The following is a 60,948-nucleotide window of genomic DNA, read 5'->3' as shown; positions in this document are numbered from 1 at the left end:
GTCTTTTCCAACCTAGTGATTCTATAATATATTTAGTCCCTTCAGATTCTTTGCTCAAAATACTTAAATACTAAATAATCTATAGAGTAGACATAGGCAAGTAGTAGTCAGTACCCTTGTCTACAAAAGCTCCATTGCTTTACATAGTCACTTGGCATGAAAGACCTTGGACTTCCTTTTTACTATAGAGCATTGCTGCAGGAAGTTTCCCCTCCTCTCATTGAAAAGGGAATGTCTTCAGCCTTTTATTATTTTGTATTTTTTCCACAACTAAGATAAAAGTATATACATGGTGGAGCAGGAATGAGAACTTCCATTAAATGCCAAAGTACACAAAATATTAGAAGTGTTACAGAACCAGAGACCAACATATTTTTAACCAGCTCAGAACTAAAGACTTTCATAGACATGCAGTACTGTACGTTGGCAAAAAGAGTGAGAAGGGTTCAAGCAGCCTCACCCATGTGAGCCTTATGGACACTGCAAAGTTAAAAAAGCCTCACATGTATCATATGAACCTGATAAGTATTCAGAAAAGAAGCTCCTATTTCTTGAAAGGGATGAGAGTTTTTGACAACAAAATTTGAAAAATAACATACTCCACGAAATAGAACAAGTCTGTACAGAGTTCTACCATGCTTCTAAGAGCATCAAGTGTTCTTTTTTATAACTAAAAAAAAAAAAAAATCTTATGGAAGAGTGGTCATGTAAAGGAAACAGTGCTTTAATGCTTAAAATACCAAAAGGTTGGTTGGGAAGATTAATGCTAGAGAGATACCTGCATGCATAAATCCACTGTCAAAGGAGCTTGGAGCTCTGGTCCTTAGAGTTTTTTAAAAAGTCATCTATTTTTAAAAAGATTAAGACAACTTTCATTCCTTTGCAATTTGTAGGAAACAGATGTTTCCTATAAACATATAATATAAACAATATTTCCTGTGCACAATGCACATTTAACAGCAAGGATTCTCAGGGAGGTAGTATCTGCTGCTAAGAGAATTATTAATTACCTAGTTCCTCTGGGAAAATAAAATTAAAAATGCTTTTTATGTCATGTTTCTATACTTGAAGTAAGAATCTATCCTTCAGAGAAACAGATTTGAGACATTTTATTGAGTATAAAAACACATCAAATGTAAAGCATATTAAGTAAAGTGTACAAAAGACACACAACAATAACTGAGGAACTGTATGCATACAGAGCCTAAAGATTTACAGACAACTTGTACTACTGAAACGGGAAGATGCCAGTGGTATATTGTGATTAAGACTTTACATTCTGGTAAAAAAAAAATTAAAAAGAACCAAACTCAAAGCAATATCAGTAGTTATGTTCTAGTGTCTATTGTGTAAATTTAAAAGCCATATTTGATAATACAAATAAAAAATGACTCACACAGGAGCCGTGTTCAAGAAGCACTGAAAAATTCCCTCTTTTTTAAAATGTGAGGATATATTACCTAGTAAACATTGGCTGATATTAATCTATGTTATATTACGACATACTGTTTTACAGCATCTATGTCAAAGCCTATGCCGGACCGATAGTTCAGCCCAATAACAAAAACACATTACTAATATTACAAATGTGGACTTTCTATTACTTGGTCTGCTTTAATTTCAGAATATTACATTGGCCAGCACATGAAGGAAGGTCATTGTGACACTGATTGTTGAACACATTACCATTGTGTTAGAATTAGTCCTTGGAAATTACATTTATTTTGCTTTTGTTTACTCAGTCATCCGACTACTCCACATGGCAAAGACCTGCAGATACTAGCAAGCACAAGAACAATCAGTTATAGAAGCAGAGACAAACAGGTATCAGGCAGCCAAGAGAAAGCACAGCCTCTAAATAAGCACATATTTTAAAGGAACATGATTATTCTGTGTTTCACAGTTTTGTTTAATAAGAAAAGTATTACTTTATACAACAAAAAATATTAGGAAGATCACCAAAAAAAAGCTTCTAAAGAGAAGAAACTGAGATTTGGTAGGAATTAGGCTATTACAGAAGAGAAGTAAAAGTTTGTAAAGATAAAATGAAGAAAGCAGAAATGCTACCCACCTTGTCAGAAAATGTTTATAGCTGTTATATTAAACTTCCAAAGTACCACAAAAGAACAGAAAGTTAGAAGCTTAAATAATGCCATTGCTATCATATCTGAAATAAAATATCTGAGCCATAAGACTCACTCACTATGTTAAGGAGAACTGAGTTTTATATATGCACTACAAAAATAGCCTATAATTAAAGACAATTCTGTTTTTATTTGCTGTTGGTGTTCAGATGGTCAAACTTAAATTTTGTTGCACATCCTAGAGATCTGTTTCATTCAAATATTTTGTCTTATTATAGCATTAAGGAGTGACTTCACTTAGCTATCAGCTGCTAAGAACTTTTGGACAGACTGCAAATTTGGTTTTATCACTGTAGATTTGAATCAGTGATATTTATCACTGAACTCTTAAAACACTCCAATACTTCAATACTTTTATTAGGAAATACCATCATAAACTAAACAAGACATAAATGCTGATTTTTTTTTTTCTAAACCACAAAAGTTATGTACAGAGTAGGTGGGAAGACACAGCTTCCACATAGCCCTGAATAAAGAAGTAAACACTCAAGAGGTGGGATTACATTTTCTTCAATGTATTTGGACTGAAGCTCTCCATACACCAATTTTACTGCTAGTTTCCTGAGGAAGGAAAAAAAAAATCAAATAGAGTCTGTCCTACTGGTCTAACAAGACTGTAGACTAATTTTAGACCATTTTGATGTATCCAACATTAGCCAAATCTACAACTAATTAGCTATATTGACAGAATTCATGTTGTCCTATTTAGAGCTATCTCTCGTACATATGTTCAAGAAGTACAGTGAGGTTTCATCATGTGGGACTATGAGCAGTTAAAGACAAAACTTTGTTTTCAAACTGACTATGTTTCTCTAGACTATTTACAAGACTACTGTATAATTACTACTGATATTTTCAAAGAGATTTTTGTTAAAAAAAAAATAAGCTTACTCATGGAAGTGGGCGGTGAAGTGGGAAGTCCCTGGGTGGTTTCCATAGATAACTGAACAAACAGGAGACCAAAATACATTTACATTTGGTTTTGCTACTAAGAGAAAGGTTTGGGGAAGGATGTGCACTGTCAGGCATCTGCACTAAATACATACCTATATTATGAAATGCACAAACTATACTCCAGAAAGGAAAGTGTAACACTTTTCTCAGCAGTCTTGCAAGTTCACAAACCAAACTAGTTATTTTAACATAGCAGTATTTCAGGTTGTTAATACTCTCTGCATTTGTGCTGTCACTTGCAGATCCACCTTTAAGTCCACTCTGGCTTGTTATTCTAACAGGGTAACTGTACACTTGTCTTACTAACGTTCCTAGAAGAGCACAAATGATTTGCTGACAAAGAAAAGTAGTAAATTAAGTTGTTCAACATTTTTCTTGTCACAGATGTTTGGAATCATGAATTGTAAATTATGTATATTATAAAGAGGAAGTGTAAAAGCAAAGTCTTTTTAAAAAAAATGCAAATATATCGTTTAATTCTTTAATGTGCCAATAAAACAAAGCAATTTCACAAGCATTTCCTTAAACTTAAAACCAGTTTCACTGCTAGACACAGGAAGCACCCATCCTATTAGAGGGCATCATACCAGAGCTTCAGAAATGCAGAATTTTCATCTTCACCGCTTTGATAATTACAGATTTTCAGCCTTCTTTTTATAACTGTCTAGAATTCCAGACAAGGTTGATAACAGGTCTTCAGACATGAATTCTTCATAGTGTCTGTCAATTTTCATATTGTGTTCATCAAGATATTTCTAGAAAAGGGTTACAGAAAGTTTATTAGAACTATTGCAGTTGGTACTGTACTAGATCTGCTAAAGCATTTTTAACATTCATTACACAGCTTAAGTGATTTCAGTTGAACAATTCTCTGACAGATGTCTACCAGAAGCAGATTAAACATGACAGCATGTCACTGCTTAAATTTAATGATCAATTCTGACTATTTACACCAAAGGTTTTGTCAGCTAATTTAACTAGAATCCACAGACTCAATGCAGCAGCCCTAATTAACTGATACTTTATTGGATAGAGTAAGTTCTGATCTGCATGTGTTTAACTGCAGTTGCAAATGTCTCTAGAATAATTTAATTCTGAATACCAAATTTTAGCTCACCTCTATAGATACTACATGAGTAGCAATAACTTCTAAAAGACGATTCAAATTATCACCAGCTCTCCTGCTCTCTTCTGTTGTTGCTTGCATAACAACTTGATATCTAAAGAAGTAAAAGACAATCAGAAAGTCATGTCCCCAATTATAAAATTCCTTCCTTCACCATGTCTAATATACTCATGTTTAGCCATATTTTTTTTTCTATTAGTATTGACTCCAACCAAGGTAGATTTTTATATTAATACTCAACTAAGAAGAAAAAGGACTGTATTGTGCTAACTGTTAAGAAACAAAAGTACCTTAGAGTCAAAAAAGAGGCAGAATAGTCTTTCTAGACTTTGTGCTGTAAAATGTAGTTGTCACATAGATTTGGAAACAAACAAATTTCCATTTCTACAACCATATATATGAAAAAATCACATGCAAAATGGGAGTTTTAATACAGAAGACAAATATTCTAGCAAAAATATTAAGTGTTGAGGAGAAATATCTTTCAACTGTGAATTTGTGAAATTAATATACTGAGATGGATACTTTCTCACCAAAAAATTTTAAGTTAGGATTAAAAAAATTGTCTTTATCCTTAAAATGCATAAAACCAAAATAATCTACACAAACAACTTGAAGTTATGGGCCTTACTGTCGTTGAAGATCATGCAATTCATTTGTGGCTTCACTGAGACCTTCATTGACACCACCCTCAAGTAATTGCTTATGCTTCTCTAACAAATCCAGTTCACTTGCACATTTTTCCTCTTCCTCTTCTGCCGCCTGTAAACATAAGGAAAGAGGAAAAAAGGAAATAAAAATAAATTGCATAACTTGGGAATAACTAGGTTTTTTTTTTTCCTTCCTTTATATTGCTTGATACTTGAATTCAGAACTCACACAAGACTACAAACTTAGAACTAGAAAACCTAAGGACATTGCCCCAAATCTTAAGTTTTGTTTTCTTTTCTGGACCATCATCCACCCAAAACCAACCTTAGTTTCCCTTTATTTCTCTAACCGTATTTCAAGGAATGTGTTGCAGCTCTTTTCCCTTCAAAGTTCATCTAAAAAGTTTTATTTACGTACTTCAAGTAGCTTAGAAATGGAACATCATGAACAACTTTTCCTAGGTTTAAAAAATAAAATCACTTTTGAGTAAAAAAATTGCTTTTGCTTTTTGTGTTCTGAACATGAGTATAAAATGTAAGTAATCATCTCTCTAAGGAGAATGACACTGTTGACACTATACTAAACACTATTAAATGCACAGAACCAAACTAAATTCCACCATCAACTAAACAGGCAATTCTGGTAAATTAATGAAACTTCATCCTTCAGAAATAATTTTAATATTGAAATCTTATGGATAGCATTTTAAAAACTACACAAGGAATTACAAGACTGTCTTACTATAACCATACAGTTGCAACTGAGTATTTTATGAGCTAACCTTAAGAGAAAAGCCTATGCAACAGCATAGATCAAAAACTAAATTTCAGGTGTTTCTGAAAGCAAGAAACTCAATCAATTGCCTTTAGCCACCTAAGCAGGTATTAGCAATGAAACAGGCCTTTTTCATGGTTATATCACAGAAGTTTGGATTTGAAATAGCAGCTATGTTAAACACTAGCTTAGCTCAAAAAGTGTTTTTCTCCTGGGTGCCACAGACGCACCAAGACCATGCTGCTAGAGCAGCTGGATTTGAAGTAGCAGCTATGTTAAACAGTAGCTTAGTTCAAAAAGTGTTTTTCTCCTGGATGTCACAGACCCATTAAGCTGCTAGAGCAGCTGGGAGGTACTGAAGCAGCCACTTCATTGTTGATTGAGAGGGCTATGTTTTGTTGCTAAACAAGAGGTGAGGATAAGGATAGGTTCGGCTCCCTCACTGGGGAAGAAAACGAAAGCAACAGTTTTATATCTTGAAAGTATTTAAGGTGCTTTTAGTCCAATAACGTTTTCCTTAGTTTTTAATGTGATTAGACATGTTTACTAAAAAATGTAAATGTATTTATTATATAAAAACTGAACAGACAAGGCAGATATTGTTAACTCCTTCAAGCACATGCTTTGAGACATTCTGAGGTCAGGAGATGATTGCTGCTGCTTTTATTACTGTTTGTAGTAGCTTATGATTTACAGGATCTGCTAAAGTGATAGCAGATTATCTCACAAGAAAGTGAAAACTGACTCACTTAAGATAGCATTCAAATATATCTGAAAAAGGATGATAGAATCCTGCAAGAGGAATGGAAGGAAGCAAGGGCAGAGGTCCCAACAAACAAAAACGCAACCCAAGAATTTATGTATAAATACAAGGATTAAGGATAAGGAAATCATAAAGGAGAACCAGTCATCAACCTCTACCTTAAGCTTTTGATGGTAAAGATCATCAAGCTTTTCAGCTTCTTCTTTCAGCATTTTCACACTGCTTTTCTTGTCCACTACCATTACGTTTACCTAGAATGAAAAAATGATCAAGAAAGTATAATTCAAGAAAAATTACAACATATAGATTCATACCACCAGAAACAATCCACAGTAGCCTAGAAATATTTAAAGAGGGCCAGACTAGGACAGAATTAACTTTTTTCATAGTAGCCTGTATGGTGCATTTTGGTCAAATGAGACCAGCAGGTAACATGACGATATCTTAGTCCTAATCTTCATTAACCAACACACCTGTTCCAAAGTTTCTTCCAAAGTCATTTTCCGTTGAGTAGCATTTCTAATTTCTTCCTCAGTCTGGTTTATGATCTCCATAAGGGGAGCCTGTAATATACATACAAGAAGATCTGGCTGATGCAATTTGTTAGTTTGAGCTAGGATGTACCCCAGCACATCTTTCCCATTTTCATTTAGGTAGCTGTACCCTCCCACTACCAAATTTCCTTCTTATACTATACTGTAGTTATGGCAATGCATCATACAAGCTTTTCAATGAAGTTTCATGGAGAAGTTAAGAGACCTTCCCAACATTTCCAATGAAACACTTTTTTTGGTGAGTGTCTACAGAAACATTCGGTGTTGACTCTACTTACCTTGATTTGAGTTCTGTATTTGACTAGACAATTTGGTCCTGCCTCAGGACTAAACTGAATCTCGAAGTCATGGCCTTTGGAATTCTCAGCACTTACTGGAATTAATTTCAGCTTTCGAGCCAGTTTATGATATTCTGCCAGTTGCATTTCAATCTGTTCAGAGGTGGAAAGGTTAAAATTGAAGAAGAAATACAAGTGAAAAGTTTTGCAAAAAGTATTCATATAGTACTTTAAACAGTTTTCTGAGTTGCTCCATACAAACATGATTCCAAGTCATGCCACAGCATGCAAGATCTATATGCACTGACAGTCCAGCAGTTTGCATCGTTTGGATTAAATATTTGTTTATGATTCTTACAGAGTTTGCTCTGCAAGATTTCTCAGTGTGTATGGGTGAGACCAAACGGTATCACCTGTGGTTCTCCCTACTCATATGACTTTTTTACCTACCTTAAATTTTTGAGGGTTAGTTGATAGGGAAGGAAAAATATGCTTGGACATACAAATGACTAAAACAATAATCATTCATTGTGTTGATATGCCTTCTCTCATTGCTTTTGACAAAAAATGCCACATAGCCACATTTCTTAATAACAAACTAAGCAGAGTGTATCTCTAGACAAAACTTATCGAATGCTCTGTTTTCTTATTGAGTGCCACTTGGAAGTGAATAAAAAACACTGTATTTTTTTACAGTTTTATGTGCTTCATACTTGCACAGTATGAGAAATTTAAGCTAACACCAAATGCTCGGTAGAGTGTAACCCTGCCAAATGCAAAATGTATATGAAACTTTTTTTTTGCAGTTCTCTATCCAGCAAAGCAGAAGCTTCTAAATCCCAGCGCTTACAAGACCACGTTTTCATTCTGTTTGACAGAATTGAATTTGGTCCTTAAACTATATTAGAGCCTCCACACAGAGGACTGGTCTGGCCCTAATTGCATGCAGATATTGATTCAAAGCATTAGTTCTGCATTACTTCCTTTCTATGAAATCTTAGCATTAGTCTGAAATTGCTTGAGTTATCAAAGCAAATTCAAGCTAATGCTATTGAAGCTCTAGATGCTATGTAACAGTGAGAGCTGGCAGTGGTGCACAGTCTAGCTATGCCCCTTATCATGCAGAAAGAATGAAAAGAACACATTTTCATTACGATCAAAAGAGAAAAAGGGAAAAAAACCCAAACGTTTCAGAGAGATTGTAAACAGAAAACATTCTTGTCACTGTAGCCTGTTAAGACATATCTATGCAATTGTTAGATGATTTAGGAAAGAAGTTAGAAATAGTCCAAATCCTAAGTTTAAGCTTTCACAATGAAAACTGATAGTGAACTCTCAGTGTTGTTAGTGTTTTCACATACCGCCTCTTTATTCCTAGCATATTTTAGCTCTTCATTCCACAGCTGATGTTCTTCTGCTTCCACTTCTTTAGTCAGCTTGTTAATGGTTTGCTGCAACTCATTTCTCTCATGATTTATTCTCTCAATGTCCGCAACTGAGTACTTCTGGTTATCAAAGATGTGCTGGAGCCGGGCATTCTCCTGCTTCATTGCTTCCACTTCCATTTCTAAACTCCCAAAACATTTGTTACATGTAAAATATCAGCCTATATAGTTAACCTGAGCTCTCTGTATTTTTAAGAATAACGAAATGCAGATATTATTTACTCAAGTGTATAAACAGCTAGTAGACAAAAAAATTCTCTTTATTAGTAATCCATTCCGGAAATGTTATTTGTAGCAACATCACACACTAAGTATCTCACTCTGTATCGAAGCTGAAAATTACAATTATTTTAAACCTATTTCTCATTCCACTATCCCATTTGTGAACAAGGCCTTCTTACCTGCTGTCTGAACTTCCTCAATTACACCTTCCATTTTTTGATCAAGTATGGTTATATGAGATTCCAGATTAGTCAAATAAGCTTGGTATTTCTGGACATCTGCTTGAAGAGATGATTTCAGGTTCCGTAGTGTTACTCTACGATCCTAGAAAATGGATGGAAAGAACAAGACTACTATATTAATGTAAAATAATGATCTTGCTTTCCAGACAAGACAATAATTAGTCAACTTCAGTTGTATAAATATAAAATTAAAGAACTTTGATAAATGTTTTATCCCTGTGAGAGCTGAATCACTTTAAGCATCTTTAAAATAATAACCAAAAAAGGCTGAAAAGATGGTTTGGACCGTAATTCTTGCATTTCAGCATGTAGTAGTTGATTCCCATTAGGCATTGCATTAAGAAAGTTCTTACTTTACGGCCTGAAGTTGTGCCAGGGGAAGTTCAGACTGAACATTAGAAAAAATTTCTTCACTGAAAGGGTTATTCAAGTACTGGCACAGGCTGCCCGGGGAGGTGGTTGAGTCACCATCCCTGGAGGTCTTAAAAAGACAGGTAGATGAAGAGCTCAAGGATATGATCTAGTAGTGGGGACAGGTACAGTTCGGCTTGATGATCTCAAAGGTCTTTTCCAACCTAGTGATTCTATGATACTACAGGTAATTCAGAACTTAAAACGGTTTGGGTTGGAAGGGACCTTAAAGATCACCCAGTTGCAACCCCACTGTCGTGGATAGGGACACCTCCCATCAGACCAGGCTGCTCAAGGCCCCATCCAGCCTGGTCTCGAACACTTCCAGGAAGGAGGCATCCACAACTTCTCTGCACAAAACCTGTTGCAGTCCCTCACCACTCTCACAATAAAAAACTTTATATATAGAATTTAAATCTACCAGTTTAGAGTCATTACCCCTTGTCCTGTAACTGTATGCCCTTGTAAAAAGCCCCTCTCCAAGCTTTCTTGGAAGCCTGCTTTAGGTACTGGAAGGCTGCTGTAAGGTCACTGGAGCCTTCTGTTCTCCAGGCTAAACGACCCCAACTCTCTCAGCCTGTCTTCATAGGAGAGGTGTTCCAGCCCCTTGATCACCTTCAGAGCCCTCTCCTGGACTTGTTCCAACAGCTCCATGTCCTTCTTATGCTGGAGGTCCCAGAGCTAGACACAGTACTCTAGGTGGGATCTCACCAGAGTGGAATAGAGGGGGAGAATCATTTTCCTCAACTTGCTGTTTATGCGTCTTTTGATGCTGCCCAGGATATGGTTAGGATCACAAAGGGCAGATAAAATTAAGGACAAGGAAAGCTGGGAATGCAAGCAGCACATTTTGCACAGTAGACAGGACTCTCAGTTTGACAGCTGCACCGCGGCTAAACCATTTTTAAACTCATGAGGTATTAAAAGCAGAATCCATCTTTTCAAACAAAATATTTTGTCCTAAAATATATTACCACTGAATCCTATGCTGTCATGCCCCAAGTAGTTCTCGTAACAATAGTTCTGGAAAAAGTAATGTTCAGGTTCAAAAATAAGTACTTCAGATATTTTATTGGATTTCAGCCATTCAAAGATCTCATCACCTGAAAATATCTGGATAATATCAGTGACTGAAGACTCCACAGTTAATCTACTATAAAGGTATAGAGTCTGTAATAACCTGGCGTAAATAAAAATCTCACAGAACTCTGAAAATAATTTTCCATTTATTGCAATGTATCATTAGTCTCTTTGTTTAATAATGACAAAAATGGTCAATAATAGAAAATTCAACTCCACCGTATAGACCAGCATAGACAATTTACTAACCGGCTCATTTTCCTTTTCTTTTTCTAGTCTTGCAATCTCTTCATGAAGTCTTTTGTTGTCAGCTACTAAACCTTCTATCTGGAATTCATCTATATTAAATAAATCCTCTGAGGGGAAAAAAAAGAGAGGATGGGTGTGGTTACAGATTAACCTCGCTGAATATCATCACCTAATCACCTATTATCTGGGAAAAAACCCAAAGAACCAACAAACCCACCAAAAAACCCCTTTCATTGAAAGGCAATTAGACAAAAAAAGCCAAAAGAAACAAGAAAAGAAATGAGATTTTTCAGTCATCATTTCATAAAGGAGCTCAAAATCACTTCTGTGATGTCACTTTCCAAACTCTCATGTAGCCCACACTACAGGAGAGTGGTTGTTAGATAAGTTTCATCTGATCAAGTTTCCCAAGGTAGTCTGATCTGTATAGTCTTTCCTCATCCACCAATTTCCTTGCCTCTTCAGCCATCTTTTCCTTTACTTCCCTCAGTTTTTGCCAAACAACGGCATGATTACTTTTTCCTACCAATATCTAGCAGCTTTCTAGTGGCTCATGTTTCTTCACTAGCTGATAGCTCTAGCTTGCAATGGATGCACACCAAATCATATATGGGAACCTTCACAATAGACTTTGAAACTTGCAGACCATTATCAGAGTTTTTAGAAGCTAGACTTACTTTCTTATCAGATGTGCATCCTCTGGTAATATGTTTCTTTGTTTAATTGTTAGCTTTGTCAGGCAGAAACAGGAGTTATTTGCATAGATGGATTTTGTGTCTGAAGAACTGTACACAGCTTTTCAGCCACAAAGCCATTGAAAACAATACAGTTAAACAGGGACCGCTGACAGCAGAGCACAGGACCCATCTGTCTGTACTAGTAACAAAAAGAGAATTAAGTAAAAGTAACTGAGAGGTATTTGGTGATTTCATATTCCCTCACCTCAGATCCCTTTCACTTGTAAACTGAACAATACTGATGCTAGGAGAAAAGAAACCAGTAACACGACTCAACATTTCATTAAAACATGAAAACTTACTTAATTTTGACTGTACTTCTGCATCCAATTCTTCAAAAGTATCTCTCCCTTTCATGAAGTGATCATAGCACTTCACAGCGTAGTCTGTGAAAAGCTGAAAACAATTTAAAAAGCTTGCATTTCACTGTTTCAAAGGGCTGTGAAATATCAAGATCATCTAAATCTACTCAACTAAGGGAATTAAGCAAACATCAAAAATATCTTTCACTGGTTTGACTGCACTGCTGTAAAAATCAACTTTTTTCCATGCTTTAAATGTAGAATATTAACAGATTATATCCAGGTGGAAGAAGGTATTTAGAATTCACACTAAGAAAGTTCTGGAAATACTTTATACATTTTTCTGGAATACCTAACAAGGATAGTAGATACAATATTTAAGAACTTATTATCTTAAAGCATATGATCCTCTCAGGCTAGTTTATGGAAACTGTAGGTCTAACAGACCTCTTCACTAAATATGACCACTATACTTCAGAAGGGCAGATGTCAGAGAACAGATCTAGAATTAAAAAAAGGTTACCACAAAAGAATTTACTGGAGACTTTAAATTACAGATTTTTCAGAAGCAATTATACCAGTATTGTAAATTTTGTTTCAACATATATATCTGTGTATAAGTACACATTTAGTTTAAAAGCATGTTTACTTGTCAGCTGCCAGGTTTGTAACCTTAGTCCAAAATACTAATTGAATTTCTTTTTTGCAATTTTTTCATTAAATGTTCCAGCACATCATACAACCTGTTCCAAACATCTGCTGTGACTTAACACTGAGTTATATCTGAATAACACTAATAAACTATGATAAATCAGAAAGCTAGCAAGCTGCTGGGATTTTAACTGCCTGAATTACATTGCCACCCTATTTTGTGGCTAGGAAATTAAACATTATAACCAATTTTTAAATGGTAATCCGAGTAGATACCAGCAGGAGCCATCACATTTATAATTAAGTCACTGTCTTTATCCTTTACTGCTGTTAACCTTAGAAGACTCAAGTGTGAAAGACAAATATATTTGAGATCCTACTAAAAGAATAAGCAAAGAGTTTAATGACTCCCTTTCTCCACAAAAGAGAATAGAAACAGTAGCAACTTAGAGAACAAGACATTTTAACTCAATATCCAGTCTCCTCCAACAGACTGGCTGTGATGCCTGCTGAGGAAACTGGTTGATGGGGCTTTTTATATGTTACCATACTTTATCTAGAGAACTCTGAATAAAAAACTGAACAGAATATACAAACACAGTTATAATTTTTGTATCATATATTTAAATTGTGGTGTTAGAGCATATGGCAAAACTCAGTTAAACAATTTTGATAATTTATTTTTTATGGTACCTTATTATGTACGATTCCATCATCTGTCTCTCCTCCCCAGTTCTGTCCATCATCAAATGATGGTGCATTTTCCCTCGTGGCAGCATATAACTGAAAGGCACACAGGTACATAGAAAGACCAAGCGTGAAGATGCCCATTAGTTTTAATATTTGTTTCAACGTTCGTTATAAGAAGCAGAGTAACATTGGATTAGGATTTCAGCAAGCAGGGTGCAATGGTTCTCTTTCCGAATGTTACTATTCACAGCAGGGTAAAGGAGCCTGTATTTGACTAAAAGCACAAATGAAGAGACATTAACTGGACATTCAACACTGCTAAATTGCCTTGGTAAGCCAAATGTGTCTTTTCAACATAAGGGATGGGATTTTCACGTGTGCTCAGTTCTGCAGTGGGGAACTTCTGTCAGATTCCAAACTTTGCTCAGACCTGAGCTGGCAGCAGCAGAATTACCACTATTAAACAAACAAACAAAAATTCCCACTCAAACACACCCTTCCCATCAATAATTGTTATTGAAAATTCCATCCTTAGACTTCAAATTTAGGTGATGGCAGACATAACAAGATCTGCACTGAAGATACATTAACTTTCACATTTGTATATATATATAAATAATATTTTTTCCTGTTTTCTTACACAACTTTATACAGTTCACACAGTTAAATTAAATATAATCATAATATAACATTAAAAACTCAGATTAAAGGTTACCAAGAGTAAGCCTAAGGGCTAGCTCAGATGGTAGGTAAGAATACCTAGCTTTTTCTTTACATAAATTTCAAACAGAGATTTTTAGAAAGCATTTAAGAGATCTGTATTGAAACTAATATTCCAGCCTGAAAAGTGGAAATATTTGACTTAAACATGAATGTACCTTGACACAATCAATCAACCAAACCAAAGCTGTCACAATCTGAGGCCACGTATGTGGTGCTCCCACTGTGTACATGGAGCTTTTCGACAAAGGAAAGGGGTACCTACAAGGCAAAAGAAAATAAATTTTTAATAGCTGTGACAAACAGTGATGAAAACAAAATGAGCAACAAATTTTACATGGAGATCAAACCAAAGAAGAAAGAACAAACTCTATTGTACTTCATACTGTACATCAAGGGAGATAAATTAAGTTCTTAGAGCCCTGTTTTATTCAATTATTGCTTCTTGGGTCAAATGTACTTCAAAAATAGAAAAGCAGCTAACAGTCAGCTTAATGTCATGCTGAATTTCTAAACAGCTGCATATCAAAGTACTAATACTACTTATAGATATGGAAAACAAAAGGCTATACTGCTAATTACAGCATCCTCTCAAAGGCTTCCACAAACCAAGGAACACAGAAGTGCACATTTTATTTCACCTTTAGACTGATAGCTGCCTAAAGTTATTTTAAGAAGGTACGTCAAGAAGCTACTGATAAACCGACAGTTCTAAATAAGCACTCATGAGCCATTCAGCCTGAGAAATTCTTAAAAAGTATTTAGGTCCATTTTCCAATTCTTAAAAGACAATTTGAAGTGAATTCTTGAGTTCTCAAAATAAGTCATTTTATCTGGGATTACACCCTTGGTACAGCTGAGTAAAGCCTCTTGAGTGTAACTCCTTTTCAACATTTCAGCTAGGTCAGCAGATTCAAGCGTTAAAACAAAAAATAAAACAAAATTTTATTAAAATATTGAATAGTAAATGGAACAGACTTATGCCTACATTTAATGAGCCACGGTGCTTTGACAGCAACATGGGCTCAAACCTAAAAAGGAAAAACAGACTTCACTTTTTGTTAATGAGCCAGTTACTTTGTGTGTTTTTTTCACCTCAGTGGTCATTTTTGATATTTCTGCCCTGCTTTAAGAGCAGAATGACAGAAATTACAGGAAAACTAGTTTTTGACTTAATGAACTGGACCAAACATTCCGAAATAGTTTTTTAGTTCTTGGATTTTAACAGAATGAACCAGAAGATTCTCTGAATCCAATAACTGTAACATTGTAGTTTCACAGTGTCACCTGAATAAATAAGCGGATCTGTTCTCCCTAGCTATATCTAGTAGAATTCTTAGCTTTAAAATTTCTAGCTGTATCACATCTAGCTGTATCACATCTAGCTGTATCACATATCTAGTCTGTTGTAGCACAACAGACTAACGATAACGGTCTTACCCAAGCTCTTTAAAAACTCTGGGAATTTCCTCTTCAAATTTTGAGTCGGGCAATTCATAAGAAGGGCAGAGAAATCCATAGATAAAAGTGAAGATTTTTAAAAAGTCTTTAACCGATGGAGACTGCAGTGATTTCACAGAAACATTATGGGCGTAACCATTCTCAACAAGAAACTGAGAAAAAGAAACGTCTTATTAGTCACTGAATAAAATCTAAAATTGAAACCACGAAAAAGAAATATTTTGATTAGTATCTTTTTCGTCTAGCAATGAACTTTTAGGGTAAGTTAATAAATTACCTCACAAAGCTGCTTGATACATTGTTGGATGAATGCCTTGTCATGAAGTGGCCTGGGATCCTTGATCTTTTCTGTACCAAACACACCATACTGACTGTTGCGTGAACTTCCAGCCCCACTAGTTCTAAGAGCAAAAAATAAATGCAGTTCTCGTGACAATACATATAAAGAACTCCTTCAATGTCTAAGCCAAATTATGTGGGACTGTTATTGTTTAAATTTACAGTACAGAGGTCTAAAGCAATCAATACCTCTTCCCAAAAAAGCTGACTTTTCTTTCCGAAGTTCCAGATGTAGGTTTGCTCATACTCAACTTCCCAAATGTACCTCTGTCCTTCCTGAGGGATAGGGATAAAGATTCACTTCATCTTTTGCTCATTTAAGAAAACTATAAACACATTTATATAAGCCTAAGCATCTTCATTACAGCAGCATCTTAGAAAAGTCAAATGATTTTAATGCATTTTCTGTCCATTATCAAAACCACTTCTGCGAGAAACTTTACAGGTATACATTTTATACACACATGCACCCAGCCAGGCCCTAGGAAATACATCCGAGAAAGTGTTACAACTTCAAATGTGTGACAGGTATACAAACAGATTAAAGAAAGTTTTTAGCACAACGGGAGCACTTGTGCAAATATTCTTGGCTCCAGGAAGTTTTCTTCTCGCTGGTCCCATTTTTTCTATTTCAGTTGCTACTCACACACTCAAACACACTATAGTAAATCTCTTCTGTTAGTTTTATATACCTATTTTTAGCAAGATGATTAGCAACACTTACATTTGAGGTGTTTGAAGACCCATCTTGTTGTTGTCCTGTACCCTCAGTGCCATCAAAGATTGCCGACCACTGCTCCCGGGAATAATTGAGCTTCGCCTCATTGTGACTAAACTCTAAATCACAGTCTGTCAGTATTGGAAAATCCAGGATCTAGAAGTATTACCTTTTTAAACACCACGGTGACTTCCTAAAGGGTCAGAATAAGCAAGTCAGCTGACCTTTGTACAGAAAGATAGTGATACTTTGTGAGAGATATTTGCCAGAATAATTGGGTTCTTTTTAAAAAAAAAATAAATTGCTTGTCAGACTCCAAAACTACACAGTAGCAGCCACAGCATTACAGATTAGCTATTTTATTGATGAACAGTGCCAGTGCTTGTTCCAAATCTACCATTTTGCCTTTATTTATATGTGATCATTTCCAGCCTACAGGATACAAAAAGGAAACATCTAACTAAATTTTCATTCCAGTCAGCTGGGATGAGGACCACAGCACCATGACTAGTTTCTAGCACTTTAACCATGCATCTATTCTTATCCACCAATTCTGAGACTGCTTATTGATTTTGCAAATGATTGCACAATATCATAGCACAATAACTGGAAAGCTTATTCTGACATAACATCATGGCATAATATTCTGACATAATATCTGACATAATATCTTCAGACTACACACAGAAAATATAAATCAAACTGGAAGTATTGAACCGTCCCCCACAGTGGCATTGAGTGGGATTTTTTAGGTAAATAGAATCAACTCTACAAAAAAAGCCAACTTTTGCCCTCTACAGCAGGCCTATTTTATTTGTGGGGTGGGCTCAAGTGACCGAATCAATACTAATTGAAAAAATCTCATTACAAACATTACCAAAACACATTATCAATAAAAGTTATATTTCATGATCACTCTTCTAGCAAGTCATGACAGAAGCTTAGCTTAGCTCTATGTCACAGGACATTTTATACATGACCTCATTTTCTCTGAGGAAGAGGCTGCATTCTTCCATTATTTTACCGGAAATCCACTGCACACAGAGTAAACTGTTTCCATAAATGTACAGATGACAAGTTTAAGAGTGGGGCTTGCTGGAGTCAAAACAGCAGCAGAAAAAGGGCTTTCCCCTGGTGGGAAACTAAGGGCTCCCCAGGGCTAGTGAGGCAGGATGGTGCCGACACGTGCACCCCACCACACAGGGTACCCACCTCTCTTGGTACAAGAAGTAGTTACTGTTACAAAAAGCAGAGTATTTTGATTTAAGATAGAGTTAAGTGTGGGTTTTTTTCAAAGCTAGACAGAACGTCCCTCGTGATAACACAATTTCTTTTATACAGCTTTTTCCAGACACAATTTATTCTTTGAAGATGATAACGTCTTGTATAAAGTATGTGTGCTGAACAGATGTGTCTTCCTCTGTAATCACCTCTGTTCGGAGTTTTCTCCCTAACTCAAATGCAAGGTCAGGCAGAGAGCTGGAGCCAGGTACAAACTAGAAGAGTTTTGACTGCTGTGAAGTTCCATAAAAACATTAAAATTAGTTCTTGAAAAGTAACAGAATATGCATAAGATTTCTGGGAAAATTTATACGTGTGCATGTAAATGGGAAATACATTCTGTACCCAGCTCTTGTCTTGCTGCACATAATTGATAGAAAGCACTCTCTCTGTTGCCCAGGCCCGATTAAAGGGTGCTTGCTTTCTAAAACTCCAAAATGAGTCCTAGAGAGTGTATTTGCTGGCATTTTTGGTATCACCCCCCCCCCCACACACACACACTGGCAGTGACACTCCAACACACCCACCGCCACCCACACAGAGGCGAGTACACACAGAGGCGAGTACACAAGGCTGTGGATGTAGTCTTCTAAGGCTGTGGATGTAGTCTTCTTGGACTTCAGTAAAGCCTTTGACACAGTTTCTCACAGCATTCTGCTTCAGAAACTGTCAGCCTCTGGCCTGGACAGGCGCACACTCTCCTGGGTTGAAAACTGGTTGGATGGCCGGGCCCAGAGAGTGGTGGTCAATGGAGTTAACTCCAGCTGGAGGCCAGTCACAAGTGGAGTTCCTCAGGGCTCAGTACTGGGTCCAGCTCTGTTCAATGTCTTTATCAATGACCTGGATGAAGGCATTGAGTGCACCGTCAGCAAGTTTGCAGATGACACTAAGCTGGGAGGAAGTGTCGACCTGCTGGAGGGTAGGGAGGCTCTGCAAAGGGATCTGAACAGGCTGGACCGCTGGGCCGAGACCAATGGGATGAGGTTTAACAAGACCAAATGCCGGGTCCTGCACTTGGGGCACAACAACCCTATGCAGCGCTACAGACTGGGGGAAGAATGGCTGGAGAGCTGCACAGAAGAGAAGGACCTGGGGGTGCTGGTTGACAGCCGACTGAACATGAGCCAGCAGTGTGCCCAGGTGGCCAAGAAGGCCAACGGCATCTTGGCTTGTATCAGAAATGGGGTCACCAGCAGGTCCAGGGAGGTTATTCTCCCTCTGTACTCGGCACTGGTGAGACCGCACCTCGAATACTGTGTTCAGTTCTGGGCCCCTCACCACAAGAAGGATGTTGAGGCTCTGGAGCGTGTCCAGAGAAGAGCAACAAAGCTGGTGAGGGGGCTGGAGAACAAGTCTTATGAGGAGCGGCTGAGAGAGCTGGGGTTGTTTAGCCTTGAGAAGAGGAGGCTGAGGGGAGACCTTATTACTCTCTACAACTACCTGAAAGGAGGTTGTGGAGAGGAGGGAGCTGGCCTCTTCTCCCAAGTGACAGGGGACAGGACTAGAGGGAATGGCCTGAAGCTCCGTCAGGGGAGGTTCAGGTTGGATATCAGAAAAAAATTCTTCACAGTAAGAGTCATTGGGTACTGGAACAGGCTGCCCAGGGAGGTGGTCGAGTCGCCTTCCCTGGAGGTGTTTAAGGAACGGGTGGATGAAGTACTTAGGGACATGGTTTAGGGAGTGTTAGGAACGGTTGGACTCGATGATCCAATGGGTCCTTTCCAACCTTGTGATTCTGTGATTCTGTGAGTACCACCACCGCCAACCAGCACCACCGCCAACCAGCACCACCGCCAACCAGCACCACCGCCAACCAGCACCACCGCCAACCAGCACCACCGCCAACCAGCACCACCGCCAACCAGCACCACCGCCAACCAGCACCACCGCCAACCAGCACCACCGCCAACCAGCACCACCCCCCGTACAGGCCCAGGCCCACCCCAGCCCCACCGCTACCGTTAACGGCGCCGCCGCCTTCCTCTGGATTTCAAATCCGCGCGCCGCTCACGTGACGCGGCGCATACGTCACAGCGTAAGCGGCGCAGGCCGGGAAGGGAAGGGCCGCGCGGAGAGTGTCATCACTTCCGGTCGCCCGGCCGCTCTCTCACTAAGTGCCTGATCCGCCCGGAAGTTCTGGGAGAGGGAGGGAGGGTTGTGTCGTACAACAAGATGTCGGCGCTCACGGCTAGGCAAACCGGCGGCTGTGAGTGTCCGAGGCGCTGGTCGCTTATCCACAAACCGCCTGATGCACCCGGAAGTGCTCCTGAGGACGGGGGTGGGGGCGGTGACAATTGTGCCGTACAACAAGATGGCGGCACTCCTGGGGCAGGGTTTATGAGTGTGCGAGGCGCTGTGGCGAGCGTCAGGGACAGCCGTGGAGGGCAACTATCTCCCTGCCCACCCCCGTGAGGGCTTGGAACCGCCGTGTCGCTCCTCTCCAGCCCCGCGGAGCCGGGGCGCAGAGCAGGGGAGACCCGCGCTTCTCCGCGTGCGTGACCGCGCCTGGGCAACCTTGGGTTTGTATCGTAGAATCATGGAATGCTTTGGGTCGGAAAGGACCTTTACAGGCCGTCCAGTTCAAGTTCCCTGCAGGAGCAGGGACGTCTTTAACTATATCTGGTTTCTCAGAGCCCTATCCAACCTGGCCTTGAATGTTTCCAGGGATGGGACCTTCACTGTCTCCTTGGGTAACCTGTGCCATTGTTTCACTGCCCTCGTTGTAAAAAAAAGTGTTCCTTTACAACCAGCCTTGATCCATCCTCCCTTAGTTTACAGCTGTCACCACTCATCCTGTCGCTGCACTCACTGATACAAGAGCTCTTCCCCAGCTTTCTTGTAGCCCCTTTTATGTAGTGGAAGGCTGCTAGAAGGTCTCCGTGTAGCCTTTTCTCCTCCAGGCTGAACAACCCCAGCTCTCTCAGCCTGACCCCATGGGAGAGGTGCTCCAGCCCTCTCATCATATTTATGGCCCTCCTCTGGACCTGCACCAGCATCTCCATATTCTTGTGCTGATTGCTGTGGTGTTTTCACCTTTGAATTTAAAAGAGTTGGTTTGTGATTCAGGTGTGTTTGATTAGGTTTTTTTTTTTTCTTTTCATTGCAGAGTAATGTGGATTTTTTGCTCCCATTTGCTCCTTCTGCAGAAACGTAAAAAGAAACGCGTAGTGGACCAAGGTGAGCTGGATGCTTTAGAATACTATTCAAAGGTAAGTCTGAACAAAAACGTGTTTTACAAGTGCACGGTACCTGACTTTGGGCATGTATGGAATGCAAAACATGGTTGCAAACAATTTCTGCTCTTGTAGCTTGTTCCACTAAAGGGAAGTTCACTTATTTTCTAACTTGCTAACAGAGTCATCTTAGATTAAATCTTTACTGTATAAAGATATAGAAACTTATTTAAGATTTGCTTACTGTAAAAAAGTGAAATAGGGGTGAAATAGAACCTATAATGGGGTAACCGGCACAAGTCAGGAGTTTCTACAGTGTGTACTGTGTGTGCATGGAAATGTCTGTCAGAAGATAGCTCACAGTGATCATTAGGAAAAGTGAACTCTTAAAATATTTTCCCCAGGAGGACTTTGCTTCAGGAAGTACATACGATTGCCGTCTACAGTTTCAGGAAGTTGTTTTTTCTTCTGGAAAAGCAGAGCTATGATGTCTGTGGTACATCATCTGACATCGGGCTGGCTTGTGGATCATCTCTCATTCATCAACCACTGTGGTTATGAAATCTGTGACTCCTTTGCATACCCTGGTGGTGTCACTCCCAATGCTTCTGTCATATCTACTGGAGATTGTCATGCTTCTTCTAACTTTCCTTCTACCTCTTCATCAAGAGATGATCTCATTCCTGATCCTGGAGATGAAATTGAAACAGAAGGTAAAAAAGCAAAAATGAGATATGTCTTTCGGGAGGAGTTCTTTGACATTTATAAGCCCCATGTAGCTGCAGCTCCTGAGGAGCAGCTGTGGCAGGGATGCCCTGAAGTGAGTCTCACGGAAATAAAGGCCGACAGCAAGAGAGAGGAACACCAAGAAGGAAGCAAGAGTGGCGTCAGAGATTCTGTGGCCACTGGCAAGAAGGTATGTTCTCTGTAATATTGTAAACGACAGTAATCCCCTGGCAAATACTATACCACCTAACATTGCCTTGCACATTTCAGTTTCCTGAGGTTATGCCGGAAAGCAGAAATTTATCACAATAGATTTCAAGTTGCATGTAAATGTAAGCATTCATGAGGGTATTTGTGTGTCCTTTATATCAGTGACTTGCATCCTGTGACTCAAAAGCAATGGATTACTCATCTTCTGGTGGGTGTTGGTTGTGGTCAGGCACTGGAGCTGAAGCTGCGGTAGCTGTCAAGGTTGTGTAGATTAACAAGGAAAGAAGGACAGTTAGAATTTGTTTTCAATATGTAGATTGTTCAGTACTGTTCCTTATGGACCAGAAAAACAAGAGTTGCGAGTCTAAACCAACAAATGTAATCATGGAGACTTAGTTAATTTTCTCCTGTATTTGGTAAACTGCACTTGGCAGCTGAAAAAGTACCTTCCAGTACAGGCCCAAAGGAGGCAAGAACATGAACTGTGGCATGCGCTAGGTACCTTCAGGTCCCAGCTTTAAGTCTGTGTACCTTGAGTATGCCTACAACAGCCTAGGTATTTTGAGATCACCTTTTTGCTAATTGAGCAAGTGTGATAGAGAAAGAAACAGTTGGAAAGTTTCTTCTGCTTTTAAAAGAGTTAATTTGTAATTGTTATGTTTGATTATTTATTTTTCTGTTTCATCATGGAGTATTGTGGATTTTTTTTTTCCCGTTTGCTCATTCTGCAGAAACGTAAAAGGAAATGTGTATTGAACCAAGGTGAGCTGGATGCTTTAGAGTACCATTCAAAGGTAAGTGTGGACAAAAGTTTACTGTGCAAGTGCACGGTACCTGACTTTGGGCATGTATGGAATGCAAGACGTGGTTGCAAACAAATTCTGTTCTTGTCACTCGTTCCATTAACGGAAAGGCCACCTCTCCAGTCCTTAAATACATAAGTGCATACAGAGAATACTTATGTGAAACAAACTAGACGTGAAACTGCAGCTAAAGCATTTCAAAGACCTGAAAGCTGTATTCACAAAATCTCTTTTACTGTAACGGATAACTGAGCATGTGATGAGTTGAATATTAGTTGAACAGGAGGGACTGATTTGAAATAAACAGCTTAAACTATTGTGAAGATCAACTCGTATATAGTATGTCAGGACGCTGCTGAAGTTATTCAAAGCATCTCTCACCAATTGTGCCCTAAGATGTCTTGCTTCTGCTAATAAGAAAGAATTATTCCCTCTAATATTTTACATTGCCATACCGAAACATTATGAATGAATTAGAATTCAAGTATCTATTTAGGCTTGTGTCAGTTGCGTATTGGTGAAGTTATAACTGAATGGTACTGAAGGGTGTTGGTAAATCCTAGAAATGTAATCTGTGGATGATGCATGAGATCTGACACAAAACACCGAAGGAAGCTATTTTGAAGGTGATTGTGGTTGATCTTAATTTGTTAAATAAAAAGAGTTACAGGCACAGTCTTGGTTTTTTTTTATTGTGTTGGACCTCGTATCCTTACTGCTTTCCTAAACCGTGATGTGAACCAGAATTAGGACCTACACTTTCAGCCCCTAACCTAGTGTTGGGTTAACAGGATATATAGTATGTGGTCTTGTTGGACTTGAAGTACTAGTTGTAGTCTGTTAATAGTTTGTGGATGTAAGCTTGCGCTTAAGGGGGGGGGGCAAGTTACTTATTTTAGCATTAATTCTTCTATGGGTATAGGTTAGCCTGCTAGTGATGAGGGAGTCATGGTGTTTTGTAATCTTTGAGTGAAGAGCTTTGATGCACTCTTTATTGATGACTGCTTTAAGGCCCACAGTGTGTGTGTGTTTTGGTTTTATCTGCTAGAGAAGGTTGTGTCCTTTTTTAAAGGGGCTGATTTCTTTCCTCTGACGAAGGTGTTGGTTATGTTGGGCTTTTTGCTTAATTCTTTTCCTTTTGGACTATATTTAAATGACTACATTTTTCTTTTACATGGCAACGATCTTGTAGTAAATATGCACAGTTTGCTGTGATACAGTGTAGAGGTCCTGTAATTATTATTGTGAATAAGCTATGCACATGCAGAATTGCCTTAAAGAAGAGAACTTGGAAGTTCAACATCAAATAGAGGTTTCTCAGTATGAAAACTGTTCAGCTAAAATAAAGTCATTCAACAATAGGAATATGGGAAGAAATGAAGAGAAAAAGTTTGTCTCGGAGGCCTGTGTAGCATCAAGTGATTTTTTTGTGAATATACAAAACAGACAGTTTTGAAAAATCTGTGATCCTTGTTAGCCTTTCTATGAAACCATTCATAGATTAGAATGTACTGTTTTTTGCTGTATTTGTAGGTTTAAAGGTCGTAGTTTGGCAAGTCAATTCAGATTATTTGTCACTTATTCATATTTATAGAATTGCTTTTCAATAAAAGACTACAGATTTGTCTGCCAGTGAAAGTAAGCTTTGAATCTGTTTATAAATTTCAGTCAGAGTCAACATAGGGAACAGTTCAAAATATGCTAAATTCCATCAACAGTCATTCATTAAAACTACTGTTTAAACTGTTTGCTAGTCAAGAGGCTTTGTCCACCTGGAAATTAACACATGAATGTAAGAAGAAAAAACATCTGCGATAATTGAACTGTACAACTTGTTGCATTTCTTAAAGTGCTTTTCTTAATTCTGTTAAAGCAGCATTGACTTTTACTATCGCAAACCTAGGTACTAAAAAGTTTTGACTGTACTCTCAGATATCTGGATAGTGGCGCTATTAAAGAAATTAATAATAAAGAAAATTCTTTCTCCCCCAATCAATTTAGAAATTGTAATAAAGATTATTCTGTAAAAACATCTTGTAAAGTTGAAGATTCCATAATTGGGAGCTTTAGAAGCCATAAGTATTTTTAACCTTTGATGAAGCCACTAGAACTGACAATATTTCTACTCTAAATGAACAAAAATGCCTCATTGGTAATTAAAACTCACAAAGGGTCAATGATTTGGGAATAGAGTAGGTCTTCTTGGTTTGTAAAGGGAGGGTGCTGCAGTGAATAAGAGGGTATATAGATCCGAGAATCTTGTCTTCATGGACTCGCTGGAGATTATTTGAGAGGTGTGTTACTTAGAAAAGATGCAAATCCAAATTTTAGTAATTTGATGTACTTACTGTACTTCTGTTTTACTTTTAAAATGCATAAACTATTGTTTTTCAAAGTGAATGAAAATGGGAAAAATACTGATTTTCAGATCACAGTATACATTTCAATTAAAATATGCTTATTTGCACGGTAACTTGAAATTAATTGATTAGAATTTTAGCTTATACTTCAAATTATTGCTTTGAAATTTGTTTGTTTGGAACAACATTATTCCACCTCTGTTATCTAAGAAATTCAGTAGTCTTTCACTCCTCCTTTCTCTAGTCTCTTAATTAAATTGTCACTTTACAAGAAACCAACAGCAGAAGTTGGCATGGCCTCATTATTATGCCCTTGTAGCTTTTGAGACAATGATTTCATTTGGCAAGGATCCTTTTCCCACTCTACAGATTGAGAATGTCTGTCGCATTCCCATGTCAAGTAGATACTTAAAATAATTTCTTTTTCCCTTGTTTCATTATGACAGATCAGGAAGCTTATTTGGGAAGGCACTTCGCATTTAGTCCAAGAAGGTCTCAAAAGTGGTTTTCTTCACCCCACTGCTGCAGAACTCAGTTGCAGGAAGAACGGTGTTCCTGGACACATTGGCTGTGGGTTGGCTGAGTTATGTGAAATGGCAAAGCAGTTTCCAGCTGTGAATGAAAGCAACCATGAAGCTGTACATGTGCTAGATGATGAAACCTCCATTCCAGAGCAGGACCTGCTTTCATGTGTTACAGAAAACAGCTCAAACTTTGCAAAGATAATTGTGTTAATGGGGCAGAAGTACTTGGTGCCACCAAAAAGCAGTTTCCTTTTATCTGATATTTCGTGTTTACAGCCCCTGCTGAACTGTAAGTATCTTTTAAGCATTAGAATTTACTGCTTCTCTCCTGCTTGAGAAGGGAGTTTAATGTTATTGACTAAGGACTTGGTGAACAGATTTAAACACGCAGCATTATGCTGATAGGAAATGCTGCTGCAAGCTTTCAAAGTGGCATTTCTAACTTTGTGCAAATAGTTGAGGGTTTTCAAAGGGATTTTGAGCACTTAGGAGCTCATGTTATGGGGAAGTTACCAGTCTCCAGGAGGCTTCTCTGCCACAGCATTTTACATGAAGCCCAAAATATGACAGTTGCTACGTGTGTTCTGAGCCTCTATTAGTATAGAAGTCATGTAAAAACATTGCACTTGGGGTAGCTGTGCTGCTGGGCTCCTGTACCACAGGATGAGGCTTTAACATAAGTAAGTCTGTGATGCTGCTGGGGTGATGCTCCTGCTGTCTTGTTTTTCAGCTAGATTAGGTCGTGGGAGAGGCATGAAATTATGCACCTTAAAGCAAGGATTCCCTTACAGATTCATCCAGTTCAGCAGCAGGGTCTATTGGCTTAAAATGATTGCGAAACCAACCCAAATGTCCCCCAGAGAAGATAAATTTAAGAGTCTGCTGCACCCAAGCAGGAGGTGAACACCACTTTAATAAGACCATGATCAGCAAATGTGAGTTGACTTCTCAGCTGCTACATTTCACAGCTGAGAGTATTGGCTTAAGCCAAAATCAGAGGTAGGGAAGTGGTAGGGTTTTAAAATTAACTGCTCTAAAAGTAAATCGAAAGCTATCCAAGCCATTATCCCCAGCCTTAATAGGCAATGCGGAAAGTTCTAAGCTGACAAAATGCGACAGGTTTCACTGTACTTCATCTTTCCAGTAGCTTTCTGTTTGACCTTCATCATCATCATTATTTACAGAATCACAGAATTGTTCAGGTTGGGAAAGACCATGAAGTCCAACTGTAAACTTGCTGTTTGTATTATTAGCAGCAGCTAAGCTTTGTTGGACAGTCTTGTAAGACAGATGTTGCCTGTGAGCAGGAGCTGGGGATTGCTACTCTGCCCTCTAATCAGTAATTTCAGATCTGTTAGTTACCTGTATTTTCTCCCTTCTAATAAGAAACTTGGATGTTCACTGATTTTTTTTTTTTATTTTGTTTTTTTTTTAGTTAAGAAGACTTGCAGGAGGTAGAATCTTGTTACCCAAATACTGATTTTTATATCCAAAGTCTGGATTTTAGCCAGTTACTTTTTTCAACTTTACAAAAGATGAAAGGTCACTGTTTTCTGAATCACAGCTGCGTGTGTAGCAAGTTTGGATTCTCCCAGAGTGTTAGAGAGCAATCCAAGAAATTTGTGAAAATTCATTTTAAGTAACTGACAGTGAGTATTAATATAATGTCTGGACTACAGATATTTTTTTTTAGGAAGTCTACTGTTCATTTTAATTAGTATTTTATTTCTTCCCTTTCACCTGCCAAAAGAGAAGCATTTCTTGCTGGTAGCAAGAAATGGCTTTTAGTGTAGCATCTCCAATGTTAATAAAGGAATAAAGTGTAGAAAGCACATTTAATGGATGCTAAATATTAGGCTATTGTTCTTATTAGCTGTTTAAATAATTAGCATCAGATTCAGTGAAGGAACAAATATGTTCTGTTAAAAGGATAAAATTGCAGAGTTTTGTTTGTGTGCTTGTGTCCTATGTCTTATGTCCTCCAATAACAGTAAACAGTGAACTCAGCTTCTCCCATGAAAACTCAGTTCTCTTCCTCTTGTCTGTTAATTTCCATTTCACACATTGGGCCTAGCTATCTGTCTCTCCTCACCTCCAGTACTGCAGTTTTTCAGGGCTAGTTTGGAGCTCTGCATGTCCCAGTTGTCCTGCTGAAAGGTAAACAGGACAGGAATCTTGTGTTGGCTGTAGCATTTCACTCAGCTGGGTGCCTTATTACATAGCTGCTGCTAGGAAACTTGGAGATTTTTTCATCTTTGAGACTTGTGCTCTGCTATAACTTCTTTTTCTCTGAAAGTCTACAAGATGTTCAAAACTTCTTGGAGTGATCTGGCATAGATCACATAAACATCCTCCTCTTAGGTGATAAGCCTAAAAGTCCTAGAATTATGTGATTATCTGAATTACAACAAGCATGCTAGAAGCCTTTTAACTTCTTATTTGGAAAGAACAGAAGACAGTTGTGGTTTTGCTGCGTAACTGGCTCTTTAAATGTTGTCTGGATGTGAGTAGTGAAGCCTTTATCAGTTTTAACTAGTAGATTTATTTTAAAACCTATTTACTGGTGTCTTTTTTTTTTTTTAACTTACCAGACAAGAAAAAATATGATGTAATTGTGATTGATCCACCATGGGAGAATAAGTCTGTTAAAAGGAGTAACAGGTAAATTTTATAGTAAAATCAAACAAACTTCATCTTAGCTTACAGAGGTTAACGAACATTTTAATATACAGATGCAATCCAAGACCAATAGACTATAACTTAAGCTAGCAAATATTTCTGCACATGCCTACCTTCAAGTCTATGAAATGTCTCAGGGATTTCACTGAAAAGGCTGGATACTGTGCATACAAAATATTTGAAAGAGTAGTTCCTAAATTACCTAGCTGGTGAGAGAATGTTAGTCCTTGAGACTTATCAGGAAAGCCTGGAGTCAGCTGTTTTGTAAGGCCAAGATCGCCTAGATTTTAGTTTGGAATTAATAGGGTTGCTTTAGCAGGCATAAATCTAGATAGATGAAGTATTTCCAGATCTGAGGGTCAATTTAGAAGTTTTAGGTTTTTAATACTTTTTTTTTTTTTATTTGAGCTGTAGTTTCAGCTTCAATCTGATTGGTAGAAGAGAGAATGTGATAAAGCAGCAGTACATTCTCAATAGCAATAGGAACTTTGAGTACTGTAGTTTATGAAGTCATTAACTTAAAATTTTATGGGCTTCTCCACCGAGTAACATCAGACTTATGTCAGTGGAGCTCTCTTGATTACCATAGAATTGTATCTGTGTGAAAGAAGGGCAGACAGGAAATATAGCCCTGTAACTTTCTGGAATAATGTCTACTGTAGCTTCTGTAGCTTGTTATGTAGACATAAGTTGAAGATGCAGAGACCAATTAGTAGATTTTACTTTGGAAGCACTCTAGAAACCCAGAGTTAAACTCATTTAGGTGTATTTCTTAACTATGTAAGTTACTCAAAGGAAAACTGTAGTTATTCACAAGGATGAATTAGCCAGCAAGACCCTCTCTCCTTTAGCTCTTCCATTTTTTTGCCTTTATTTTCTATCTCTGCTGTTACCTTGTTGATGACTAATCTTCATTAAGCATTACACATCTGGGTTGTGAATCTTGTTTCCTCTAGGCAGGCTAGCCCAGGCTGTTTTGGATTTTAGCCTTGTTACCCGTTTCTCACTGTTGTATTAAATAACTGAGAGAACTGTGTTTGTTAAGCCTTGAAAGCAGAAGGCATAGAAGAGACTTTTTTTCCATGTACTGGTACATAAAGGGTCTCTATCAAGAGGATGGAGACTCCCTTTTTACAGGGAGTCACATGGAAAAGGCACTGGAACAGGTTGCTCAGGGAAGTTGTGGATGCCCCATCCCTGGAGGTGTTCAAGGCCAGGTTAGATGGAGCCTTGGGCGGCCTGATCTAGTGGGATGTCCCTGCCCATGGTAAGGAGGTTGGAACTAGATGATCTTTGAGGTCCCATCCAACCCAAACCATTCAGTGATTCTATAATAATGGATGTAAATTGCTTCTGGGGAGATTCTGATTGGATTCCAAAAGACAATTTTTTACCGTAAAACAGTTAAACATTGGAATAATCTTCCCCAGGGAAGTGGTAGATTCCCCTATGCTTAAGGCTCAGCTTAACAGGATGCTGGGCTATCTAATTTAAACTGTATATCGCCTAAAAAGGTTGGACCAGATGATCCTGGAGGTCCCTTCCAACCTGGCATTCTGTGACACTATGAGTTAGGGATCACAGATACCCAGATGCTGGCTGTCAGTTCCAGTAGGCAGTGTGCCAGTGTTTCTAATACTGCAATGTGTAGGTTCCACAAATTGCAACTCACTAAAAGTGTGCAATAGCATCATGAGATGCTAGATGGTAGAACAGGACAGAATCTGGAAAGCATACTGTATTCACTGATGTGTCACACAGTTAGTTCAAAAATATGCAGAACTGTCCTGAATAACCTAAAGAACTTTTACCGTGTATGATAATATGAAAATAATGAATACCTTCTGCAAATAATTGGAGAAGTGATTACTCTTTTATGACCTTTAACTTGCCAGTCAAATTAGTATTGCCCTTGCACTTGTAAATGACTCACTTGTCATTTTCATTTGAAAGAGAGATTGCTTATTATGAAAACTGAATAATGTTACATTGATGGAAGAGCTGCTTTTCACTAAATAGCTTTGTTCTGGCATGAAGATGAGAGTATTGAATTACATATGACAGTTCTTAAATTAAACGTGGGCTTTTAGACTTCTTCAGAATCACAACTTGTAATACTTTATTTGAGGGAATAATAGAAATAGGTAGTTATAGGTTCTGCTCAGCAAAACTTAAGTACGTACACTAATGATTTTATATCAAAATCTGTCATATTTTACCACCGGGTGTCAGTCTTGATCCATTTTTAAGGTCTGTATTGTCAGGCAATAGTTCTTGAAATGTCTTGGCTGTGTAACTTATTTACTTTGCAATTTTTTGTATTTGGTGCATGCTAACTTGCTTTCTCACTTTACTGGCATATAGGTACAGCTACTTGGATTCATGGCAAATCAAGCAGATTCCTGTACCAGCACTAGCTGCTCCAAATTGTCTTGTAGTCATGTGGGTGACTAATAGACAGAAGCACTTACGTTTTGTTAAGGATGAACTTTATCCTCATTGGTCTGTGAAAACACTTGCTGAGTGGCATTGGGTAAAAGTAAGTTCTCGGTTTGTTTTGTTGCTTTCTTGAAGTCTGAGAGGGCTTTTCATATTCTTATCATTTGTCTATTTATTACTATGTACTTGTGTATTTGCAAGGTATGATATTGTCAGTATCTTCCCTTTTATCAAAGAAAATGTCTTTGATAACATACACAGTGGAAGATTTTTATATCCAGTTTTTAACTCCTTTTTGTCAGATTACTAGAGCTGGAGAATTTGTATTGCCTTTGGATTCTTTACACAAAAAGCCCTATGAAGTTCTTGTATTGGGGAGAGTTCGAGGAGGTGAAGAGGAAGCCTTAAGGTATGCCAGACTATTTGTGGTGAACGTCTTTTTTTGAGGCTGCTAGGATTCTCTTTGTATGTATGTCGCTTGTTCTTTATACAATATATGTCCCAGTATCTTCTCTTGCTGTCATCTTTTGGCTGATTTTGGACCTAAAAATAGCCTTATTAGCTTTGGGATAAGGGAGTGCTTTAGTAAGATTAAAGGACAGAAAACTTTGTTATATCCACCTGTGTTGGGAAAAGCATTAGATAAAACCCTCGTCGACAGGCCTTACTGTGACAAGTTGCCTTGGACCATGAGTCCTTGCACAAGCTGATGCCATTTTGGGAATACTGGTGTTTTTCTACACAGGACAACGTGTAGGACTACCTTGTTTGTTCTCAGTTGCTATGTGTGGCCATTGTTACCCACATTTTGTCTAAAGCCTCAGCAATTTCATGAACTGTCCTTTTATGTATTATGACTAAGCAACATTTAACTTCCCTTAGACTTATGTGTGGTTTGGCTCTGAATGGATGTTGTGTGTTACCTCCCATCTAAGTAGCTCTGTAAGACCTTTAGTGTCACCTTTGGTGGTATTTACACTTCTTTTCTTCTTCTGATTTATATGACAGGAAATCTGAAGATGTGCTTCCAATTCCAGAACATAAGTTAATTGTCAGCATACCCTGCAGTCTGCATTCACATAAACCCCCTCTTACTGGTACGTTTTTGTTGATATGTAATGTTTCTGTAAGGCACTGGACTTGGACATTTGAAATGATGTGCCTAGAATGGGATATCCTTATGTATGAAATGCCTTAATTCCCCATATGCCAAGCGGTTTTGCTCAACAGGACTTGTGCTTCCTCAGTGTTTCTAAAAATGTTGCATTTTTTCAATGTTTTTGAAAGGGTGCAGAAAGATTTTAAAGATAGTGTTTGTATGAAGTAATGCCAAGTGACCTAAAGTGTCTTGGGGGGCAAACACCACTTTGTGAATTTATATATAAGTTATGATATCTTCTTCTTGGTTGATAAAAGCAGAAATCTCTTTATTACATCATCCTGAAAGAAAATGTTTTTATTTCTGCATAGGTTGCATATATACCTGCATTACAGTTGTGCCTTTAAATCAAAAAAAACTTAATTATTTTAAAACTATTAACAATAGACAACAAATAAGGCATACATACTTATTTCTGAAGAGCTGTATTTAGTTTACTGAAATTAATTCAGTAACTTCAGCCAGTCAGTTAGCGTGGGTGTGAACTCAACTTCGCAGAGTTTAGTCTAAAGGATTTGTAGGGTTCTTTGTGATATCTTACCTTTTACACATTGTTTTGGAGCACTGTGACTAACTTCATGAATAGAAAGTTGTACTTACTTCCATTATTATAGGACCTGAGTGCTTTACAGTGCTATGGTAAGAAACGGTTAATCCCTCTCACAAAAGTGGTTTCGTCTTCGCCCAAGGGGAAAACTCACCACGAATATGCGGATATTGAGGGTTCATGTGGGTGCTATATAATTGCATCAGAAAAGGCAAGTAGAAGAAATGCATAATACTGTTGGAGAGGAGAGGCATCGTAGTTTGCTTCATTCATGTGCTTTCCTTTTTCTGTTCCCAAGGACCAGAACAGCTTTAATTAGAAAGCTGTTGTTATATGTTCAGGTAGGCTCTTGAATTTGCATTTTGAGCTTGTATTTTTTAAAATAGCGCGTGTATATATATATATATATATACACACACACCTGTTAAAAAACTAATGGAAGGCACATACTTTGGTTAGCTAAAAATAAAAAAATCTCATTCTAGAAAGATCTTTTTTTGAAGTTCTGAAGCCACATCTTTAAGAATTAGGGCTACAGCAGGAGGTATGTGTGTTGATTTAAACTAATGAATGGTAGAGTAGAGATTTGGGAGGCAGCCACCTATGGCCTTTTTTTAGAAAACCAATACTTAGCAGCACACTCAAACACAAACAGGAAACTTGTGAGGTATCCAAGGGTGCAGAACAGCAGTTTGTATGTATTATAAAGGTCTAATGCCAGAATGGTCTTCAAAACGATTCCTTTGTTAGGGCAGAATCTAGAAAACATTGGCAAATCTGTTGTAAATTAAGATGCTGAATGGATTTTGAAAGAAATTATCCATGCTAATCTATGTATTTCATGAATCTTTACTTGAATGCTGGGGTTTAAGACCATAGTGCAGCATTTGTTTGTGTTTGAAAAATTAGTTTGCTGTTGAGCAGTATTAGTGATTTACAAGGTTTTTATAAAAACCTCAAAGTATTGGCAGCTCCATTCTAGAACTTGGTTATGGAATAAAAAGGTAGACCATAAGACTAATTGCTGATGCTTCGACTTCAGTGCTGTGAAAGGGTTATCTCTTTCTCAATCAGAGAGTATTCTCAAGTGGCCAGTAGAGAGCAGCTGAGCTACATCTTAGAGTGATTCAAAAGAAATTTGAACAAAAGCAGAGTTTTGGTGTTGGGGGAGAAGGACACTTGATGAGTCACATGCATTCTTTATGCTTTGTTTAAGTAGTAACAAAGCCAAAAATACTAGTATTTATTGATGCTGTCTGGCACTTTATTTCTTGTTACTACTATAAAGCTGTATGTTGGTACATATGTAGCCACTTAATGACTGATTATAACAGTTTATGTCTCTGGGGGGAGACAAAGATGTAAATTAAAGTAAGCCATCAAAAAGAGATGTTTGGGTTCCTACAGTGCATTTAACCATGAAATTGTGACTGCAGGGCTTTTTGGTGATGCATATGCTGTGTTCAATGCTTAGAGCTTTAATATGTCATTGTAAATGTACTTAAGCTTCTTTATGCAAATGTGTTAAAATGAAATTTTATTACTCCTGGTTTTGATTCAAATAACAGCAGGTTTTCTTCCTAATTCAATTCCATGTTGCTCTTAGAAATGACATAGAAGATATTGTTACACAGATCATGTGAAACAGTGCATAAGTTCAAATACCTTTTTTCCTTTTCCTGTTTTATAGATTATTCTTATTATAGCTGTTTCTTCTACAGTTTTTTTTAGTATGTATGTTTATTACTATTATTTTCTGGTCCTGCTCTGTTCAGGGTTTAGACAAACTGGGCAATAAAGACCTCTACACTGTGAACTCTTTTGAAGAGTTGCTATGAAATGAGTTCAGTTGTATGCTTTGTGCTTTGCATGGCTCACAAATCAGACAGTAAAAAGCCAGCAAAATAATTTTCAGTTTTTGTCTGATTTGCCATGCAGAATTTGCTGTCTGGATAATGGAAGTTCAAAAGATAAGGGGAAGCTGTTTCTTCCCAGTCTTTGAGATTGGTTGAATGTCCTAAGCATGCTTTTAAAATTTGTTCTCTTAGGAATAGAAGTTTTTGGTGATTACTAAAACTGCTTTTGGTTACTGGATTTACTGCTGTGATGATATTTTTAATCTATGCATTTTAAGAACTAATGTCATCATTACTAATGTACTATTAATGAAATTTTGTCACCTAAATAATTGCTTTCTCTACTGAAAAGCCTATCTAAAGCATAACACGGTTCTATTTTGTTTTTATATGGAGACGGGAAAAAAACCTCCGATAAAGCCTGGACTCTGCATTAAGCTATGCACGATCTTATGCCTGTTAGGGTCAAAAAGATGTCATACAGGTGTCAGGATCTGCTCCCAGAGAGCTTCTTGTAAGCTTTGGAGCTTTGCTTTCTACAGTCTCTCCTTTCTCTTCTACAGAAAAACTGCAGCTTCTTGCAACATGGGCTCTCTTAGTTGATCAAGAGAATAGATTTTTGGAAGACCATTGTTAAAATGCTGGCAGCAAATTGTGCACAGAAGTCCTTAGCTAAATAAAGCATGGAAAAATAACAAATTTTACCACATTTCTTTTAGTGTGGTGGGTTTGCAAAATAGTATAAAAGCAGCTACTCATAAGTGGTATCTAATTAGTTGAACTCCCATGACACCAAACAGCAGTGCTCAGTGCATCAAGTTTTCTGTCAGTATGTACATTTTCCTCTAAACTTCCCAGACTCATCTCTGCAAATCTTAGATTTGTTCAAACATTTTGCCTCTAAAAAAAGCAGGCTTTTAGAATAAGATCCCTGCTGGTAGCAATATTTTTTAGATTAAAAACTGCCTTGATGATAACCCATCTGAGACTTTCTTTTGACATTTGTTAAAGATTAAGGGGAGGAGAATAGATTTATAAGCCATGCCAAAATACAAGAAACCCTGGAAGCGGCCATTACAAAATATTCAAGCAAAAGTATTGAATTGATTTGAAGCTTTGGAAGGGGTGAGGTAGGAAATGCATCTGGGATTGGTAGAAACTCGGTCGAGAAGTGGATGCTCATCTGTCTGCAACAGGAGCAATCTGTAACAAGATCAGCTGGGGTCTGACAGGAGGAGTCTGTGACTGCCAATCTAGATGCAGAAAGTCAGGACTTGGATTACACCAAAAAGAAAAGCATTTGCTGTCATACTTTGATGTATGCTGATTGGATGTATCTTTGCTTTCTGAAATGATCATATCTGAAGATATTGAGTCAAGCAACATAATGTTGGATTTAGGAACTGTATTTTTAAGCTATAGAAATTTAGAAATCACTGGGAGATCTGAACAAAAGTGACCAAAATACCCTTTGGAAAAGAAAATGTGTTCTTAGTTGTTCTTCTTTTCATCCCGAGTTACAATAAAAACTTAATATGTCATTTTTAATACAGATATTTTTCAGTCTTTCTGCCTCCTTTATGTTGGGTGCTCCTTAGCTTTTCTCATGCATATTTTTGTACATAATATCTTAGTAGCTATTTTCTGAGACCTAGTGATGAATTTGTTTGACTCAGCCACAAACTAAATGGCTCTGTATAACAAGTAACATGTTTAACAATAAACTGCTCACAATAATACTTTTCAGGCAAAATGCAAGATCTTTTTCTGTCACTCCAAGAATACCAGTCATAATTGTTGCCACAATTGATATTAATATTAGACATATTTTTATTTTGAATGAAGCGGTAAAAATGCCCAACTGTGAAAGAAATTTGAGTTTTATGTTACTGAATGAACGAACACAGTTACGTAAATGTTTCTTCAGTTGCCAGGTTTGGTATGGAGGAAAAAGAAGTCCTTGCATTTTATAGCCCCTGTTTAAGATATGGAGGAAAAAGTGTGATCTTAATTAAGGAAGAGATTAATTTCTTAATTAATGTATAGAAATGTTGCCCCTGTTATGTGAGTCTTTAGGAGGTCTTAGATGTCTTAGGAGGTAGATATTTGTGGAAAATTCAGAACTCCTCTATGTAGAAACCTCATTCCCTTTCTCTAAATGGAAACCATTACATCAGGGCTGTTGAAGGCCTTGGCAGTATTGTTCAGAATCTCAAGGGCACTTATTTAAAATGACTTTCTCTCTATAAATATTCCAGGTGTTTCAAATCCTTGAAATTAATTTTCTGCCTCTTTCATTTTAATGAACCATTCTGTGTTTTATCCACTGACAGCACAGGGGAGGTTTTATTTATTTACTGTTGTTATTTGTACCTTTGTCACTGTTATGTGTTTTTTTTTTTTTTTTCCTCTTGCACAGCGGTTCTGGCAGAGTTTATCAAGCCAGATGTGGAATGCTTGGAGTTGTTTGCTCGCAACCTACAGCCTGGCTGGACTAGCTGGGGAAATGAGGTTTTGAAGTTTCAGCACATTGATTATTTCACTCTTCTGCAGAATGAAAACTGAGTTGGATTTTGTAGCTTAATTCTGAAATTCGGTGCTTTCCCAGCAGGCCCTTGAACTTTCCTTTATTGCTGATGGTGCACTCAGATGGTAACAAATAAACCAAATTGCTCTTCAGTCATAATTCTTGAAGTGACAGGATATCTATTTAATAGTATCTCCATTTATACAAGCTAGTCCTTTATTTTGATTATCTTGAGATCTTTAAATACTGATGTTAGACTGTAAGCCCATCCCTGTTTTTTTCAGACCTCAAGAAAATTAATATATTTTACAGTATCCTCTGTACAGCTGTCAAATCTGAGCATCGTAAGTGCTACAGTGTTACACTTGGAAAGCATTGTTTTTGGAGAATGATAATGTGTTATTTTTGAAGAGTGGCTATGGAAATGAAAAGTTCTGGATTACATACATTTATTTAAAGACTAATGAGTTTTACAGAACAGTGGGTTTTTAACTAAAATAATTATGAAAGGCGTGTATCTTCCTACATGTTTATATCTATCTGTCTACCTCCAAGGAAATAAAAGGAGCAGGGCTTGTGTTAATTGGCGAATGAATTATTGACCGACCACATTCTATGCAAAATTACACTTTTGAAACAGTCAGCAATTCCATCTCTCTGTATGTGATGTTCATTTTTGAATACCTTGTAAATGACCAGGGTCCACATCTAACAAATTTTGCATTTGAAACTGTTACATTTAACTGAAATTTTAACAGAAAGTAAATATTTTTAAAAACTATCTTTCCTTATGTTCTTGGAAGAAAAAAAGCCATGCCAGTGAGCTTTATTTTTCACCTAGTATAAATTTTTTTTTTTTTTAAGAAGGGTGCACTTTGTATGTCCTTTGCTGTCCTTAGATTTGCTTTGAAAAATGAAAAAAAAAAAAATTAATGAACCCTGTGCCACTCAGTCATTTGAAGCAGTACAGACAGAGCTGCTGGACAGGCTGATTTTGCTGATGGCAAGCTCCTGAGTTCTGACTGTTTATGATGGGGAACAAAATGCATCAGATACATTTTTTACATTCATTTCCATTTTAGTAGACTGATGAGCTGTGAATGTTTTTAATGTATACTTTAAATGTTAACAGATTATTCCGTAATGATTTTGTAATAAAAATGAAAATAAAAACCTGTCTGTCTGATTTGCAGACACAGTTTCTGTATTACCGTTCATTTTCATTTTTTACCATGGAAATTGCTTTTCCCTTCTTCCCTTTTTCTTGTCCCCTCTTCCCTTTTTCTTTTACCCCCCTTTTCCCTTTTTTTTACCCCCCCCCCCCCTTCTTTCCTTCGCTTTCCATTTTACGAAACATCCCCTGCCTGGAGCTTCTCAGTTCCTGGGCAGAATTCCCCTCCGCTCCCAAGATGATCTCGTCCAGTACTAAATGACTGTATGAGACTAAAGTATGGAATCAATCGTAAGTGCTGTACGTATTGTTTTTCCTTTGTTCTCTGTAAAATGGCACAAGAAATGATGATATTGTCTGCTCCACACCCACTGCTGTGAATGGCTCTAGATTGTCTTTTAATTGCAAATAAAGGAAAGAGATGAACAGTGTAAGAGATCAGGAAACTACCTTTCTCCTCCCATGAGCTAAGAAGCAGAATCGTTCTAAAGGAATGACCTTCTTCAAGCTGTTTAAGAATTGATGACCTATTTAGTCTTATCTTTTCTGTGGATCCCTTTGCAAGTTATGGCCTTCTAGCCCTTCCTCCGTCTTGTAAGCTGCTGTGTTCAGAAGCTGAGCAGCTAATTCTGGCAGCTGGGCATCCGGTCTCCTGAGTTTGTACGTTGAGTGCGTATGCAGGCAGGCTGTAAGCTTCTGAGACTGGAAATCAAAAGTTGAAGATTGGAGTCTAAATAAATACCTAATCCTGTCATAAATAGTTATGAAATTGTGCCCTGGAGAGCTGTTTGCTGCTTTTCCAGCGCTCAGGCTATGAGGAGAACCTTGTGAATATGACAGAAGTGGTGTTCTGCAGCTGCAGCCAACCAGAAACTATTTGGTTTCCTCAGAAGGATGTTCAGTATATCTCAGTTTGTTGCTAACTCAGAAATCTCATGATGGTATTAGTAGCTGGTAGTTTCAGGGTCATCTTTTAAACATAATTATTGGCCTCTTGTGCTTAATTCATAATTTAAATAGCCTTTTACACTTCTCTAGCAGTCCAAAATCCCAGCTGTCCCCAACCAGCCATCAAATCTTTCACTGTCAGTCAAATGATTCCTCTGAGGCAGGTTCTGAAGCGTACTGAAAAATCAGTGACAAGTGAAGCCAGATAATATAAAAGGACAATTTAAGATCCAGTTTCCTTTTACAAAAGAATAATATTGCCTATATCAATTGCTCTGTATTACTTTTGTGGTGGAAATATGCCCTCTGTTGTGTCAAGCCTTGTATAGAAAGGCAAACCTGCTCTGAAGAGTTTACAAACTTTGCAAGAAATGAAAGAACAAGGGAAAGATAATGCTGTAGGAATACAGGATAGTAATGAGATGTTGAGGTGAATACGGTAAGTAGCAGCCTAGATACAATATATATCTTTAGTGTTCCTGAGAAATTATTCCCCTCCCCATTTTTAAAGAGATTTTCTGCTTTTCTTTTGATGTGTTGAAATTCACATGTTCCAAGTTCAAACAGGTGAAGTGTCTGTTTTAGTAACAACATTGGCAAAAGGGAAGAAGGGAAGGTTTTTTTTATTTCTAAATTATTGAGGTAGTTAAGTGAGAACTGTGATTGCTCAAGAATTTTTGGAAAGTACTTTATTTGGTACATCTGCTGTTATTTGAGCAGGACAAGGATAAAATTCTTTGACTAGGTGTTCTCCCCTACTTAAGGCCTTTTAAAATTATGTTTTACTGAAGAAAGATTTCAGTTTATAAAGCAATAAGAAGTAATTTTAAGCTGCTCCTATACATAGAGTACATCAAGTGTCATAATCAAACATACTTTCATGAAGCCTCAGGTTTGAGTATGATTTTGAAATGTCAAATTAGCATATGACCTTTACTTGTATTTTTAAACTTCTATAGAGTAACAAGAATTATACCGGTAAGATGTGTTTTTGAAATGATGATTGCTAGGTGAGGACTCCTGTGGAAACAGGGAAGTTTCTTTTGCAGGATCAAACATTATTAATAAAGTGAAGTAAGTGAGCAGCTCTTGCCTCTTTATAGGGTTCAGCACAGGTAGGTGTGAGCAGCAGTAAAGAGCTGACTTTGAAAATTGATTTCCAAACTATCTAAACAACTGTAAAATTACAGGAAGAAAATGCTACTATGCCTTTAGAATTGTGTTCGTTAGCCACAACATACCATCTAAAACTTATCTATTGTTCGTTTTGGGTTTAATATAACAGTAAGGGAATGGGAAATCGCTAGAGAATAGCCAAGGGATGAGGTCTGTACAAGTTGCTGAAAGAAGTTTTGTAGTGTCCCAGCTGACAGGTATATTCAGAGAATCATAGAATAGTTTGGGTTGGAGGGGACCTGTAAGAGTAATCCAGACTTCCCTACAATGAACAGGGACATCTCAGGGAATTGGCAGATGTGGTTGCCAAGCCACTCTCCATGATACTTGAAAAGTCATGGCAGTCAGGAGAAGTCCCTGGTGACTGGAAGAAGGATGACGTTGTGCCCATTTTTAAAAAGGGTAGAAAAGGTGACCCTGAGAACTACCGACCTGTCAGCCTCACCTCTGTGCCTGGGGAGATCATGGAATACATCCTCCTAGAAGCTATGCTAAAGCACATGGAGGACAGGGAGGTGATTAATGGCAGCCAGCATGGCTTCACCAGGGGCAAGTCCTGTCTGACCAACTTGGTGGCTTTCTATGATGGGGTAACCGCAGCAGTGGACACGGGTAAACTGATTAATGTGATCTATCTATACTTCAGTAAAGCCTTTGACAGACTCCTACACAACATTCTTCTCTCTAAATTGGAGAGATACGGATTTGATGGGTGGACATTACGGTGGATAAGAAACTGGTTGGATGGTCATATTCAGAGAGTAGTGGTCAGTGGCTCAAAGTCCAGATGGAGATCCATGACAAGTGGTGTCCCTCAGGGGTCTGCACTGGGACCGGTGTTGTTTAATATCTTTCTCAATGATATTGACAGCGAGATTGAGTGCACCCTCAGCAAGTTTGCAGATGACGCCAAGCTGAGTGGTGTAGTTGCCACACCAGAAGGATGGGATGTCATCCAGAGGGACCTGGACAGACTGCAGAAGTGGGCCTCTGAGAACCTCATGAGGTTCAACAAGGCCATGTGTAAGGTCCTGCACCTGGATCGGGGCAATCCCCGTTTTCAGTTCATGGTGGGGGATGATGTGCTTGAGAGCAGCCCTGCAGGGAAGGACTTAGGGGTGCTGGTTGATGAGAAGCTCGATATGAGCCGGCAATGTGCGCTCGCAGCTCAGGCAGCCAACCGTATCCTGGGCTGCATCCAAAGAAGTGTGGCCAGCAGGGAGAGGGAGGTGATTCTGCCCCTCTATTCTTCTCTTGTGAGACCTCATCTGGAATACTGTGTCCAGTTCTGGAATCCTCAACATAAGAAGGGTATGGAGCTGTTGGAACGGGTCCAGAGGAGGGCTACAAAGATGATCAGAGGGCTGGAGGACCTTCCCTACAAGGACAGGCTGAAAGAGTTGGGCTTGTTCAGCCTGGAGAAGAGAAGGCTCAGAGGAGATCTTATAGTGATCTTCCAGTACCTGAAGGGGGCCTACAGGAAAGCTGGAAAGGGGTTATTCATAAAGGCTTGTGGGTATAGGACCAGGGTTAATGGATATAAACTGGAGAGGGGCAGATTTAGACTAGACATTAGGAAGAATTTCTTCACCATGAGAATGGTGAGACACTGGCACAGGCTGCCCAGGGAAGCTGTGGCTGCCCCATCCCTAGAAGTGTTCAAGGCTAGGTTGGATGGGGCCTTGGGCAGGCTGGTTTAGCAGGATGTCCCTGCCCATGGCAGGGGAGCTGGAACTAGATGATCTTCAAGGTCCCTTCCAACCCCAACTATTCTATGATTCTATGATCTTCAACTACATTAGGTTACTCAGAGCCCCATCCAACGTCATCTTGAATATCTTCAGGGATGGGTCTTCTACCACCTCTTTGGGCAACCTTTTCCGGTATTTCACCACCCTGACTGTCTTTATATCTAGTGTAAATCTACCTTCTTTTAGTTTAAAACCACTAACCCTTGTCCTATTGCTAGAAGCCCTGCTAAAAATTTTGTCCTTATCTTTCTTATAAGCCCCCTTTAAGTACTAAAAGGCCACAGTAAGGTGTCTTCTCTTCTCCAGGCTGAACAACCCCAACTCAGCCTTTCTTTACAGAAGAGGCATGCAGCCTTACACTGCTTTCACATGCTCTTTAGTTCTCACCTCCGTGAAGGTTGTTTTTTGCAGAGAACACAGCCATGGAAAGTAGCTGGTGCTTCACAGAGCCAATGTCTAAGCTCCAACACTCCAAAAATGCTTCCTTGATCTAGCTGTGTTGCCTGGATACACCCTTACTATATAGGAAAGACTCCCAGGATCAGGAGGAGCCCCCCTGCACTTTGATCAGGGCTGGTATCGGTAGGAGAGGTGTGTTCTGTGTCCTAGTATGAATCGAGGGCTCTGCTGTTACAGGAAACATCGTAAAATCCCTTCACTAAAATTACTAGATATTTTCCATTAGAGGTGGTAACTGAATGCTGATATTCTTTTGGTAATAGTGTGAAGTTAGAAAAAACAACCAGAAGGAAAAACTGGTAGGTGTAGATAAGTTGCTACCTATACAACAAAGGCTCGGCCTTTGTCTTGTTAGGGACATGTCTTGCTTGGGGACAAAACCTCTTTTGTTCTATTGACAAACCTCGAGCCTGTGGTTGTTAAACAGTTAAAAATCCCCATGCTAGGAGGTGTGATTGGAGATATTGGTTGTCAGAAGCAACTTGTTTGGACTAGTCTAACTAGATGATCTTAAAAGATCTTTTCCAACCTAAACGATTCTGTGATAGAGACCTTTGGGAGAGGATGCTCCTGCAGTACAGTCTTCCTAAATTGGGTCTTAGAGGTTGTTGCCAAGGAGAGAAGGGAGCTTCATGCAAAACAATATGATGGAAATCTACCCAGAAAGCGGTTTCTATGGCTCACCCATAAGTACTTTTTTCTGTTGGAGAAGATAGTTTGGGTACTCCAAACTAAAAGGTGATCAACTGAGAAAAGAATGAGTGCAACCCTGTTTGTGGCCTGGTGGTCAGATGTGGCAGGGCATGGCAACAGATGCTAAGTCTGCATCCTGGTTTGAGAGAAGAGCATTTGTAAGGCAGCACTGGGAGGGTGACTGCCCTGCCGGTATTTTGTAGAGTGAATTGTGTGTGTGTATTTGTGTGTACATGCAAGGCTGCTCCACTGGAGCAGTGTGAATCGGGGGTATATTGACCTTTGAATAACAACCAGAGTTGTGCATTGCTAGACATTTAATACCTTTGCACTGTTACTGGTCAGTGCCCTAATGTTACTAATTTATGGGGAAAAGTACTTTTTAATTTGTTAGCAATGCCCCAATAATGCACGTGGTTTAAAAGCTTGCCTGGGGATTACATGATTGGTAAAGTTTTGCTTGGGATTTTTCAAAGACACCGAGACTGAGAAGTGCACAGCAGAGCAGCTGCCAAGGTGAGTTCCCATGGCCCTGGCTGCATCTCTTCCAGTGTAGATTCCTGGGCAGATGGATGGTTTCACTGGTCCTGTGGCAGCTTTGATTTGCCTTAGCATCACTAAAATGCCATCAAAGCAGCTCTGACTAGGCTGGTTCACTTTGCTGAGGCTATCTGTGAGGATTTTCATTGCAGGCATAAAGGAGATGAAGCTATCACCTCATCAGGGTTGATCTTTTGGGTGGATTGCGAATTATCTAAATCAAATTAAATAAATTTATTTTCACTTTCAAACATTTTTTATTAAACTTGTTGAACTCTGATAATGTGCTGCAGAGCCTAGACTTTCAGCTTTGGATCTGAGCCTGCCATGTGGGCTGTCTGGGGATTAAAGGGTTATGGGCCTTGCTCTGTGAGGCTGAGGCCCAAAAATGCTTGAGGTTTCCAGGTATCCTAACTTGAAGCACTCTGGCTGCCAAACTGCAGGCAGTCCTCCTCAGTGATCCTCCCTTCTGACATTTTAGCTCCTTATCAGTCCTAAGAGAAGGGCACTATTGACACTGTGATCTTGACACTGGAATCTCAGTGTTGTTTCCTTAAGAAATGTGGTGTTTTCAATCTTTTTCCTGTAATGCAAAAATTTGACATTTCTATTACTTGTTTCAGAACATCTACCTATTTTAATTAGTAGTTTGCTGTTTAGTTAAGAGAACATGTCTGACTTTCCATAAACTCTGTTTATTGCTGTTTGTTCTTTTCTCCATCTTCTGTTTCTCAACTGATTTGCTTCAGTCGAACATCCATTCACAAATTAGTAACTCTATTTTATTACATCAGGATCTCGTTGGTGTTATTGGAATTGCCTTGGATTTCGAGTAACAGTTGAGAAGGCTTGCCCATAAAATGGTGCATTTAGGAAAACCCAATTTGAATTGATTTGGCACCTATTTGCACAAGCATCTGTACATAATGGAGCATAGCATGGGGCTAGAGACAAGTAGCTGGAGGTGAGGGAAGAAAGAGGGGGTGCTTAGTAGGTGCAGGCAACAACATCATTGAATGTGCAACTGTAGCTGTCCTGAGGCATCTGATGTACCACATGCCCAGACTCTGGGAGTTGAGGATTTAAAACTGTGGCACTAGTGAAACTGGCTGTCATCAGGACAGAAAAATATTCAAGCCAGTGAGAGAAAGCTGTGATTTCTCCATTAATTCTTGTGTTACCTAATTTGTAGGAATGAAGATAGAAAAGAACCAGCAGCAAATGAGAAACACGAAACAGGAGTACTGTAGCAGGACTATTTTCCACAACTGGCGTGTTATTTATCAGTTTTCTGGTGCTACATGTTTGATAACAAGAGAATAAAGTGACGCCTCATTTGATGGCCTTAATGGATATGATAACCCTGCTTCTGAATATAGGCGACTTTCAGATCAGCTAGGGAGATAGTATTCACAGTTAGTGTACTCCTAATAAAATGTTATGAAGGCAAATATTTGAGTAATATTTTTTTCCCCTGGCGTTCAATATGCAGTGGTATATTTTCCCCCTCTCAGTTATAAAATGGTTTTAAAGTAAAATAGCAGTATTGCTTGTTGCTAGTTGGACTATTGGGCACCCCTATTCAGTTTTCTTTTCTTTTGTAAATAACGAACATCATCATCTGCTGAGGGAGAGGGAGGTCAGACATTCTCACTTTGTCTGTAACATTGCCCCTCTTTGCCTCAGATTAAACTCTGTTGAGCTGACAGTCCTGTAGGCACTCAGAACTGGTGGTACATTCCTCACCTTGGCCTGAGACCTGCTCTTCTTTCCACTCTCTTTCCCTCGTTAAACATCATTTCTTTAATATCTAAGAAACTGAGGGACTGTAAAGAGGAAATAACAGACAAAGTGGAAATGGAAAGTGTGCTATTCTTTTTCCATTATTCCACTGTATTTGGGTATCATAGTCTAGTCCGCAGCTATAGTGCCACTGCAATGCTCGTGGCTCTCTAAACCACTGTTGTGAACTAGCTTATAAAACTGTATGAGACTTCACAATCTGTAAAGATCCATCTCTTATCCTTTTTTTTGAGATGGTAGCATTTTTCAACATGGAAGAATCAGTGCTGTTCTCCTGGCTGGCATCATTATCACCGTGGACATTACACACTGCTGGTTACAAGTCAGTTGCTGAAAGTACAAATATCTGAATTTGATTTCTGACCTTTTTTCCCTATTATATTTTCATTTTTTAAAAACTATTTTACTTAAAGAAGGATCCAGGTAAACAATTGTATGACTAATGCAAATTGCAAGATGAATTGCAAGAAAGAGAAAAATGTCATAATTTTCCATTCAACTAAAGGACTCAGAAAGTAGTATAAGTGTTGGAAACTGAAAGAACTGCTAATAATGTAATCGGCTAAAAATATCAGCAACACAGGTCATGATTTTATAGGATCATTAACTGAAGTTTGTAGCTAAATTTTACTGTTTTATTTAGCAGTGTTTTCTTGTAACAGTTATATACTATTAATTTAAGAGACAGCTTATTGAAAATATTTTTATGACACTGTTACTGCCTCAAACTGTTCAATGTGTGGTTTTAACTATGTGACCTTTGTATATTACACTATTCTGTGCACTCCAGAAGTTAGGCTGAGTTCAGAAAGAATGTGTCCTTTCCTGAGGTTCATGGTTAATCTGTTGGTTCATGTAACTTCAAAGAGACAATTGTGACATAAAAAAATATGTTTTCCCACATCAAAGTGACCCAGTCAAAACTTCCATCTAAAATTTTATGAGACCTACAGCCTAACTCATTAAAAAAAACCCAAGAGGGTTTAGATTACAAAGAGCTATTTCTGACCAGCTAATGGGCAACCAAAGTTACGAAGATTTCCAAATTTCTAATAAGGTCAAGGAAGTGCAGACCACAAGAGGAATCTAAATATTATTACAATTTCCACTGTGTGATGCAGTTTACACATATATATAACATTTTTTGGTCCTGTGACCTTCAAGGTTAATTGTGATAATCCTCAAAGTGAAAAATGCAACAGGAATCAACAATGTTAATATTCTTCCTAATGTTATAGGAGGAAAATTTCTGTTTATATAATGCTGAAAAGACTCATTTAGAGAGACTGGGAACTGTCTTACACAACAATTTCATTTTGTTGATATAATCGTGGCTTTATATAGCCATCTACATAATGACATTATAGGTCTGTAAGAGAAACAGGATTATATTATTCCATAACAAAGTTATTAAGGTTTTGGTATTTTATAATGCTAATACCAAGACTCTGCTTTTACATATGATTTTCATGAGAACGCTGTTTAAAGTTAATGAATTATCCTTTACCACACTGCTCTTGATGAGTTCTTAAGCAGACCTCCAAAGCCTAGGCCTTTTGCTAACTGTCTGCTAGTGATAGTTGGCAATTTTACTCCAAATTGCTATGGTGAAGAAACTCTTCTTTTACATGAGTAGCTTGTCTGCTCTTTTCTCTTAAATCCACATAACAGAAAGTGAAGCACAATAAAATGCAGTATCTGTCTTTGTCACACAGGTTTCTTTTCATGAGGATTTCATTTTTGTACAAAATGGTGTGTTTGAAAGGAGAAGATATCCCATAATTTCAGAGAGGAATGATGGACAGTGAATAGTGGTCAGACAGTGGAACTGGTCCTCTCTGTGGGGATGTGCTTTCTTGCAGTTGATTCCACTGTAGTGGTGAGAACTCTGCTTGGAAAGGTTCATCAATAACGGAGAATTCACTTAAAATGAAGATGTTGCCTCTGAGTTTTTAATTCCCAGTTGTAAATCTTTCCTGGAAATCTAACTAGCTCTCTGAGTTTTTCAGATTCGATCATTATGCAAAGCCTCTTTGCATGACGGTAGTAGCAAAAGCAAGTGCAAATAAATCCAAATGCACCGGTAGAGTTAAGACTCCCTTTGCAGCCTGGAGATGTGAGATGATGTTGTCTTCATCATTTTTTACTGTCTAGCCATTTATGAAATGCTTACCCAGTGAAGACGTGATAGTTTTCATTTAAAATCTTGGTGGTAGATGTTTAGACTGAGACCAGCTGTGACACTTTAGTATTTCCTGCTTTGATGAACCAGATGATGAAATAATCTAATTACTCTCCTCATGAGAAGCAGTCAGAAGTATGATAGCATTCCTGTTTAAGAATCAATAAAATGGCAAGATGGTAAAATCTGTCAGGGCATTTATAACAAGAGTGTTTTGTTATGAAAAAAATGGAAGCATCATGCAGATCTGATTACAGAGGATTACTTATCTTCCTTTATGATAGCCAGAGATTGGCAAACAGTCCTTGTCCTTTTGAATACTCTATATATTTGTGGGGTTTTGAGAGAAGGAAGTATGTAAGTAAGATTTATAGATACAAGTATTTAGTTTGCTTTCTTTCAGTGGGTACTGTACCTGATGACTTCATTTTTGCAAGACTTTTATTCTTTCTCACCTTTCTCCATTGCAGTTCTTGAAGGTACATGTGATGGTCCTCAGCCTGTATGAACTTGGGAAGTTTCACTGAAGTTGGTGAAATTGTGCTAGTTTACATGAGCGAAGCCGTAGCCCTTTGCCTGGCAGTTCCTGGTGTCCACTTTCCCCACCACTGAGGATCCCTTCTGTGAATTTCTCAGCTAATTTAAACTGTAGAAAACAACAGATAGCTCCCTTTAAGGCATACATAGTATTTTCTAAACCATCTGTGACTATTTTTTGACTCATCTTTTTCCATATGACCCCCGCCTTTTTACTCACTGCATCAGAAGTAGCTCCTTCCATGTCTTGCAGGGAAATCAAACCAAGCCATAATTACAGGCTATGTGTGTTTGTACTTAATCCTTCGCCTTGAAGGTATGGAGCTACTGCTAGCAGTTAAAGGTATTTGCAGATCACTGTGAACATTGCAGGCTCATATTATTATCTGTATTGAAATCCCACCTCCTATAGAAATGAACTGCAGCTGCTCTTGCTATCTAACATTTTTAACATCTTTTGTATCTTTTTTTGACCCTTAGAAACATCACAGACCACAGATTTAGAAATACTAAGCTAAATATCTAGCAGTTCTTGCTTCTAGGTCACGTGGTATATTGGAGCAATGCTCTTTCTCTTTTATGATAACACTTTCACCCAGAGAAATTCCCTTTTATTGGTTTGTCCTGGTATAGCTTGTTCATATTGAGATAGAAATCTGTTTGGAATGAAAAAAATCAACTATTTCAGGAAGATCTCTAAAAGCAGCCAGACTATTTATCTGCTTCAGTTACAAATATTCCAGCTCTACCTAACAGAGCTCTGTGTCTGGGGAGAGCTTAATATCATATACAGTTCTCCCACCAGATGGGGATCTTTAATGTATCATTTGTGAGTGGTAAGACTCTTCTTTGACATTTACAGTTGCTGTTGCCATTTCTTACCTTCTAACATTTCCAGGCAGTGAGTCTTCCAGGAGAGCCTGGGCCGTCTCAGGCTGAGGCTCACTAGTCTCCTCTGGGAAGTTGTTTTCCGGTTTTGAATACCTCAGCTATTCATAAAAAGGCAATGCGGCTTTGCTAGCCCTGAAGAGTACATCTGTCTCACTGACTCACTACAGAAATGCTGAAAACAAATATACTTGTCAGTCCCCATAGCAGTGCTTGGTTGGTTGGCTATTTCATGCAGCTGGAAGGACAAAATTAAACCTTCTCAGGAAGTTCTTCGGACAGATGGGTCAGGATGGCAGAGGCATCTAGATTAGACAGCAGCTCAAAAGGAGCAACAGCTGGACTGCTGCATCATCTGTTCATTAGAGGAGGAAGCACTTAATTGTCATGGGTGGTGCCAGACTGAATGTCTAGTACCTAGGAGAAGAAAGGGAATTGTTGTTTGGGACTCTAGGAAGAGATGACTGGTAGCATGCAATAAGGGAGCTTTGGAGGATCTCCAAAATGAAGAAATCTACGTAAAATCTGAATTCCAAAATAAAAGGTCAGTATAAAGGTTAGGATTCCCAGTGAAGACTTGTAATGCATGCAAGCTTCTGTTAAAAAAGGAAGTCTCCACTACTAACCCTTAAAATATTTATTGAGCCTTTCATTTATTTCTTAAAAATTTTAACTTACGACGAAGATTCTGTTTAGCTTGTGTGGTCTGAGCTCATTTCTGAGTTATTTTCTCCTCCTAGTTTATCTTGGCAGTATGCTCAGCAGTGCATGATGCAAAATGCTTAGCCATGTATAATGGAAAAGATTGGAAACTCAGCCCTTCAGCTGTTTTTTTTGTTTTTTTAAGAACCACCTTTCACATGTTCATTACCACGTAAAAGGCTCAGTCATGTATGTTAAGTCACTTTTTCTGGTTTGATTACTCCCTCTCCGGGAGCATGATTTTACATGAAGAATGAAAAGAGAGGGACCAGAACGATGAGAAAAGCAGAAGTGATGGTTTCAAAACACTGCAATGTAGTATAATGTCTAAAATCACACCACTTAAAGGGATGGTGTTCTAATCGACAATGTTGTGGTGCGTTGTGGTGGTCACAGCAACTGCTCTCATGTTACGCTAGACCTAAATTTGCTTGTTATTTATCGGTGCTTTCACACGATTTTGAATGTCACCAAACATAGTCATCTGACTCTTGAAAAGCTAGCACAGGCAAGAGTATTGTATTTCTTTAGCTCTAAACAATAAAAATGCTTAGCAGGTACAGTTGGTACTTCCTTAGTCAATTAATAGAACAGGATGCTTATTTTGCTCAAGAATTATATTTTGCTTAACAGGTAGTATAGCCATTGGTCGCTCATTGCCAGTCTAAGCTTGTATTTGCAGTGTGTGAAGGTTTTTAAATGTGTTTGGTATGTGGGAGAGGTTTTGTCTTGCCAGATAACCAAGATGGATGGACAGTCTATTATTGCTTAGTTCTAATCTGACTATTGTTTACAACAACAACAACGAAAAAATCACAGCAGAGAAAAAAGTCCACAGTTGCATGAAAGAAGACGTGCTGGTTACCTAATGAACTGAAAGCTTATCCAGATGTCACTGCCTGTTCTTTTTCTGTGTGTGAGGCAAGTATCTGTAGGCTCCTGTTTTACCTAGAATGTTCTTCTAAAACCCGTCTGCTGTGGCATAGCTGGCTGTCAACAGATGAAAAGCAGCAAGTATTAAAAACCACTGATGGTGGCACTAGAGGCCTATCCCTCTATTCTCCTCCCCCGAAAGCTAATAAAGAACATCGAAAATAGATGTTATCAGGCCATCAAGAATTAACAACATGCAGCAGATGGCAACACCTACCCTTTGCTATATATCTAATTTTAGCCCAAACTATTTACTGCAAGTTGTGGCAAAGGTTAAGGAGTCCAGCACTGAGGAGTGGGAAGCGAGTAGGGGCAGAATGGAGTGGAGCCGTTCTCTCTCACTTCTGGCCTTGTTTCAGGTTATCATTTTAATCCGTGGCTTTGAACGCCGTGATTACTCTTAGTGCAATGAATGGTGATCCTCTCAACCTCGAACTATCAACTGATAGTTAAAAACAACAGCCCTCAGAATCTATGACATAAGCAAGAAACTGGAGATGTATTTTATGGCTGAAATCGAACCATCTCCCTGAAGGTTTTAGGGGAAATGCAATCACATCATGTAGTGTATCTGTGGGGTGTGCATATGTTCTTATGGATGTATCTCTGTATTTTTCACTTGTGGCATTTTGTCCTCACCTGATATTTTCTCTCTGCTTTACTCATTTTTCTTTCCTGACACTAGCAACAGTGTGATTTAGGAGAATAAATGCACATTGATGCATGTTGGATCTGCCTCTCCTGTGACGGATCATCTAGACTGAGAGCATGTCTTCACTGCAGGCTTAACTCGAGCTCCCACCTGCATTTTAGTACAAATCTCCCTGTCAGCAGCACACTTAAACTTTTCACCTGGGCTTATCTGAGTTAGCTGAGTGAGGGGCACAGTCTAAAGCCAACACGGTGCATAAAGGCAGTCTCTGAATGTCCTATTAGGCAATGCAGCCATGCTGTGCCCAGTCCACTTCAGGGAATGGCTGCAAAGTGCTGGGAGAGAATGAAATACATCCTATTTTGTCTTTCCAAGATAAAGGGTGCCACCAGTGGGGTCAGCAGGCCCCTTACCAGATGGGTTTGAGACCAGGTGCTCTGGTTTCTCAGCAAAACTTTCTCTGGTTTCTAGGCTGGTGCCTCTGCTGGAGGTGTTCACCAGCAAATGACAACCAGCATCTAACGGCCCCACCTCTGCACTCCTCCTCGCTCTTGCTCACTGAGGTCAGACCATAACTGTCTTTGCTATAGACTTAGCTCACAAGTGTGCATGCTCATGTCCTGCAGTGCGAGACTGTCATCTTGATGCTAACTAAAGGACTGACTAGATTGTCTGTCCCCAACGTGCACACTTTTATGGGCTGTTTTTGCTCAATCCCTGCTAGACTTTTTGGCCATGGGCTTAAATTTGCCCATGAGGCTATACTGGGAAGATGCACGGAGATCTGCAGATTAGAAAAGAGTTGAAAATGCCTGTAGTAGCAATGAGAAGATATCCCCCAAAGCACTGGAAGACAAAAATCTTCCTTTGTTCTTCCTTTGAGAGGGTAATGTATAGATTTAATTTCTTTATTGTGTAATTGCCGTATCGCAGGCTGCGTTTGCTGATGGGAAGTTCTACACCTGAGTTCTAAAATGTTTCTGTGCTGTGGAGTCTTTGTGTGAATAGCCCTTCAGTGAGAAACAAACTCCTCTGAGTGGCACAAGTGAATGAAAATGGCCTGAATCCCTGGTTCTGATATAGTGAGTAACTACTGTGAGTTTTCTGTATTTTGTACCTCTTTTGAAGTGCCTGAAAGTTATTGGGTATTATATTTATTATTTAGCAGACTTCTCTGGGGAAGAGAGCTCTGACCTTTCTAGTTGATTCAGCTCTGTTTTTCAAGAATAAAAATCTCATGAACCTGTTCATTTTGAAAGTTACATTAACAGATAAAGGGCTGTTGATTTCTTTTAAGGTTCAGTTTTCACATTCACAGTTGGAAAGATCATTTATAAGGAATCATTTGAGGAGTATTGTCTTTTCCATCATAGACCTGCAAATTTCACATTTTCACAAATTTCTGAGCATATTTCACCATGAATATTTTTTGAGGGATGCAAATAGTGTTTTGCGAGTAGTCAAAATCTGAAATGTTTGTCATAGTAGTTAGGTAAAACACAATTTCTTATCTAGCTCTGAGTGAATCTTGTAGCACTAGTGGTTACAAGGTACTCAAGAAGCCCCAGTGATGCTGGTAATTCTTGTGTGAGTAAGTGCTAATCCACATGAGCATTTAAGAAGGACAGTTATTAAAGTAACATAATTTTGTGTTTGAACTCCAATATTCCCAGGGCTCAAAAAACTCTTCAGCTTGTACTTGCACAGCATTGAGTAAAATCAGTTCCTGTGCAATTACTGCTGTTACAACTGAGCTTTCTGGTTTTTTTTTTCATATTTTTTGTGTTAACACAATAAATAGAGAAAACAAAGAAAAAAGAACTTTAACTCTTCTTATTCCCTTGCCCCTTTAATTAAGATCTCAAGAAGTTAATAGCTTCTAATAAATTCAGTTAAAAAAAAAAAGAAGAGATCATCTGGCATTTAACTTTGTAGCAAATATGGAAAACAAGAAGCATTTTTGCTTTTATCCAGCTAACTGCATCATCCTTGGTCAATGGACAATGAACCAGGATCTGATCTGCTTCTTCTGCTACCTTAAACAGGCCTTAAAAAGAGACTTTCTAGCACTAATAGTTTTGAAATTAAAATTTCAGAGAAAGTTTGAATATGTTGATGCAAAAGACACAAATGCCCTTTCTCTAAAGGACTTCATTCTGCAGCACGCTCAGGAACTAGCAACAGCCTTGAGTTAATTGAATGCAGTATATAGAAGAAGTATAGCATAGCACCCAGATGCAATACAAAATATTCAAGTATTTTTTCATATGTAAGTTCTTAGTTGACTGTGTTGCCGTGAATCACAATTCAAGGTTATTTTATTATCTTTAGCACAAAGCTGTACAATTACAAGATCATACAGATTTTAAGGGCAAGGTAGGCTTACCTACAATGTTTCAAATAACAATGAATTTTTTTTTCTTGTTTCTATCTTACTGTACAGCACCTGGTGCTCAGTGAAATCCTCATTTTATTTAGTTTTTCTGCTAGGAGGAATCACAGTAAAAGGAATGTGTGTGGTTTCCAAGGGCATGCATTCATACTGAAAATGGTTCACATTTAGAGTCCTGATTCTTGACCAGTCCCAACTGTTCATGTATTGTGATTTAAGCCTCTCAAAAATATGGAGGTGTTAAAGAAAGCATATAAAAAAAATCCTACACAGGGGTAGCTTTCTTTGTGTTTTCTTTCTAAGCCTTTTAAACAGTTTTTTGCCATGACCATGAAGTCTTGAAACTTATATAAAAGCTGAGATTCTCCTGGAAAACATAACTTAAAGGTCTGGGGAAGTGTGGAAATTTCAGGACTTTTAATGAAATTATGAGAGCTAGGTTCTCCTTTTTCTTCTCCCCAAGTACCCCTGTAGACGGTATGAGACTGATGTCAAGATGAATGTGGAAGTAACACTCCATTTTACATTCCCCTTTTAAGGTCCAAATTCATGAAACCGCGGAGGTCTTGCTGAGTTAGAAAATTTTGCATTTTTGGACTGTATTTCCTATGGTTTTTTTTTTCTGCCAGCCATCAGTGCAGTGGAAGCCAATGTTGCACTGAGCGAGGAGCAACCTGGGGCAGACAGGATGGCAGGGGGTGTGGATACTCTACCAACCTATGTCACTCTTGTGGTACAAAGATAAGGAGGAGGTGAATGGGTTAATGGGAGGGTTTTTGTATGTTCTGGATAAAGCTAGATCTTGTTAAAGGTGTACAGCATTCCTACTGGCCAAGTGGATGACACAAGTTTTCTGTACCTCCATTTCTGTGTAAGCAAATTACACTTGGAAATGGTTAAATTGTGTGTGTGTTTTTAGGTGGGGGAAACGATATAATGTAAAATTTATAACTGTAGTTCTAAATTAAAATGGTGAGGTAGCTACAAATGGTGCTGTACAGTATTTGGCATGTCAATTCCTTGCTGTTTAAAGCAGACAAAAATGTTCATGAAACATCTCAAAAAGCTGGTTTCTTTTAACAAGTGACAAACTGATCCCAGAACATAATGGCCAGGAGCCGGCTGGTGACAGAGCTCAGGGAGGAGGTGAGCAGGCTGAGGACAATCAGAGAGTGTGAGAGGGAGATCAACCACGGGAATAACACCCTATGCTCCCTGTTTCAGACCCAACAGGTGGGCTTGCCTTGTATGATAGAGGACGCCCCATCCTCTCTCCATTCAGCCAAGCAGAGAAATTTAGGAACTAGAGGGGAATTTCAGCAGGTTCCTGCCCAACACAGCAGTCATGTCTCCCGTGTGTCAACCTCCCAGTTTCCTTTGCCCAACAGCTATGAAGCTCTTCAAGTGGAACTAAATCTCAATGAGGATGGTGTGTCTCACAGCCTAGAAATATACCCTAGGTTTAGACACACTAAGCCTTCCACTAAAACGGCCTCTGTCAAGAAGAAGAGGCTGGTTATTGTCATAGGGGACTCCTAAAAGGAACAGAAGAACCAACCTACAGACCAGACCTATTCCACAGGGGAGTTTGCTACCTTCCTGGGGCCTCGGTTAGAGATGTAGAGAGAAAACTACCAACTCTGGTCAGTAATTACTCTGGAGAGTAATTAAAAGGGATTTCAAGGCCTTGGTGAAGGTCTTGGGGGCACAAGTTGCTTTCTCTGTCATTCCAGCTACTGGGCGTGACGAGGGAATGAATAGGAAGTGCTGGGAAATAAATAACTGGCTCCGAACCTGGTGTGAGGAGCAAAAGTTTAGGTTCTTTGATCATAGGTTGATGGGCAAATCACCAGGCTTGATGTCCAAGGATGGGGTACACCTGTCTTCAAGGGGCAAAAGAAGATACCCACCAAGAAGACTGCAGGGCTCATTAATAGAGCCTTAACCTAGATGTGAAGGGGAAGGGGAACATAGCCACACTTGATAAAAAAAAGCCTGGGAATGGCACTCCAGTTTCTGAAGGATGGTGTGCTGGCAAGGACCCTTGGTCTGCCACCTCACAGGAAGTGAAGAATAACACTTCAAATGGCATCACAGAAGGGTTAGATAATTCACTGAATAGATGCTTAGGAATTAAGACTATTCCCCTTAGGAGTGCAGCAGAATCAACAACCCAACTGAAGTGTGTCTACTACGCAGCATGGGCAATAAATAAGAGGAACAAGAAGTTATTGTAAGGCAGGAGGATTATGATATAATTGCCATCGTGGAAATGTGGTGGGATGACTCATATAACTGGAGTGGTTCTATGGATAGCTACAGATTTTTCAGGTGGGATAGGTGAGGAAGGAGAGGTGGTGGGGTGGCCCTGTATGTTGGAGAGAGTTTTGTCAGTCTTGAGCTCATTGATAGTGATGATAGGGTTGAATGTCTATGGGTGAAAATCAGAGGTGCACCTAATAAGGCAGATATTGCGGTGGGAGTCTGCTATAGACCGCCCAGCCAGGATGAGAAGGCTGACAAATTATTCTATAAGCAGCTGGGAGAAGTCTCACAATGGCTAGCCCTTGTCCTTGTGGGAGACTTCAATGTAGCAGATATCTGCTGTAAGTATAATACAGCAGAGAAGAAACAGTCCAGGAGGTTTCTGGAGTTTGTGGAAGACAACTTCCTAACACAATTGTTGAGTGTGTTGACTATGAAAGGTGCCCTGCTGGACCTGCTGTGTGTGAACAGAGAAGGACTTGTGGGAGATGTGATGGTTGGAGATGGTCACGAGATTATAAAATTCTCAGTTTTATGAGAAGCAGGGGTGGGGATGTCGGTAGAATGGTCACCTCGGACTTCTGGAGGGTGGAGCTTTGATCTGTTCAAGAGGCTGGTTGATAAACTTCCATGGGAGACAGTCCTTAAGGGCAAAGGAGCCCATGAGGGCTGGATGCTCTTTGAGAAGAAATTCCTGGCGGCACAAAAGCAGGCCTTAAAGGAGGTTGTAGAGAGGTGGATGTTTGTCTCTTCTTCCAGCTGTTAGGTGATAGGACAAGAGGGAGTGGCCTTAAGCTGCTTCAGGGGAAGTTTAGATTGGACATTAGGAAAAATTTCTTCACCAAAAGGGTTATCATGCACTGGAAAAGGCTGCTCAGGGAGGTAGTGAAGTCCCCATCCCTGGAGGTATTTAAGAGGCGGGTAGGTGAAGTGCTCAGAGGTGTGATTTGGTAGTGGACAGGTACAGTTGGATGCAATGATCTCAAAGGTCTTTTCCAACCTAATGATTCTATGATTCTACAGTTCTATTATTTTAAGCAATTTAAATAGCATGAAGTTCTTAGGATGAGTGTTAGATTGGAAAAACTTCCCAGGAATGAGCATTTGTGGGCTAAAAATGGGATTTCACTGGGGAAGTAAAATTACTGTACATAATGGGTAGCTTTGGGAAGGAATTTCCATGCAGAAGTGTTACCTTATCTATCTTATCTATACATTAGATGTGGTCTGTCTGTGTTTAAGACAATGAAAGCACACCCTTCTGCATCTTCAGTTATAGTGTCTATATCAGCTAATCTCCCTGAGTGTGACAATGTCATGGTTTCCTCTAGTATATAAAATATTATGGATTGTATATTACCACATATGTTCTTGGATGTCTTCTTTGAGTTTGATGGGAAGATAAAAGAATTTTCACATTGGTGTTGAGACCCTAAAGCACTGTACACAAGCTGGGAAATGCATCATACCTAATAAGAAAGGAAATTGAGAAGTTGAGAGAGAATAATAAAGGAAGAAAAACATTGATGCCTGCGTGATCCTGGAAAATGACTGTTACGTTCTGTTACAGAAATTAAAATAACCTCAGCAAGGGTTTGTAATTGAAGAAAGTAGTTGTGGGACTTAAACCCAGGAATAAAAGAAAAACCAAAACATTTTTGCAAATTGAAAGCCTCTGGCAGAGAAAAGACAACAATCAAGACACAATCTGAGTTTTAAAAGTATTTCTAATTAAAATGTTTAATTTAATACAAACAATAATACAAGAGAAATATATTTGAAATTCAAAGCACATTTATTACCTATAGCAGAGCTTCTAGATACTAGTTAAGGAGTTATGATTTATAATATCCCAAATTAACCCATCTATAAAGAAGTCTATCTTTTAATAGGTTTGCTAATGCATCTGCCATTTTGGTGCCTAAGCACCATTTGCTCTTTTTATTTGGGATGAAAAATAACAACCAAGAACCTGTGGAGAGTTCACATTTTTTAAGGATGTTCTAGCCCAAACTGTTTTGACACAGACACCTGCAGTAATTGCCCAGCTTGGCTGTTCATTAACCATTTGTTGAATTTTGTTTCCATGACAACTTCCTGTGTTGTACTATCTTATAAACTCAGTAGAATTCAGCCTTCAACTTAAAACACCTAAGTGTTTCTCTGAGTTGCATCTCTTGTTTCCTTGGCAACTTCCTCTCAAGTCACCCTAGGATATTTCAAGGCACCCAAGACAAATTCCATTGCATTGATCTTTTTAATGAATTTACACTGACCCACAGTATACACATTGTACCAATCTTAAAATATTAGATGACAGAATCTTTATTGATTTCATTCAAATACTGCTTCTTAGCTGAAATCCAATTACTTTGTCCCAGTGCGTACATTCTTCCCATTAAGGCTGCAAAAACAATGCTGTAAGGCGCTAGCTGTGTGTATGCAGACCAATCTGAAGATTAAAAACAACTTTGCATACTAAGTGCAACACTTCTGACAGAAACAAGGACACATTTTTCCTGCTCCAGAGCAATGCGTGATTATTAAGATAAATTCTAATGAGAAAAGTTAAATTCAGAAAAAAAGCCCAAGAACCATTAACACTTGAATTCTTTTTGGTACATTGTAAATGCAGTAGTTAAAAAAATCATAACACAATGAAAATATCCCAGATGATAAATCTCCCTTCCTATCTCCCCTACAGAAAGAAAAAAAAGATAAAAAGCTATAACACTGATTCCATGATCACAATACACGGCAAATGTTGTGACATAATGGGTCTTCCCTAATTCTGCACATGCTATAAATTGTGCTGTCTTGCAGGGGTGTAAGATGCTCAAATGTACGAGATGAATCTTGTGTCTTGATTGCTCTGAGTTTCTTCCTCTGAAGTTCCTTAAGGAAATAGTGTCTGGTTCTTAGCCAATATTTAGTGTCTAAAGTAATGGGTAAAGACCATTTCCATCTCCTAGTTTTCTCCTTTCACACAGACCCGTCTCACAGCATAAAGAAGTGGGACCTGGATCTGAGATATTTGAATGGAAAAGTAGAAAACAGATCTTTTTTTTAGAGATAAAAGGCTAAAAATCCAAGATTCAAGCACTTGAGTCTCATACCCGTCTGGATTATTTAATTCTACCATGCTCAGTTTTCCCAGTGTAAATCCATACCCCATTATTTCTAAAACTGGCTTACCTTCTTATACTGGCATCTGGACTTTGCTGACTTCAAACATGGTTTAGCATCTTCCCATTTTTCTCATGGCTTCCTTCTATCTGGTTTATTGAGTATGCTTCACTCTAAACAAAAACTAAAACCAAATCCAGACAGCACAAAGAGTGCACAGGCTAATTTAGCCTCTGTGCAGATGACTATGGGAATATATTTCTAAAAACATTAAAGTTAGCACCTGCAGAGTCCATTGCTGACATTTTTTTTCAGATCTTTCCTGCAAAGGTAATTTGCTGCTTTCAGAGGTGTTTTGGAAGCTTTTGTGTTTCAGCTTTATTGATAGTTTGAATGTCTCCAGCTGCTGCTTTTCAGAAGAAGAGAGAGCTGAAGTCAAGAGAGCACTCTGCAGCATCCGTGCTTGCTTCTTTGCCAGCCTTCAGCAGCATCTGCTTTTGGAACTAGAGAAAAGTTTAAGTTCATGCTCACATCCTCAGAGGCTCAAGGTTTAGGAATAGGTGTTGACTCTGGTAAGATATTTCAGTCTCCTTGTTCTTAAAATTTCTTCACAAGTATGAAATAACCCTTCTTAACGTGGCAAGAACAACTTCCTCCTCTGGTTATGGGTGACTGAGATGAGCTGCCTCAAGCAAGAGCATCTTTCTGAGTATGTCTGAACCTGAGGTTTTGATCTGAACCAGCCAGCCTTACCTAGGAAAGATGTCTGGGGTAGTCTCTTTTTGTGATGATCCCTTAAGTTTAGCTCCAATCTGGTGCACATGAGATCAGAAGGAAGGGAAGAAACAGCGTTACGAGGAGAAGAACCATATTTTTACTGCTGTGGGAACTAGCTGTCATGGTGTCAAGAAATACTAATATTTGTGTATAGGAGATAGAATTGCTGCCAGAAAAGAGATGAATGAAGGATATTTTAAGACAGAGAAGAGTGATTTGGTTAGGCTCGGTGCTGAGGAACAACCTGAGAGGAAATTAACTACTTTAAGCTTTTCAAAAGCCTATAAAACAAACAGACTTTAACAGAGCCTTGAATCACGTTAACGCTAATTGGCAGATTGCAATACTTGAAAAAAAGATTTGAGATGTAAAGTTATATATAAAAACTTAGTAACAGTGGCTCTGTAAGAGGTAGCTGGAGGTGATTAATTTATACCCTTAAAAAAAGAATTAGTGAGCTGTTTGTCTACGCCAGAATGAACATTCCTCTATCTTGTGTCTGCTGCTTTCTTACTTTCGCCTGCCAGGAAATGATCCTTTGAAGACATAATGATTTGTCTAATTTTCTGCATCTTAGAAGTCTCATTAAGTATAATAAATTATTAGTGCCAAAGGGATCACAGTGGAGAGCATTTGTTGGGTCAGAGCTACAAGTGTTAAGACCTCCTGAAAAAATCTGTGTCTTTTCTATGTCCATACCAGTTTACTGGGACCCCAGGCCTGATAGCCTGATAGCTTTTGGTAGGATGAAAAATAGTATTTATAAAGACTAGATTATATGATGAATGTATAATTTCAGGCAAACTTAAACTATTGGGCAAGTTGAATGATTTTTAAATTTCTTGTCTCTTGAGCTAAATTATGACTTTTTTAAAAAAAGAATTGCACATGCTTTTTCCAAATCCCAAATGTACTTCATAGCATTTCATAGATGACTTGCATTGCCAAGACTTGCTGTAATGCAGAATGCACTTTAATTAGGATCTTAATGGATTTCTTATGTCACCATTCAGGGTTATAATATGCTGTTTTCTCTGGTGTTTTAGCCTAGTGGTAAAATATTAATATTAAATTCTTAGTAGAAACTGTTCTTTGAAAGTTTTTTTTTTTTGCTCTTGCTTTTTATCAGACGAATTGTTCTCTTCTGTACTAATATTT

The 60,948-nt window shown here is 38.6% G+C and overlaps 2 protein-coding genes across 8 annotated transcripts; one reads left to right on the top strand and one right to left on the bottom strand.

Annotated features, from left to right (window-relative positions):
• Positions 1-1,297: 1,297 nt before the first annotated feature.
• Positions 1,298-19,844, bottom strand: NDC80 (NDC80 kinetochore complex component). Of its 5 annotated transcripts, none has more exons than XM_054058922.1 (18): positions 19,752-19,809; positions 18,320-18,632; positions 16,518-16,704; positions 15,983-16,069; positions 15,732-15,855; positions 15,434-15,606; positions 14,152-14,254; positions 13,277-13,366; positions 11,933-12,026; positions 10,894-11,000; positions 9,091-9,235; positions 8,606-8,811; positions 7,245-7,397; positions 6,886-6,975; positions 6,571-6,663; positions 4,856-4,986; positions 4,216-4,318; positions 1,298-3,853 (listed from the first exon to the last, which is right to left on the bottom strand). In XM_054058922.1, the coding sequence occupies exons 3-18, from the start codon at positions 16,616-16,618 to the stop codon at positions 3,731-3,733; spliced, it is 1,923 nt and encodes a 640-aa protein (XP_053914897.1). In that variant the 5' UTR covers positions 16,619-16,704; positions 18,320-18,632; positions 19,752-19,809; the 3' UTR covers positions 1,298-3,730. The 5 variants fall into 5 exon arrangements, with proteins under 5 accessions (XP_053914897.1, XP_053914900.1, XP_053914899.1 ...); XM_054058925.1 differs by having other exon boundaries at positions 18,330-18,632; XM_054058924.1 differs by having other exon boundaries at positions 18,348-18,632.
• A 43-nt stretch (positions 19,845-19,887) lies between these two features.
• METTL4 (methyltransferase 4, N6-adenosine) lies at positions 19,888-37,990 on the top strand. 3 transcript variants are annotated; one of them, XM_054058928.1, is made up of 10 exons: positions 19,888-19,998; positions 20,899-21,001; positions 21,370-21,881; positions 22,633-22,695; positions 25,511-25,877; positions 28,180-28,249; positions 30,632-30,806; positions 31,009-31,115; positions 31,715-31,803; positions 36,688-37,990. In XM_054058928.1, the coding sequence occupies exons 3-10, from the start codon at positions 21,450-21,452 to the stop codon at positions 36,831-36,833; spliced, it is 1,449 nt and encodes a 482-aa protein (XP_053914903.1). In that variant the 5' UTR covers positions 19,888-19,998; positions 20,899-21,001; positions 21,370-21,449; the 3' UTR covers positions 36,834-37,990. The 3 variants fall into 3 exon arrangements, with proteins under 3 accessions (XP_053914903.1, XP_053914904.1, XP_053914902.1); XM_054058929.1 differs by lacking the exons at positions 19,888-19,998; positions 36,688-37,990 and adding exons at positions 20,034-20,311; positions 32,480-36,680; XM_054058927.1 differs by lacking the exon at positions 19,888-19,998 and adding an exon at positions 20,036-20,311.
• The last annotated feature ends 22,958 nt before the right edge of the window (positions 37,991-60,948 follow it).

Source organism: Cuculus canorus, chromosome 2 (genome assembly GCF_017976375.1).
Source record: "Cuculus canorus isolate bCucCan1 chromosome 2, bCucCan1.pri, whole genome shotgun sequence".
NCBI lineage: Eukaryota > Metazoa > Chordata > Aves > Cuculiformes > Cuculidae > Cuculus > Cuculus canorus.
Note: the sequence above shows the minus strand (reverse complement) of the source record. Positions and strands in the feature narration are given on the sequence as shown.

What these genes read in the sequence shown, in the direction of transcription:
- NDC80 (XM_054058921.1), bottom strand. Translation starts at nt 16,618, where the DNA reads ATGAGGCGAAGCTCAATTATTCCCGGGAGCAGTGGTCGGCAATCTTTG. An exon ending in ATGCTAGGAATAAAGAGGCG is followed by an intron (nt 7,398 to 8,605) that starts GTATGTGAAAAC and finishes ACCTCTGAACAG; the next exon opens with ATTGAAATGCAACTGGCAGA. An exon ending in TTGCATGATCTTCAACGACA is followed by an intron (nt 4,319 to 4,855) that starts GTAAGGCCCATA and finishes TTACTTCTTTAG; the next exon opens with ATATCAAGTTGTTATGCAAG.
- METTL4 (XM_054058928.1), top strand. Translation starts at nt 21,450, where the DNA reads ATGATGTCTGTGGTACATCATCTGACATCGGGCTGGCTTGTGGATCAT. An exon ending in TCTGTTAAAAGGAGTAACAG is followed by an intron (nt 28,250 to 30,631) that starts GTAAATTTTATA and finishes ACTGGCATATAG; the next exon opens with GTACAGCTACTTGGATTCAT. An exon ending in GGTGAAGAGGAAGCCTTAAG is followed by an intron (nt 31,116 to 31,714) that starts GTATGCCAGACT and finishes TTTATATGACAG; the next exon opens with GAAATCTGAAGATGTGCTTC.